This window comes from Eschrichtius robustus, chromosome 11, assembly GCF_028021215.1.
Source record: "Eschrichtius robustus isolate mEscRob2 chromosome 11, mEscRob2.pri, whole genome shotgun sequence".
Taxonomy (NCBI): Eukaryota; Metazoa; Chordata; class Mammalia; order Artiodactyla; family Eschrichtiidae; genus Eschrichtius; species Eschrichtius robustus.
In genome coordinates this window covers 60,875,751-60,947,335 of record NC_090834.1, presented here as the reverse complement: position 1 = coordinate 60,947,335, position 71,585 = coordinate 60,875,751, and the positions used below count along the sequence as shown (strand labels likewise).

At 43.8% G+C, this 71,585-nt stretch overlaps 2 protein-coding genes, 1 long non-coding RNA gene and 2 pseudogenes across 3 annotated transcripts; 2 read left to right on the top strand and 3 right to left on the bottom strand.

The window, feature by feature from the left end:
* Window positions 1–16,003: 16,003 nt before the first annotated feature.
* Window positions 16,004–19,799, bottom strand: KCNE3 (potassium voltage-gated channel subfamily E regulatory subunit 3). The gene is made up of 2 exons (XM_068556459.1): window positions 19,721–19,799; window positions 16,004–16,701 (listed from the first exon to the last, which is right to left on the bottom strand). The coding sequence occupies exon 2, from the start codon at window positions 16,659–16,661 to the stop codon at window positions 16,362–16,364; it is 300 nt and encodes a 99-aa protein (XP_068412560.1). The 5' UTR covers window positions 16,662–16,701; window positions 19,721–19,799; the 3' UTR covers window positions 16,004–16,361.
* Window positions 19,800–30,381: 10,582 nt separating this feature from the next.
* LOC137772445 (RWD domain-containing protein 4-like) lies at window positions 30,382–31,124 on the bottom strand (annotated as a pseudogene).
* A 4,736-nt stretch (window positions 31,125–35,860) lies between these two features.
* On the top strand, window positions 35,861–36,083 carry LOC137772544 (anaphase-promoting complex subunit 13 pseudogene; annotated as a pseudogene).
* Window positions 36,084–45,197: 9,114 nt separating this feature from the next.
* LIPT2 (lipoyl(octanoyl) transferase 2) lies at window positions 45,198–47,666 on the bottom strand. Its single transcript, XM_068556490.1, has 2 exons — window positions 47,215–47,666; window positions 45,198–46,219 (listed from the first exon to the last, which is right to left on the bottom strand). Exons 1-2 carry the CDS (start codon window positions 47,660–47,662, stop codon window positions 45,990–45,992), a joined length of 678 nt encoding a protein of 225 aa, XP_068412591.1. The 5' UTR covers window positions 47,663–47,666; the 3' UTR covers window positions 45,198–45,989.
* On the top strand, window positions 47,365–49,311 carry LOC137772530 (uncharacterized). The gene is made up of 3 exons (XR_011075493.1): window positions 47,365–47,811; window positions 49,071–49,146; window positions 49,244–49,311. It is a non-coding gene; the product is annotated as an uncharacterized lncRNA (long non-coding RNA).
* The last annotated feature ends 22,274 nt before the right edge of the window (window positions 49,312–71,585 follow it).

The following is a 71,585-nucleotide window of genomic DNA, read 5'->3' as shown; positions in this document are numbered from 1 at the left end:
AACAAGTGTCAGATGACATGGAGTCTGCTCTTGGTATGGCCATTAACCCCCTTTTAATATGATGTTGGATAAGAAGTATTCCCTCTTGGAGACTGATTTCTTCATCTGTGACCATCTCAAGAGAGTGGCCTTGTCTCTGGTCTGTTACAAAAAAGAAAGTGAAAGTGGTCAGACTAGCTGAGTAGTATTTTGTTTCAGTAACACTGTCACTTGAGCCACAACCAGGCCAAAGCCCAGAGGATTTTAGGATCGAATGTTGAGCAGGTTAAGTCGGTAGCTACCAGTTCTAGAAAGAGAGCTAACCTTTCTAGGTTTGTGGTTGGCCCCTCTGATTATTTACTGAAGGTTTGCAGAGGAAAGTGCACTGTGATTTTACTTTGTTGCCCATCCTACTCCCTGCTCGTGTCACCCTTCTGCTCTCCTCCTTCTGTTACAGGGAACTCAGAGAAGGTATATGATAAAATGAACCTAGAGGAGCAGAACCCAAACCAAAGCTAATTAATTGCAAATGGTGGCACTTCAGGTCTCAGTGTGGGAATTATCTTTAGAAAACGGTGATGGACCACATTTACAATATTATTTTGTCTGCCTGGCACCCACCCTTTCTTCTTGGAACAGTAACCTCCCTTCCATTTGAACACTGATTGCCCCACTGTAGTTATGTGGTTCCAAGGGGGGCTAGAAATCACAGTGTCCCCCACCCTTAGCACGGAGTTGGGTATGTCACTCAAGCCAGGACAAAGGGAGATTTTGCAAATTGGAATTAAGAGAAGGGGCTCAGTGCCTCTCAGCTGGCAAAACTGTGAGGTGGAGGCTGAAACTAGTGGTAGCCACGTCCCTTGCTGTGTTGAGGGAGCCCATCTGTAGTAGGTAGGCCGAAAAGAGAGGGAGGCAGGTGTGGGGGCAGGGTTGGGGGTAGGGGGAGACGAGAAGGGGGAGGAGAATTAGAAGGCTGTCTACCTTGTGGCATTATTGTGCCTATTTCTGTTGTCTTGGAGGCCCAGCTACAACTTTCCCCTTGTTATGTGAAGAAATACATTTGCCTTTTAGCATTTTTGGGTTTCTGTTCCGAGCAACCAAAAAAGTACTACCCGACCCAGAAATCTTTAGTGTTCTGTTGGAAGTCACTACTCACTCTGTTCAGATACAAGGCTACTGCTGGTCCTGGGCCTCTCATAGGTCCAGCTTCCCTGGAACAGCCACTTACTTCTCATGTTGTTTCATATTTTTACAGTTTACCAAGTGGTAGTTTTAAATCGTTCCTCACGATGACCCTTTGAGATGGACAGGGCAAGGCAGGGTTATTCCTATTTTGCATCAAAATCAAGTCACACAGTTTGTGAGAGGAAGAGCAAGGTCTTGAACCCAAGATGTGGCTAGGACTCTTCCTACTATGCCAGGCCCTCTGTCCACTTGGGCAAGAGCATCGGGCTGGCTCCGAATATGTTGCTCATTCGTTTAGCAAATACAGCTGAGCCTGCGCTAGGGCCAAGCACCTTTCTCGGCCCAGGGTACGGTGTCGAGCAAGACACAGACTCTACCTTCACAAAGCTGATAACCAGGAGTGGTTATAGACCAGTAAACAGGCATTTAGAATAAAGTGTGGTAGATATGATGGTAGGGGGAGTACAGGGTCCTTCTGAAGCAGATAAGAGGGGCACAAAACCTGATCTGATTTAGTAAAGGCTTCTCAGTAGGATCACCGCCAGCCCAAAACTGATACCTTTTCCTCAAAACATTTGACAACCAACTGCCAAAAAATTGTTATAAAAATATATAAATCTGTAATATCTATACTGTGACACACCCTAGGTGTGTGCAGTGTGCAGCCTGCACTAACTGTGTGAGGCACCCTACTTCCCAGAGGAAATGCTATTTAAGCTGAGATCCAAAGGGTGAGGGTGAGTTAGCTGACTCTCTACCTGTAGGCCCCAGGCATGAATTGGGTTTGCTGCCAAACACGCCATTATTTATTTAGGCAGCAGAGTCCTCCTGTGGCTACTCTTATGTCCTCATGGACACCACACCCTTTCCCCTTCGCTTCAGCCTGGTCTCCCAGGGATCCCAGAGCACTCTGTCCCTGCGGGTCATACAATCTCCCCAGACCTGTTTGTCTACCAGAGACTAGGTTTAGGGTTTGTGTTTCTGGACCATAGCCCTCAGTGGTGCTTAATTCAAAAGGGAAGAAATCCCAAGAGAAAACCTGATCCTCTCTGGGAGGCGCTAGCCTGCAAGGTACAATATCTGAAGGCCTGGAGCCTTCTCCCGATTGGCTGCTAATTATGTCATTCCCTTGACTGCAGTTTTTTGTTTTCTTTTTTAACTGTGGTGTTTTCTTAGCTTAGTAAGAGAAATAAATGAGAAGGGAGCATGGAATCCTGTTCTTTTTTTTTTTTTAATTTATTTATTTTTGGCTGCATTGGGTCTTCGTTGCTGCCCACGGGCTTTCTCTAATTGCAGCAAGCGGGGGCTACTCTTTGTTGTGGTGCGTGGGCTTCTCATTGCGGTGGCTTCTCTTGTTGCGGAGCACCGGCTCTAGGTGCATGGGCTTCAGTAGTTATGGCACACGGGCTCAGTAGTTGTGGCTCATGAGCTCTAGAGTGCAGGCTTAGTAATTGTGGCGCACGGGCTTAGTTGCTCCGCAGCATGTGGGATCTTCCCGGACTAGGGCTCGAACCCTTGTCCCCTGCGTTGGCAGGCGGATTCTTAACCACTGTGCCACCAGGGAAGCCCCGGAATCCTGTTCTTAGTATCCTAAAATATTAGGCCTGGGGAAAATCCTACGGTATGCTTTCCCCTCCAAGCGTTCTTATCTAGATGAGAATAAGCAGCAAATGCAGATTTAAAGGGGAGTAGAAATTGTTTGTATAAGAGAAAACTGGAGGAGGGTTCATAAAGGACAAGGACAGTGCTATCTGTTTTGATAATATTGGGGGTTCATGTGTTGATGGAATGTTTATGAATCTCAGATCTTTTAGAACCAGCTGACAGGTGGAACTATTTTCCTCCCCGGATCATCTGTACCTCTATATAAAGATAGAACAGTCACATTTTGATGTCCTGAATGTCTTGATCATGAAATAAGCTCCACTTTAGAGATTTTACTGGTCCCCATTCCTACACTCTACTACTTATCATAATGATTGTTATGTTTTGATATGTTATGTTACATTATGTTATATTATTCCTGAGTTCACTGGAAATTCTTTTCATCCTACACCGCCTCTTTTTCATGCCTCTCTGCAGGCTCTTCCAGGATTCTTTCATGGAAGCTGTTAGAATGTTAGACTGTTCAAATGGGAAGAACTTTTAAAGAGTGTCTGGCCTAGCTCTGCAGATTATAGCCAAGGAGCACAGGCCCACAGGGGCACTGAGTGACAAAGGTCAGCCAGGGAGTTAGAGGCAGAGCTTGGGTGTCATGCCCAGCATTCTTTCTGCCACGGACACTATCTCTTTTGCCAGGTGATGAGGCTGAGGTGAATTTTGGCATGGTTCTGAAAAGCCCGCTGTCTTCTTTCTTCCCACTATAAATCCCTCTTTCCCAGTTCCTTCCTCTTCTCTCCTTTCTCCCTCCCAAACTTTGACTCTGATCCAGGAGCTACAACAGGTGTTGGGCCTGCCTTTCAGCAAATCCTGAATCTTGTCTGGCACGGTCCTGGGGGTGGAGCATGCCCTGGTGCCACCCGGTTGGCTGCCAGATCTTGTTTCAAGGTCTCTCTGGTAACCTGCAAGGCCGATTCTACTAAAAGTCTCCTTCCTCCTTGGCACATCTGGTGAGTGGCATGAGAGAAGTCTTCAAAAGTCTCCTCTGAGCTCCCCAAAGGGGAAGGATATTTTATTGCAACCTTATCTTGAGCTCCCTAAGGATTTTTCTTTTTTGTATTAAGCTTGACACAGTACTAGTATACAATGGAGGCTAGCAAAACATGCCTAGTGTTGGCAATAATGGTAATAAAAAACTTACCTGATTATCTGAAACCTTCCCAGACTCACTCATTCCACTGGAGAGGGTGGGGCTGCTGTAGTGCTGAGTGTAATACCTTTTAGAGGCTCGATAAATATTTGTAATAAATATGTCAAATATGCGTCAGCTTGAGCTTAAATTATATCCACTTTTTGAATTCACACAGGCGTGTGCATGTCTGGTGCGGCAGGCATGGGGAGTACACTGTTCAGATCCCCCACACGGAGAGCTTGCTGGGAAGAGTGTTGCTGTCTGACAGCCTCTGGCTGTAGCACCTCCGAAATCTACTGCTGTGTTTACACCACAGTCATGCTCTCCCTCTCCTTCTCCCTGTCAGTGACTGAGCACTGCAGACATGCTAGAGCCAAGCCATTCCTGCCTAACACAGCGTTCCTCTGATGGGCAGTTCTGTGGCTTCCGATTAGCCTGGCTGAGACTTTCCCAGAGCTGCATCGAAGTCTGAGGCTTCTCCTGCCCAAGCCTCCTTCCTTCTCCCTTTCGTTTCACAGGTGTCAGACCTGCATTGTAGCCTGCGGCTCTCCAACCTGCTCCTCTTCCCTCTCCCTTTTATCCTTCCCAGGTGTTTCCCCTAGTAAGTCTCTTGTATTTCTTACTCCATCTTGGCATCTGCTTCCCAGAGGACCCAAACAGGCACTTCCACCTTAGTGGGCCCAACTCACGAAGTCTATTTTTCATGAAGGTCTTGGGTCTCTCCGGGGAGGAACTCATCCTAAGGAAAGCAAGGAGATAGGCAATCGGGTCCAGCAACCGAATCTTCAAAATCAACGAGAAGTGAGTCAAAGTTCAATCAATATTAGGTTTATCGTGCAGATTTGTTTCCTGGCCTCACTGCAGCCCTACCCCTACCCCTACCCCACCATTGGTTCATGCTTAGTAATTTGTGGAGGGGAATGGGGGTGAGGAGGAATCAGCAAAATATAGAAGACCTTCTTTACTAAAAACTCCGTAAGTCAAAAGGGCATAAATAACACCTGTTGGAAGCTCATGTGACAAAATATAGCACAATGGCAGGAGAAAAGTATTCTCTCCTCTGCACAATCCATATAATGGAGTCTGTGGACTGGGGACTCCAGAAGGGTCAGCGTCACCTGGCATCTCAACAACCCAGTGAGTGAGAATCACTCTTTGGGCCTCCCAGAAATTAAGAGATGCATTTGTCAAGGAGCTAGGGTCCTTTATTAACAGGTGGAGGCAATAGCTTGCAAAACTACATACAAATATGAATTACAGATTATCAGAACTGAAAGGAACTGTAGAGATCACTTAATCTACTGGTTCTCAAACTATGTTCCAAAGAGATTTTCACAGGCCTGGGGGGAAGAGTGCTACAGACAAAATATAAGTGTATGGTAGCCAAAGAAGGGAGAGATTAATTTGATGCAAGAGGGTTTTCAATGAAAGTAAGAGGATGAGCAGATGAATGAACTAGTCTAGGTCCAGTGGCTAATAGAGGAAGAGCTAACATGAGAATCATGATTTCCTGGCCTCCTGTGTGTTTTGTAAGGGACTTTAGCTGTTACTTTTGTGATGTGGTGGCTGTGAGCAAATTGCTCAGAATGGAAAGAATTTGGGGGTCATGGTGTATGTTTTTTCCTCTATATTCCTACTCCTGGGAGAGGGGCAGAGCAGATCTGTCTTTTGGATGCAATTAGGTCACTCTAAACAAGTATGCTCTTTCTGGAGTCTGGTTTTCATTATTTTTATATCCTCAGGCTCACAAGTCAGCTGGGGAAGAGATGTGGACAGAAAGGCCTAATGGAAGGGATATGTTTGCTTCTAATTTAGAATAAGAACGACCACACCCTGCAGATCAAAATCCATGGAAACTTCCACTGCCCTGCAGCAGCGTATAAGAAAGCATTCTTAGGGCTATTTAATAGGCTCCTGAGAAAGGATTCCATATCAATACTTGGGGGAATGTTCCATTTAATATCCTTGTCTTGGAGATTCATGTTGCTCATAGAAAAGTCTCTTGAAGAGCTCTGCAAAAGATGTCTATTTAACCTTAATCCAGTGTTTTGCAAACTTGCTTGTTGATGGAAACTTTTAGTCATGGAATATCTATTATCATTATACAGAAAACATTTGAGAAGTGCTGAGGTGAAGACTACTGACTGAACAGAGGAGGTCTGGGTTGTGGTCCTGGCTTTGCCATTAACTCACATTTTTCATCTTCTTTGGACTTTAGTTTCCTCAGCTGCAAAAGGGGAGGGTTGGAATCAATGATCTAGAGAGAAAAAAGAACTACCATTTATTGCACACTTACTCTGTGCCAGGCACTGACATGCCATCAGGACCCTTAGAGGGGCCCCATGCTTGGTTTAATCTGCTGTCATCATCTTGAAATTCTTCATAATTTTTAAACAAGAGGCTTTGCATTTTCACTTCGCACTGAGCCCCATAAATTATGTAACAAATCATGTAGCTCGTCCTATGTGTGTGTATGTATGTGTATGAGAGAGAGAGATTATCTCTAATATTATCTCTAATCTTTACATCAGCCTCAAGTATGTGTATTATTATTTATGATATACAGATATGGAAACAGAGTGAATGAGGTGATATAAATTGCTCAAGGTCACATAGGGAGTGAATAGCAGAGCCAGGATTCCAAGTGAATCTACTGGGCTCTAAAGTTTTGCTCTTTCCACTAGACCAGCTGCCAGTGCAAACATCTATAATTCTAAGATTGTTTCATTCTTCAAGCTATTACTAGATCTATCTCACTGTTCAAGTAACAGAATAACTGTATTACTACCACTCACTGTCTAAGTGAATATCTGGCTAAATGAATTAGTGAGCAATGGACTAGATGTCAGTGAATGCAAGGCTAGATGACAATAGAAAGTTAGACAGGGGCTTCCCTGGTGTCGCAGCGGTTGAGAGTCTGCCTGCCGGTGCAGGGGACGCAGGTTCGAGCCCTGGTCTGGGAAGATCCCACATGCCGCGGAGTGACTAGGCCCGTGAGCCACGGCTGCTGAGCCTGCGCGTCTGGAGCTTGTGCTCTGCAACAAAGAGAGGCCGCGACAGTGAGAGGCCCACGCACCGCGATGAAGAGTGGCCCCCGCTTGCCGCAACTGGAGAAGGCTCTCGCACAGAAACGAAGACCCAACACAGCCAAAAAATATATATATAAATGGACATAAAAATTAAGAGCTTTGAGATATAATTAAAAAAAAAAAAAAAAAAAAAGAAGGTTAGACAGACGTGGAGTCCAGAAAACCTGGTTCTGCCATTTACTAACCATATGACCTGTGGTGACCCACTTGACTTTTCTAGGTCTCAGTCTACCTCATAGGTACGTTGTGAGGGTTAAATGAAATAGTGTATTGCCTAACGCCTGATAATCCCTCAAAATATTATTACTATTCTTTTATTTACCTAGCCAGGCTAGATTTACTATTGTGATATCAGAGCTCCAACGATTGGAACCCATTTGACTTGTTCAATAACAAGCGCAAAAACATTAGATGTCTTTACTTTTTTTCTGAATCAAATTAAATTTTAATTTTTCTAATTCAAATCAAATTAAATTTAGCTTCAGCCTCATCTACCATGTTGGTGGGACATTCGATATCAGAACTTCTGTGGGGATAAGAAAACCTCAGGGCTTACCCAATCTAGAAAACGTGGGGAACTGCCTTCAGTCCATTGAAGTTGTAGCTCATTGTCCAAGCAGGAGTACTGCAGTCAGATGTATCTGACCCAGTTGCTCAAGGCATCTGCTCCTTCTATTCTAAACCAGGCCACCAAGAACTGCTGTATGGCTCCCAAAGCCATGGCTTGGTGTTCATTCCCCAGGTGTGCTTATAGTCACCACTGCCAGAGATACTGGGAGAGAGCCAAGTTCAGGTCCCCTCCTGGCTGTGTAGACTCCAACTCTGCTCCCCATTGATCTTCAGAGTTTTCCCCCCTCCCAAACAATCCAGCTCTGTCCCTTTAAGAATGTATATGTTGGAGGGCTTCCCTGGTGGCGCAGTAGTTAAGAATCCGCCTGCCATTGCAACGAAGAGTAAACCCCGCTCACCGCAACTAGAGAAAGCCCGTGTGCAGCAACGAAGACCCAACGCAGCCAAAAATAAAATAAATAAAATAAATTTATTTTAAAAAAAAAGAATGTATATGTTGGAAACTAGTGAATGAAACAAAAAAGAAGCAGACTCACAGATTTAGAGAACAGACTAGTGGTTACCAGTGGGGAGAAGGGGAAAGGGCAATATAGGAGTAGGGGGAAAAAAGGGTTATTATGGGATCACATGAAATCATGTGTGTGAAACTTTTGAAAATTGTAAAGCACTATAGAATTTAAAGAATTTTTCATTCAATTAAAAAAAAAGAATACAACATTAAAAAAAAAATAAAAGAATGTATACGTTGGAAACAGAGACCTCTAAATGGTCCAAACCCTCCCTCCGCATCCCTCAAAGAAAGCCTCCCAACCTACAGAGGACTAACTGTGTTTCTGAAAAGGATACAGAGGAAAATTTTCTTTAAGTCTTTTTACTGAGTCCACAGCAGAAAAAAAAAATTAATTGATTTAATTAATCAATCATTAATTCATACACAATGTTCTCAAACTTTTTCATCTTCTGTGAAGATTCCCATGACCCCTTTCTTCCTTGGCCACTATAGTTCACATGTAATCCTGTATGTCTTATCTTTACTGCCAACTGGGGAAGCGGGGCGGGGAAGGGGAAGTGACAGGACTAAACAGATCATGTTGCTGATTCTCTCCATTTTGGGATGAGAATTGTCACAACCAACTGTTTGAAATTCCACATTTCTGATCTTCAGAACCCCTTGGGAACAATGAGAGCAGTGGGTGGAAAAAACACAGGCTTTGGAAGCTTTGATTTATGGGAATACGTTTATATGTAATGGCACAGAGTGCTTGGTGACAGGGTACTGGAACAGCCTAGGACACTGATGTTCATGGCATAGGTAAAAGAGAAGGAAGCATTAGACCAGCAGTTTCCCCCCTCGTGTAGACAATTATACTGGTGTCTGCCAAGTCAAGGGCAAAATTAGAATTTTGCTCTAAGGTAGCTGCACAACTATAGATGAGTAGTGCTGGGCCCTCTAGTGGCCAGTTTTTACTCAGTGACCATAACTCACTGTTTTTCTACACCACCAGTCTCTATTACTGCCTTGTCTTCATTTTGGTTTTGCTAGAACCACTAACTGTCTCCATCTATATTCTATCATCCCATTCCTCTGTCATTACTGACAACTACTTAGGAACAGGCTCAGTGCTAGGGAACAGTTCTTGAGGGAGAGATTGATTCCCTTGGAAACAGACTGAGGTGGAGAGTGGCATGCAGGTCTTTTGGAGAGCGCTGGAGAGATACATCAGTAAGGAAGTGAGGAAGCAGGAGTGGGCAGAGGGAGAAGCTAACTCACAATTTGGTTGCAACCGAAACCTCAGCTGATCCTACCAGGAGTTCTGGACCTGAGATGGCTCCTCAGAGTTGTCCCAAATTGATGCGATGGAACCAGCCCTTTGTATCCCTGTATCAGTCTGTCATTGGTCATGAGCTGCCCCCCAGTAGGGGTTATAGCCTTGGATGAAATAGTTCCCTCTGGCCCAGGAAAATGCACAGTGAGGGGTGCAGCTGTGAGCTGTCAGCAGCCCATGTTTGCAGCAGCTGGGTGATGGGTGCATTGACCCCAAAGATCCGGGCAGAGTGTCACTGTATCCACTCCTGGGAGTTAGCAGTCATATTTACGGGCTCCCCAAGCACTTTGTCTGTGCCTTTCTTTTGTCAGTTACCCCTGATGCAGGGAGGAAAAGTCCAGAAACAGAAGTCAGGAGACAGATTCTAGCACAGACTACTGCTGTGTGATCTTAAGTATGTTACCTAAATTATCCTGGCCTCGAGACTAGCAATAGTCAATATGGTTCAGTAACAGTCCTTACATTCATATTTTACAGAGTGTTCTCACATCCACTTTTAACTGAATCCACCAGACCAAACTCTCTAAACCAAATGAGAGAATGGAGATGGAAATGTCTTGAAAGGTTGGAAGCACCATACACATACACATGTGAGAGATTATGTAGCACAATACTCATAATAATGTTGATTCATTTCACCAATACTTATGGAGCATACACTTTGTGCCAAGCCTTATCCTAGTTGATGAGGGCATAGAGATGCATTAGACATGGTCCCTGCTTGCACCTTTGCAGTGTTTCTAGGAGGGGAAAAGACATGCCTGGAGAGTACACTGTGGTAAAAATTATCAGAGAATTATAAGCAGGGCAATAACATGAGTGAAAGAAGCCTCCACCTGTGAAGAGGAGGGTAGTTCAAAGTAGAGCTTCATAGAAATGGAACAGTTTTATAGGTAGAAAAACTGAAGTGGGTGAGCTAATCCTTGCCCCCATGAAGACAGGGACTGTGCCTTTCTTGTTTGCTGCTATATTCTTTTGCCAAACACATTGCCTAATATCTTGGTTGTACTTAATAATTATATCTTGAATGAATGAATGGTAATCCAAGAGCAGAACTGTAAGCTTGTAGCTGTCCCACAGAGATCTTTTGAAATTATTTAAATAATCTCATCCTCTCTCCAACTGAGGGAGGTGCATCAATGATTCACATTAGATCTTTTCTTGAGATTTAACCCTTCCAATCTCCCAGCAGATTCTGTGGCTGGTCTCTGTATGTTTCTCTTATTCCCAGTGTTGAGTTATGCTGTAGGGACTCAGGGACTCTTACCCAAGAGCTGTCCCAATTGACTTATTATTCCCATAAGCACTGTGACAATGACTTCTCTTCTCTTTGAGGCATCTTGCTTGGGGGTAAAAGGAGCTGGGTGAGGACAAGATTGTGACTGCTCTACTTGATCCGTGAAGGGGAGTGGAGAGGCCAGCCACAGAGTGTGCTAGGAGATTAGGAGTGTTTAGTCTCAAGAAAGGATCTAATGTGACTCTCAAAGGGACCAGCTATAGTGGGGAGAACATGGGCTTTGAATTTAGGTGAGTCTGTGTTAAAATCTAGACAGTGCTACATATTAAGCGAATGTTAAACAAGCTACTTAACCTCTGAGCTTCTGTTACTTCATCTATAAAATGAGGTTAAAAAAATAATTACTGGGCTTCCCTGGTGGCACAGTGGTTGAGAATCTGCCTGCTAATGCAGGGGACACGGGTTCGAGCCCTGGTCTGGGAAGATCCCACATGCCACGGAGCAACTAGGCCCGTGAGCCACAACTACTGAGCCTGTGCGTCTGGAGCCTGTGCTCCGCAACAAGAGGCCACGATAGTGAGAGGCCCACGCACCGCGATGAAGAGTGGCCCCTGCTTGCCGCAACTAGAGAAAGCCCTCACAGAAACGAAGACATAACACAGCCAAAAATAAATAAATTAATTAACTTAAAAAAAAATTACCTCTAGAGCTTCCGAGCACAGTGCCTGGCAGAGATTGGTTGGTCATCAAATAGTAGTTTTTCTTCCCTTTCTTTCCCATTCACTAATTTCCTTCTCTCCTGCTCCTAGACCTCATTCTGTCACAGTTTGACCACAGATGGCTTCTCTGATTTCATCCAGGCAGATCATGTTCTTGGTTTCCTAGTGGCACTTGAAAGAGGATTCTTTTTCCTACACAAAGCTGGCTGAAAGCCTTGCTTTGTCTATTTCCCCTTTGCCTAAACAAATATCTTGGATATTACCACTCCAATGAGAGGAGAGACCAGACTCACCGGTGCTAGAAAAAAAAAAAGTGAGCAAAAGTCACATTCCCAGGACAGGCTTAGTTAGACCTGCAAGGCTCCCGCCCGCACTCCTCAGAAAACACGACTGAATCAGAGTAATAGCACTTCTTCCTTCTTGGCAGGACTGTACTTTTTTTTTTTTTTGGCCACACTACACAGCTTGTGGGATCTTAGTTCCCTGACCAGGGATTGAACCCGCGCCCTCAGCAGTGAAAGCATGGAGTCCTAACCTCTGGACCACCAGGGAATTCCCAGGACTCTACATTTTTTTTTATCATGACCCATTCTGGGGAAAGTGAGGAGGGTAGAGTGAAGACCACTAGCTGTCCACAAAATCCATTCTTTCTTCCTTAGTAATTGAGGTTTGGCTGCTTGCAGCCAGCTGTGGCCATGTTACTGAACCCTTGTCAATAGATGTGAGAAGATGGGATGTATGCAGCTTTTGCCTTGCTTGCTTAAGAGCAAATCTCTGGCTCTGGAATTCTGTTCTTTCTCTCTCCTCACTAACTAGAAGTGCTTCAACCAGAGTAGACTTGGAAGCTACACGTTGAGGATGGCAGTCATCATCCCAGGTCCCTGAATGACCGAGTAGAGCAGAGCCATCCACCTACTTGGAATGCTGCCTTGGACCATACTACACTGGACCACCTAATCAAATCCTATCTCACATCTCCAGGAAACATCCATGAATACATCCCTCTCCCTCTTCTTGACCATCACATTTAATATCAGTTCCCCACATTTTCTGATACTTAAGTGTATTGTTTCCTATTTGGTTCTTTTTGGTGTAATCTTGTTTTGTTCTTTATTTAGTGTGTGCTTCTTGGCTCTTAAGCCAGAAGGAGATCACAAGATGTGACACTCTGCTTCTGCTCCCATTTCCCCAATAGCACAGCTGTTGTGGATGCTGATGGAGCCCCCGTGTGGCCCCTTCCCCAGCTGCTGTGAGTGTTGGCTGCTATCACCTCAGAGCTGCCGCCTTCTCCAGCTCAGCCAAATGTGAGCACCCGTGGGAGGTTACGTGCCCCCCTCTAGCAGCCAGCAGTCAATGGTGACTGGCACGGGGTAGAAAAGGATAGCCACTAAAGATGGGGCTGATCCTCTGATGAAAATTGAGCTTCAGAACCTTCCTGAGGAACTAGGCTGTTGCAGATCTCCAACCAAGACAACTGGTCTAGGCTGCAATTGCTCACAGGTGCCACCCTTCTCCAGAGACCTGCCCTCAGCTGATGGGAACCTCCTCGCAACCCTCCTCTCCTCCCCCCTCCCCACCAGCGTGGCCCGCAAGCAATGACTGACTGATATGGGGCATAAAAGCCCAGCCCCCTTGCCTCAAGGGGATGTAAGTCTGCCTTGTGGTTTATGCCCCAGTTCCCTGTGGATCAGGCCAGGGCTAGATGTGACCTGACATGTACCTTGTTTGTCTTGTTCCCTTTCCTATCTACTTCACTCTTTCCCTTGCACGTTTGCCCCAAAAAGTGCTCCCTCAATAAATGCCTGTCTCAGACTTTGCTTCTAGGGAACCCAACTTCAGTCTACTGGTGTCAATACTCTGCCGTCATCTTCCCAAATCATCTCCAGGGACCATTCAGACCCATGCTCTGGGCTGGGTATGCCATGGTGCTGAAATTGGGCTGAGGGTGTGGAAGGAGCTACGTGAAGAACAAGTGGGCTCTACTGAAGTAGTTGTAAGGAATACCTGCTACTTAGGGATGTTATGACGGTTTTAAAAGCTAAATAAGTTAATGTCTGTAAAATGCTTAGGCCATAGCCTGACATGTATCTTAAGTATTAAGTGCTTTTAAGTATTAAGGCAGGGATTTCTTTGATCTTTTTCTTATGTTTATGTATTCCAAGTGTGCCTAGATGAGTCCATGGCACATCGTAGGCACTCAGTGTCTGAATGAGTGATTATTGAAGTTTTGCTTTGAGGGCCCAAGGTGATGTGCTGGGATCTGGCCAGCAGAGGGCAGAACCAGTGCAGCCAAAAGAGCCTATGGGCTGAAGGAGGTAGTGGGATAGAGCTGGGGGGAGAGCCAAGGGGAGTACCTACATCATAAAATATTAGAATGTTTAAATTATACCTTAAAATCTTAGATTTTTATTTAGCCCAACCTTGAGTGTATATAATGAGGTATATTGAGCCCCTACTTTGTAAATTAGGACAAATAAGTAGTTCCAGGCCCCAAGATCCCTAGAGTTGCCCCGGTAGCTCCTCTATTGAACTACCCCATACTCCTCTCAATAAATCCCCTTTTGTGCTTATGCTAATACACACTGGATTTCTGTAACTTACAAGCAAAAGAATTTGTATTACTCTATTTTTAAGCCCTGTGAGTATAAGGACTGTGTGAAGGGGAGTCTCCCCCATAGATGGGGACACTGAACTCCCAGCGCAGCCACTCTGGGCTGCTTCCTGCTCCAGCCACCCGCCGACCTGCTCTCTTCAGGAGGGTGGTCTTGCCACATTTCTGCCTCCAAGCTTCCCTTGTCTTGTTCTGTTCATTCTCTCTGCCCACGTAGATCTGTCCTATCTCTCAAAGCCCAGTTCAAATTCTACCTTTCTCTGGCTCCTCTACATCCACTCAATCTCATTTCTCAAAATCCTGATAGCATCCATGACCTGACATTCATTCTTATTCTTGTTGGGATTCCATATTTTATTTGGGTGTTTGGGCTGGGCGGTCTCCAAAGTCCCATCCAGCTGTAGACTTCCGAGTCCGTTGTCCACCCGTATGTCACGTCTTCTTAAGCAGGTCTCCACCTTCTCCCTCAAGAAGATATGAGGAAAGGCTTGAGAGCACACGTGGGGCTTAGCACTGATTTACGTGGAATCAACATAACTAACTGCTCATGGGAGCAAATGTGTTCTGTGATCCTCCATTCAAGTAACACACAGGCATTTATTTTCATTTTTTCAAAGTAGAAGTAGCTTCCCCCCCTTATAATATAAGAAACATACTTATGGTCAAATAAATCAAATATTACATAAATTTTTAAAGTAGAAAGGGAAAATCACCCATAATCCTTCTCTTCAGAGATAAGTGCTCTCAAAATATGCTTTCAAAGCTTTTGATATATACACATATGTATGTTTTGATAGGGCTTTCTGGAGACCCCATGGAGATTCCTTAATAACAGAAATTAAACAGAACAGTGGGAGGTTCCAGCCTGGGATTTGTAGCTGGCCACATTTCATGTATTCAACTGAAGCATGTGAAACTACTGATATTCAGCTGTTTTTGACCTACAAGCACAGCAATTTTACGTGGTTCAAATCAATGTATGTGAAGCCTAGAATATCAGCTCTGGTAGAGCCCTTAGAGACTTTCAACTATTTCAACTTTCTATTTCACGGTGCTGAAGAAGGACAAGAGTCAGAGAGAAGTGTCTAGCCAGTTTATACACCACACTGGTAGTAGAATCAGGGCTGGTTCTCTTTCCACTGAATCAGGTACCTGCCTCTTTTAATATGATAATCTTCTAGGTGTGATAATAATCTTCTAGAAGCAGATTTCAACCTGATATCAGAAAATTACTCACAGAATTCATTCAAAATGTTAGAGGCTGCCTTAGAGGTAGTGAAGTCCCCAGGACTGGAGATGGGGCTGGGAAGGGCACTGGGACATGGCTGGAGGGGCACAGGGACCATGGAGCTAATGAGGCTTAACAGTCAGGGCTCTGTACTTGCATGGCTCCTTCTTAAGTTCTTAGGAGGGGCCCTAACAATGTATTAACATGGTGATATGTTTTTGTAATATTTGCAAAAATAAGATATTTTAAAATTCTTTTTCTTAAGGAGGGCCCCCCAGAATTATATAAGTTTCAGGCCTAGATCCACTCCTAGGTAGCACACAGTTTTGCAAAGCACTAGGCAAGGTTACCAGAGAACCTGGGTTCCAGTCACGGTACTGCTTTGGCCCAAATGGGCAGAATGGCACTTGCTCTGCTTCCCTCACAGGGGGTAAAATCACAAATGTTAAATGGGCTGAAAAACATAAAATATGAAAAAATATAAATAAGTAACATAACTTAGATTTCCTGTCTGTGATATGGGATAATCATTGCTGCTTCTCATGGTCATTGAAGATAACACATCAAAAAATGTGTCCTCAGGGCATTTTCCTGTCTCATTTCCCTCTGCTACAACTTCCTCTTTTCCTTCCTCTAGCCCCTAGCCCCCAACACTCCGGCCACTAGAACACTCATTTGTCATTATATGTTGCCACTTTTATATATATATACATATATATATGTGTGTGTATATATATATATATTTTTTTTTTTTGGGGGGGGGCCACACTGAACGGTTTGTGGGATTTCAGTTCCCCGACCAGGGATTGAACCCAGGCCCTTGGCAGTGAGAACACGGAGTCCTAACCACTGGACCACCAGGGAATTCCTGCCACTTTTATATATTTGTTCAAAGGGCTCCTACTGTCTATAAAGTCTATCTTTGCTGGAAAAAATCCTTATCCACAAGGCCTAGGTCTGCTAGATCCTCTCCTCCTTCCCCAGTGATGACCTCCCTTAGTACTGTTTCTTGTTGATCTTACAGATTAGAACACTGAGGCCTGATGTAACACATAGCTGAATTCTGGAGGCCCCACAAGATAATCCTCAGGAATCTTGATCTTCTGCCATCCCCGGCCTCTTAGTATCAGAGCATAGACACACGGTTCTTGATGTATACATGATAGGGGTCACTGCGCTTATCCACTTTGCGGGAGCGGGTGTATCCCAGGATGAGGCTGCCCACAGTGGCAGCAAATAGGAACATGACGAAGAGAATGTACATGTAGGAGTTGTCATCGCGGCCAGGTAGGCTGGCCCGCCTCTCCTCAGTCAGGTTGTCTGACCCTGGCCGGCAGAGCAAGTTGCTGTGAAGAGTGGCATTTAGAGCCTTCAACACAGCGTGCAGGCTCTCATACCAGGTCTCAGTCCCATTGGTGGTCTCCATAGCAACAGGGATTCAGGTGGGGGAAGAATCGGAGGATGCTCTGGTAGTGACAGAAAAGAGAGAGGATGGCTTCTGTTACTTGAAGCTTGAATGACCTTCCCACTCCTTCAGACCCCAGCTAAAATCCCAACATCACAGTTTATTCCAACTACTTGTTTACTTGTCTATCTTCTCCACTAGACTGCCAGCCCAAGGAAGGCAGGGAATATGTCTGTTTTATTCACTGCTATATATGAGCACTCATGACAGCACTCAGTAGGTGCTCAATAAATACTTGTGGAAGGAAGTCTTCCTTGACCATTGTAAACATGCTGATCTATCCTTTCTTTGGGGTCTATAACTCACTGAGCTTTAGGCTAGAAGAACCTTAGGGATTATTTAATGTAATTTCTTCCATTTTACACACAGGGAAACTGAGGCCCAGAGAGAATAGTTGGCTTGTCCATGATCACAGAGAATACTGGAGGTAGAGCCGAGATAGAGCCCAGCTCTTCGATGGCCAGCTCAGAGCTCCTCCGGCCTCCACACCAGCTCTGGGGAGGACTGTGTGGCACAGTTAGAAGACATTCCTCAGAACTCTCCCTCAGCACAGTTCTTTCTTATGCTCCACAGACACCATGTAGAAGATGTTTGGGGATGGCTTAGATTTCCCCCTACCTGGAGGCCAGGGGCTGGGTCATTTGACCTCTAAAGCATCCTAGGTCCCTCTCTAGGTATTCCTAGCTATTGAGGAGAAATTCTGTTGGAAAGGAGGTGGCTGGGGGAGCAGGGAAAGGCTGATAACCACTGCTGGCACTGGGCCTGAGGGCTTCAGAGTGAAAGGAATACTCAGTCCGGTTTGGGGTTTTACCCACCCCAGAGAGAAAAGACACTAGCACCTCAACTATCCTGCCTTCCAAAACAACGTCACTGTGTACATGGCATATAACTGGTGATAACAGAGGTTCCTTTTCCTTCCTCTCAGAGATCCTTAGTCTACAATGTAGAAAAATAGCCAAAGGCAGCCTTGTATCCTAGTCTCTGGAAAAACATATGTCATTCCTTTAAACAAGGCTCCACGCTCACTTCCTTCAGGAAGCCTTTGTGTGCTCCCAGCATACTCCACAAGCTTTATCATCGCAGCCTTCCCTTTGCCCCAGCACTTACATATAAGGCAATGTGTGGCTGTCCTCTTGCTATTGATAAGGGTTATCAGAAGACCACATGCTCCTGGTCAGCAAGGCTGTGTCTCTTCTCCAAGTCTAGGGGACTACCCTAGTTCTCCTTCCCTCAGTGGTCTCCAGTAAAGACGGCCACTTTGGATTTCTCTATAGGCCAAGCACTCAGTGTTCGCTGACTGGTTCCAAAGCCCTCCTTTATCTAGGTAGAGCTGTTTAACACACTTGACTATTAACCATCACGTCTCTTCCCCGGAAGAGATGACAGTTAGTTAGGACCATGATAAATATTCATTAAGAACTCTATGAATGCAGAATTTGGGGGGAAGAATCAAAATAATACAGCAATAACCCAGGACTGGCCCACATTTTATGCAAGGCCTTGGGGCCCCCTGCCATCTAGTACTTGGGCAACCTTGTCTGGATGGAAAAGGGGAAGAGTTAAGATCCAGGAGGCATAGGTTCTCATCTAGTATCCCACTTGTCAGGCAACAAATTTGTGCCTTCCTCTTTCCTCATGTGGGCTAATGGAAAGCAGGAGCAGCACAATGAAATTAATGGCTCAATGAATCACCTGGCCAGTCATCGTTTATGGAGGCCCACTCCTGGGCAGCCTTATTCTGGGAGCTCTAGGAGGCCAGTCCCTACACTCAGGGGGCACATCGCCAGCTCTTAATATGGGAGACAACCTAGGAGCTACTGGGGCTTAAAGGAAGAAGGGATGAATTCTGACCAGTGCTCAGAGAGTGTTCACAGTGATGGAAGAATTTGAGTTGGACCTTGAAGGATTTTTTGGAAGTAGAGAAGGCAAGGGAAGCAAACAGATGGACTAGAAAGCACACTTTGAAGAATGGAAAGTAGCATAAAGAGTGTAAGATGCATGAAAGGATAAGATAGGATGTGGTATGGAGACACTGGCCCAAACCAGATCATAGAGGGCCTTGAGTGCCAGGCTGCAGAGCTGGAACTTTACCCTGTAGGTGGAGAAAAAACATGGAATGATATTTTAAAAGGGGGTAAAATGATCAGATCTGTGCTTGGAAAGGACACTCTGGCTGCTATGTGGAGTGTGGAGTAAAGAGGGCCGGGATGGAGGCAGGGAGCCCAGTGATAGGTGAAATAGTCTGGGTTCAAGATGCTGAGTCCTGAGCTGGGGCGGAGGGGATGACAAGGTGGGGGCGGGGACAGATAGAGGATGTGAGAGGCATTTGGGGGTGGGAATGGCTAAGGCAGTGGTTGCAGGAGGAAGGGGCCTCAGACAGTTTTATAAGCAGACAACAGACAGATGGCATAAGTGCGGGAAGAGCTCACTTTGATTGAGGGAAATAAGTTTCTCGCCCTGTTTGCACTTCAGTTTCCTCATCTATCAAAAAAGATTATCACCAGGAGTTGTTGTTCAATGGGTACAGAGTTTCAGTTTTGCAAGATGAAAAACATCTAGAGATCTGCTGCATAACAATGTAAAGATAGTTAACACTACTGAGATGTACCATTAAAAATGTTAAGATGATAAATTTTATGTTGCTTTTTACCACATTAAAAAGTTTTTTAATTAAAAAGGAAAAAAAAAAAAGATTATTATCTCTGCTCTGCCCCCTGCCCCAGGCTTGCTTGAGCATATACTTTTATTATGGTGAAGAGGATTTTTAAAATACATTTTAATAAAAAACACAGTTTTCATGAAAATGAAAATCTATTTTTCATTTTTGAGAAGTAAATACATATACACAGCAAAAAAAAGAAATTGAAGCAGTACGTACAATGAAAATGCAGTCTCTCTGTTCCCAGTGGCCCAAATTTCTTTCCCAGGGCAGTCACTGTCACCAGTTTTCTTAGATAGCCTTGCATGGGGGTTTGAACTGACAAGGCAGACGGAGGGCCACCTCCATCTGGAAGACTCACCAAACAACAGCAAATTCACTGGCTCCTAGTCGGCTCCAGGAATCTCCCTGTGGGCGCCCTTAGGCTCCTCAGCCCCTCAGCCTCTTCAGGATGTCTCTGGACACATCTGGGGTCTCAATATTGACTTTGGGAGCTGGGAAGGTCCAGAGCTGGGTGGGGAGGGGACAGAAAAAGAAGGAACTAGACACACAGAAAAAACTTCAGAACGAGGGTGGATCACCCGAGGCCAAGCCCCAAGGGTTGTGCAATAGCTGTGCTGTGGGTGCTGACACCCTGCCTCTTCCCCTCCCCTTCCTGCAGGAGCTGGATCAGGCCAACCTAGGGTTGCAGTTATAGGAACTGTGCCATGGCCAAGGGACATCTGATTGCTGTCCCCCGACTCCAGATGCACAATGTCTCAACTGGGTGACTTCATGAGAAACCTCAGTTCAACACATGAGCTGCTGCTCAGGACCAGCTAACAGTGCAGTCTAAAACATCCCCTTTCCCCAGGGTACTGGCATCTTAGCAGGGCCTGAGACCCAAGGAAATGATGTGAGTGGGAGAATGGCAGCCAGCAATTGGGTTGCTATTTTACATAGGAACAAATGATGTTACCAATCAACCTGTTTGGATAGACTGGGCATAAACATAGGCATGGCATCAACGCTATCTGTACCATAGCTTTGTTGTGAAAATTAAAGAAGAAAAGTATGCAGTGCCTGGCACTAGACACTCCACAGATGTGGTGGTGGTTTTATTTGTGCAGAGCAGAGGCTGGCATGGCCTTCAGAGTCCATCTAATCTAACCTCCCTCATTTTACAGTGAAAGAAATGAAAACCAAAGAGCTGTCTTGGTTCAGCTGCTACTTGTGTGACTTTGGGCATGTGATTTCCCTTTTCTGGGCCCCAGCTTCTGTCTGCATCTGTAAAATGAAGGGGTTTTACTATGTAATCTTGTAAGGTCCTGATCAGCTCTAACATCCCATGAAGATACCACGAAACCATACGTGAGATTTGGGAGATTGGGTAGGCTGGTGGGAGAGGATTTTGGGGGCTCTCTAGAGTCTCCCAAATCACAAGATAGAGAAGACTGCAGATTCTTTCCTCACAGGTTAAGATGCTTCGAGTCCCAGGACTGAGTTACACTTAGTATTCCAGCCTAGATAAACTGAAGGCCAAATTTGTTGACCTGTTCATTTTTCCTCTTTATAGCTCACCTGCCAGGGTGATCTAGCCTGGAGGAGACAGACTCTGTGTTAGAAAGTGGGGGTAGGGGGAAAGCGTGGGTGACAGGGTGGGCTCTGAGGTGGGGTTCAGTGAGGGGAGTAAAGGTTCACAGAACCATTCATTTCCTCACACCCTCCTTCCAGTGCCTCTCTGGATAGACCTGGATGGATATTTGTACTTCTGATGGAACGTGCAAAGAAGCCATAGTTGCGTATCTTTAGAAGCTCGGTTGAGGTGGGATGGAGGACCTGTGTGCAAGGAGAGGCAGAGAGCTCATAAAGGGACAGCTTGGTTCTCTATGACCTGCCTCTGGGTCCCAAGTTGGGAATTGGCAGTTGGCAATGTGGGGAATTTTGTTCCTCTTTCTGAGCTCCTTGGCTTCCCTCTTCAAGATAGTCACTGATTATGAAGCTCTTTGGATGGGGAAGACAGAGCTCCTGCCTTGGAGAGTCCCTGACTTGAAACAAGAGATAATCATTTAGGAAGGGAGATGAACAGTGACTGAAAAGAGATTTTAAAGATCATTTAGAATCTAGATTCTAGGCCAACCCCTCCATTTTGTAGTTGAGAAAACTGAAGGTCAGAGAGGGGAAGTGACTAGTCCAAAATGACATGGCTAGTAAATGGCAGAGCTCTGATGAGAACCCAGGTCTTTGGGGTGCTGTTCAGGTGCTCTTTCCACTACAAATGGCAATGTCTTCTGGCATCTGAGCTGCATATCACACCAAACACAGGCTCCTCGTGTCCTGGGGTATCATCTCCTCTAAGTCCACCACTACTCCTTTTTCCTGGACTACAGATTCTTGCTAATCTTTTTTTTTTTTTTGGCCGCACCACTGGCATGTGGGATCTTAGTTCCCTGACCAGCGATTGAACCCGCACCCCCTGCGTTGGAAGCGCAGAGTCTTAACCACTGGACCTCCAGGGAAGTCGCTCTCGCCAATCTTAACTGAGGATCCAGTAAGGGGAGAAGTTGGTAACTTTTGGAGGCGTTAACCTTCCTTTAGAGTCTTGTTCCCCATAGCACTTTCTGCTCCAGACCTACTCCTGCTCCTCCATACAAGACAGGTGCACTCTCTTCCTCCACACCCCGATGTTACTCTTTCCAGCACATTAACAGGTTTGCCCAAAATGTCCTTGACTTGAGCTCGCCTGGCCTCTAACTTGGGGATGGAGGCGTAAAGCTGGGACCTGAAGGATAAACTGGGTATCTTAGTAAGGTTTTCTTTCAGGTTTCTCTGGGGAAAAGTGAAATGCCACCATCGGTTCTTTTGGTTTCCCTATGCTCTGTTTCAGCTACTCTTGCAGAATGAGTGTCTGAAGTGCTTGGAAATGTGGTAGAGAGGCAGGGGAAAAAGGCCACATAAAGCAAGTGGATCCAAAGACAACTCCTGGGAATGCACAGTTTTACCTCTGGCCCCTCTCGTGGTCTTATCACCACCGTGGGCTGGTGGGAGAGGAACCTTAACGTATAGTTAGAAGGAGACACAGAAATAGAATCTGAGCTGGAAGGGATCTTAATAATCACGTCATTGGTGTAACCCCCTCGTTCAACCAGTGGGAAAAACCACCCCACCCCAAGAGGAAATCGCTTGCTCAGGGTCTCACAGCCTAGGAACTGGGACCAGAAACAGGTATCTCATCCACATATCTTTCCACTATAAGTTCTCTGTTGCCTATAGGACAGTCTAACCTCCTGCGATTATCATTCAAGCTCCTTTGGTTATGACCCTACCTCCAGCCCCATCTCACCACAGCTCTCCCCACTGCCTGTGCCCCATGATACTGAGCTATAGGCCATTCCCCAAACATTCCTTGCACTTGCACACCTCTTGCCTTTGCTCATGCTGTTTTCTTAGGCAGAAATGCCCTTCCTCTTTTTTATCTGCCTAGTGAACTCCTACTCATCCTTCAAGACCCAGCTCCAGTATAACCTCTGTAGACCCTCTCCTGAGACACCACCTTCCCCACTCCCTAGCCAGTTAAGTCTCTTCTTCTTGTCTGTTCCTAAAGTGCTTTGCATAAAACCCTGTTAGAGCACTATGCTGTACTGAAATTGGGTGTGTATATCTGTATAAATATAAATAGATATAGATATAGATATACTAAACTGTGCGCTGGGAAGTGTGAAGGCAGGGACCTGTGCCTCATACATTTCTTTATAGCAGGCACTCAAGAATAGGTGGATAAATGTCTCTTCTTATTAGACTATTCCCCCCTGCACACACACATACGCATTCATGAAAACAGCTTACAGCACTTAAAAAGCAGCTTCAAGGGCAGGCCAAAACAGATTCCATTTGGTCTGGGGAAGGGGAAGTTCAAATAAAAGACACCATCTCAGTCAGGTGGGCAAGTGAGTCAGGGGAGGAGGAATTCCAAGCCGCCTTTGGAAGCCCAGATGTTCCCTGCACCTGAACCCCATTTAATCCAAAGGGCAAACATTCTTGGCCCCAAAACACCAGCAGCGGCTTAGCAACGCTCTTCCCTGTGCACCCACCCAGGGGGCAGCCACACACACCCACCTGCTGCACACACACAGTCCAACTCCCAGTCTCCAAGCCTCTAATCTTGCCTTTCAGGTGTGCCTTTCATGGTTCCAATCTTGGCTGTATGCTTGGCTATGTGACCTTGAGCACTGCATTTATGTTCTCTGAATCTCATCTATGAGATGGGGATAATTACCCCTGTCCTGCTTGCCTCACGTGGCAACTCGGGGAGACCAAGGGGGAAAGGTGTTTTAGAAATTGCAAAGTATTATGTAAACATAAGAGAGAATTATTGGGCATCCTGGTCACCTGTTTCCTTTTCTGTTGCCCTATCTCCTCCGCCGCCCCCCAGTATTACCAGGAACAGCTATCCCTATGTCCCCTCTCCCCACCTTAGGTTCTCCTACTCTCAGAAGAAGCTAGGAGGTTCTTTATTACTTTTCTTGATTCTCAGACACACTTACCTCCTTCAGAAGCCTTCCTTGTTTCTCTTCCTCTCTGATCTGGGGCCTCATTCTCCCCATCAGTAAGATGGGATTTCTTGTCTTGCCTCCCTCTTAGTAGGCATTTTGAGCATCCACCCATTCAGTTTATAGATAGAAATGTGTTTTGCAAAGTGTGGAGTGAGTGAGGGATGAAGGTTGTTTGTTCTCATCTTAAGGAGTCAAGAAAATCTGAAAGCCGTTTCCTTGCCTCCAGCTTGGCTCTCCTCCATTCAGAGTGGATAACTGGCTGGATGCCAGGAGATAAAGAGCAGCTAACACATTTACAATGCACTTTTGTAGCTGAAGTGGAATCAGCCCTGGGCTAGGAGTGAGGAGAATTGGGTTCTACTTCTGTCTGGTCCCTGGTGTGACCCTGGGCAAGCCATCTCCCCGCTGGGCCTCAGTTTCCCCCTATGCAAACTGCTGAGGAGTGGGGACGGGGGATAGGAGGAGACACTCTCCAAGGTCCCTCACACAGGGGTCTGAACTCCTGTACTTTCTACACAAGAGACTCCCGGGTCCAGTCCCCTTCCCCCACATGCCATACGGAGTAGATGGGCAACAGGACCAGGAGGCCCATTTTACATTTGGTGACCCAGGAAAAGAACGCACAAAGCACAGAGCAGGTGGGCGATTGGCACAGGTTTACACAACCTGTAAACTAGAACTCAAGTCTCCTGACTCCCAGCCTAGATCTATGTTACTAGTACTAGAAGACGTCTAAGGGAGCTCTTAGGCTTTTCCCAGGACTGGGGCGCATAGGGCGAGGGACACAATGAAGTAGAGAATGGGCAAGTCAACTCGCACGCTGAGCAAGCGGCTCCCGCCAAGCAAGAAGACACGCCGGGTCCCGGAGCGCCATTTCCGCGTGTGCTCTCGCTGCGGAGCCGCAGGTTGGTTGTTATATTGTGCGCTCGCATATCTGTGGATGTGGAAGGAGCTTGGGTGCCGCCGTCCCGGGGCCCGTGAGTGCCGACCTAAGCCCCCACGGTTTCCGGGCAAGGCGTGCCAGGAGCCCAGCTTCGCACTCCCACGTGCGCCCCGGGATCCCTGTGGCTCTGTCCAATGGAGGATCAGTATGTATCTGAGCCGCCCCCTACGTCTGGTCGGCGGCCCCCAGGGAGGCGGATAGACCCCTCATTTCTACCCCCGGCGCTGGCTCAGCCTTCCCAAGCCGGCGGGTGCGCCTTACCTGCCTGTCGGCAAGGCTCCCAGGGACGCCGTCTGTTCGTTGGACACCTCGCCCTGGGCTCGCGGGTGCCCCGCACTGCGCCCCAAGGCGCTCCGCCAGCCCCCCTGCTCGCAGCCCGCGGCCAGCACCGCCTGCGCCCCCTCCGCTCTGCGCTCCAACCCGCGCTCAGCTGCCTTTTCCCTTCCTCCGGGCGTCCCCTCACCCGGCCCCGCCCGGCCCCTAACCCACCCACTTCTCCCGGAGCTGGCTTCGGGCGCCTCCGCCCAGCTGCTTGGCCTCAGCCAGCTGTGAGCTGCGACCATTCCGTCCCCTGCAGCGCCTGCTTCCTGGACCTGAGACCGAATGTTCCTTGCTTCGCTTCAGCTTGCCCGGTCTGAGGAGGATCTCAGAAGAGCGTCGGGTGCTGGTGGAATCAGACTTTGCTCCTACGTGGTTGTATGGTGGTGGGCAAGTCACTGCTCCTCACTGGGCCATGGCTTCCTCGCTATAAAATGGGTACACTTCCTGCATGCGTTCTTCACAGGGTGATGGTTAGGGTCAGATGAGATCTTAGAATCCAAAATATTAAAGCCGGATGGTCACTGGAGAAATCATCCGATTCTAACACAAACCCTCTTTTCCAGACAGGATGCAGTTTGGGGAAGGGGCCCAGTTTGGGGAAGGGGACTTGCCCAGGCTCACCAAGGAAGTCACTGGCAGAGCTCAGACTCAGAATCCACTAGGCCACTCTCTCCCCTTAACCTCGGCCAATGTTTCATCCAAGTCTCAACAGTCCCTCACATGCCCAGACAGCTGGTGTCCAGCCACACCACGCTGCTCCCTGTCCCCGAACACCCTTCACTTTCTGGCCACCAGGCCCTCACTCAAGCTGTTTCTTCCTTGCTGGGCACACTGCAGGTTCCAGAGAAGAGAAGCATCCAGGGACAGCTGGGAAATGAGGGCCAGGAGGCCATGGGCAAGGGAATGGACGGTGGCAGGGAATAGCCTCTCAGGGACTCTGTGAGGAGTCCTTATCAGAGCCCTCTTTGCCAGCCTCCGGCCTTGGGATAGTTAATAACAAACTGAGGGGACTTCCCTGGTGGTGAAGTGGTTAAGAATCTGCCTGCCAATGCAGGGGACACGGGTTCGATCCCTGGTCTGGGAAGATCCCACATGCTGCGGAGCAACTAAGCCTGTGTGCCGTAACTACTGAGCCTGCGCTTTAGAGCCCTTGAGCCACAACTACTGAACCCACATGCCACAACTACTGAAGCCCACATGCCTAGAGCCCGTGCTCTGCAACAAGAGAAGCCACCGCAATGAGAAGCCCACGCACTGCAGTGAAGAGTAGCCCCCGCTCGCCACAACCAGAGAAAACCTGCGCGCAGCAATGAAGACCCAACGCAGCCAAAAATAAATAAATAAAATAAGTAAATTAAAAACAAAAATAACAAACTGAGGCCAGCTCTGGCTCCCTTGCCATCAAAAATCTGTTCTAGGGCTTCTCTGGTGGCACAGTGGTTAAGAATCCACCTGCCAATGCAGGGGACACGGGTTCGAGCCCTGTTCTGGGAAGATCCCACATGCCGTGGAGCAGCTAAGCCCGCGTGCCACAACTACTGAGCCTGTGCTCTAGAGCCCGCGAGCCGCAACTGCTGAAGCCCATGCGCCTAGAGCCTGTGCTCCGCAATGGGAGAAGCCACTGCAATGAGAAGCCCGTGCACCGCAGCGAAGAGTAGCCCCCGCTCGCAACAACTAGAGAAAACTTGCCCGCAACAATGAAGACCCAACGCAGCCAAAAATAATTAATTAAAAAAAAGAAAAGAATCAAAATAAAATTAAATTAAAAAAAAAAAATCTGGGGCTTCCCTGGTGGCGCAGTGGTTGAGAATCTGCCTGCCAATGCAGGGGACACGGGTTCGAGCCCTGGTCTGGGAAGCTCCCACATGCCATGGAGCAACTAGGCCCATGAGCCACAACTACTGAGCCTGCGCGTCTGGAGCCTGTGCTCCGCAACGAGAGGCCGCGACAGTGAAAGGGCCGCGCACCGCGATGAAGAGTGGCCCCCACTCGCCGCAACTAGAGAAAGCCCTCGCACAGAAACGAAGACCCAACACAACCATAAATAAATAAATAAATAAAATAATTTAAAAAAAAAAAAAGTCTGTTCCAGGTAGGACATCTGAGGCATATACCCTCAATCACAGAATCTCAGATTATATCTAAGAAGTGCTGTCATTTAAAAAAGACCTATCACATGGAGGAAATGTTGTACAAAGTTGCTAATGTTCATCAAAACATGTTACTTCTGTGTGACTTCTGTAGTTTCATATTTTGACCCAGCTACTTTTTTTTCTCAGTCTGGATATCATCTCTCAGGGAAGTCATCCTGACTCTGAGCAGGCAGTCTCAAATTTCAGTCTACCTAAGAATCACCTTGGCCTTTATTTTAAGTGAAGTAGACTTCTGGGTTCCACTCCAGAGGTTCTGATTCAGGAGATCTGGACTAGAGCCCAGAAATTAGCATTTAAAAAAAAAAAAAAAAGCTTCTGGTGAGACTGTGATGCAAGTGGTTCTTGAGACCAGCCTTGAGGAAACAGCCATGGCTCAGTAAGCATTCCTTCCCACATCCTGCCAAGCCTTGCATCTAATCTATAAGACTGTTTATTACAGTTATGAAAAGTAATTATTTGTCCACCTTATCTACTAGATTGTGAGTTCTCTGAAGTTAGGGATTGTCTCTTGTCCTAATAAAATTTTGGAATCACAGTCTTAGAATCATACCACGTTAGAGTTCTAGAATGATTTAGTGATAGAACCTAAGTTAGAAGGACCCTTAGAGTTATCTAGTCAAATCCCTTACCCAAGAATTCCCTATATTTCTTTGTGTATCTGTAATAGAGGTTTTATTGCTTATTAATTGTGTCATTCCATGCACTTTTAAGTAAACAAACTTAGAAAATATACTGGTAGTGTTAAACAGATGATGGCAATATTGAAGAGAATGTTCAATTGTTTTACATAAGGTAGTAAGAGGCACCACTGCCACCATCACCCCACCTCCGAAATTTGTACATTTCATATAAAAAGAGTAAAAATAGTTCATTGGCATTTAGCTAGCATTATTCTTTGTAATCTATGAACCATGATAAGCCTGAACAATTTCAGAATTTCAGAGCAAAGCAAACCATTTTCTTCCACTAGCAAATGTAGCAGTTTCAATTTCTTTAAAAAAACAAGCAAACAAATCAACATATTCCAATGGTCCTGAATTTTAATGTTTATATCATATTAATTCAAGAAATAAAATGTGATTCAGCTTTTGAAAATGAGGCTGAACTTCTTCACCATAATTATACTTACTTCATAATTCAAACGATTTAACTGAAGCCAGCGTTAGCCCAGTAAAAACCATGGTGACAACTCAACTGCTCTTTTGCTAAGGAAACGTCTTTAAAAGTTAGCTATTCTTTAAAAATTCAGACGCAAGCTGCATAACTGTGACTTGAGGAACCAACAATCAACCCGTCCAGATACCACCGCAGTAGTCCTATGTGTTTGTTTTTTTTTAAATTAATTAATTAATTTTTGGCTGCGTTGGGTCTTTGTTGCGGTGTGCAGGCCTCTCATTGCAGTGCCTTCTCTTGTTGCGGAGCATGGGCTCTAGGCGTGCGGGCTTCAGTAGTTGCGGTGCTCAGGCTTCAGTAGTTGTGGCTCACGGGCTCTAGAGTGCAGGCTCAGTAGTTGTGGTGCATGGGCTTAGTTGCTCCGCAGCATGTGGGGTCTTCCCAGACCAGGGCTCGAACCCGTGTCCCCTGCATTGGCAGGCGGATTCTTAACCACTGCACCACCAGGTAAGTCCATCCTATGTGTTCTTATAGCTGGGGAGCACATACAGAATCACTGTGAATCACACATACATATCAATAACTTCCTGGTAAAACTACACCAATAGTTTCCTCTGTTAATGATTTGTTTAAAAAATAAGCATGTACTACAGTTCAGCAGTTGAAAGACTTCTAAGTCTATTATTATAAAGATGCTGAGAAATACATTTGGATATTTGAAAAGAAGCAAGACTAGAAATGTGGTTTTATATTAAACCATTTAGAAGACCTCAGTTACAAACAACTAAAAATACATAAATAAATAGGAATTTCTTAAAACCATTGTCTCTAACAATACAAAAATTAAATATTAAGGCATCCTTTACTCCCATCTATTTTGGTATATGCAGCAAAGAGAAATGTTTTAAATAGGAACCAGCACTTCTATTCAAATGCTCTCTAATGTATTTGGCAGATTTGTTTTTATATTCTCCTGTTCAACATTCCATTGAAAGCTCTTATAATTGAACATTGTGACCCAAACCAAGAGAAAAGTATAAACAGATATTCGTTTATTAAAAATAAGCAGTTCACCTTTGAAAAGTAAAGAGTAACTACAAACAATATTATGTATAAAGTTCAAATACTAGTATTTAAATCTCTGAAGCAATTTATGCTTCCGTAATTAAGAGAAAGAAGAGATCGGGGCTTCCCTGGTGGCGCAGTGGTTGAGAATCTGCCTGCCAATGCAGGGAACACGGGTTCGAGCCCTGGTCTGGGAAGATCCCACATGCGGCGGAGCAGCTGGGCCCGTGAGCCACAATTACTGAGCATGCGCGTCTGGAGCCTGTGCTCCGCAACAAGAGAGGCCGCGATAGTGAGAGGCCCACGCACCGTGATGAAGAGTGGCCCCCCGCTTGCCACAATTAGAGAAAGCCTTCACACAGAAACGAAGACCCAACACACCCATAAATAAACAAATACTTAAAAAACAAAAAAAAGAATAGATTGATTAAAAAAAAAAAAGAGAAAGAAGAGATGAAGACTTCACTAAGATGAGAAGCCTATTAATATGGATCATGCTGTGGACTAATTGTTCACTCAGTATTCTGCCCCACTGGGATGAGAGTTTGAAAAGGGCTTCATATTCCTTTAAAAAAATTACACCGACTAGAATAAGATCATATGAGTTAACATTATTATTCCCCATATTTGTCCATTTACAAAGCTCAATTGGCTTCAAAAAGTATACTAATCAGTAACATTTTCACCTTTTATTAAGGCAAGTTTGTGAAAATAATTTAATACAACCGGATCTCCTCATGAACTTTCAGCTTAAAACATTTTTTATGTAAGAACTATATCCAAAAAAATCTGTTTTATAAAAAGCCACTTCAGTACCAGAAAAGAGTAATAAAAGATTTTGAACCCAGTTTATTTTTTTTAAAGGATGCTCTTCCCATGTCTCAAATTCCAAGTGCTATTCATCATCTTTAAAGCCAGTTTTGCTTAACTTCACCACATCAATCCAGTTCCATCCTCAAGGAAGTTCTCCTTTGTGATCTGCTTTATCTACCAACTTATGCTTCTGGGTTTGTTTTTTTTTTTAATTCTCTATTTTTAAAAAATATTTATTTATTTATTTGGTTGCACTGGGTCTTAGTTGTGGCACACGGGATCTTCATCGTGGCTTGCGAACTCTTAGTTGCAGCGTGCATGTGGGATCTAGTTCCCTGACCAGGGATCAAACCCGGGCCCCCTGCATTGGGAGCCCAGAGCCCTAGCCACTGGACCACCAGGGAAGTCCCCTAATTCTCTCTTTTTTTTTAATTGAAGTATAGTTGATTTACAACGTTGTGCTAATTTCTGCTGTACAGCAAAGTGACTCAGTTATACACATATATACATTCTTTTTTAAAATATTCTTTTCCATATGGTTTATCCCAGGAGATTGGATATAGCTCCTTCTGGGCTTTTGAAAGTTGTTCTTTTTTGTCTTTTTTTCTCATTTGATGGGGCTGTATTAGGAATTTCAAACAAGATTATATTTCTTGTGGATGTCGTAGAAATAACAGGGATGGCGATTCTCCATGAACTGCTCTTTATCGTCCTTCGCATATTCAAACAACATGTGGGTCATGGCGGTCCTTCCACTGCTTCCTGTAACTTGGCTGATATGCTCTGCTTTACAGCTGATGATATGGTGCTAAAAGATGTGTTCATAGATATGACTGGAGGTGTCTGAGGATATGTTTCTGTCCAGGAAATCTCTATGAAGAAGGCTTTGGGATCACCATTTTCTCCTATCTTATACTGAAATGAAACTGGACTTAATTCCTGGAAACTTTACATCTCCTTCATAAGTAGAATGTGGTGCCTCCAGTTCCATCTCCTGGTCCTTCTTGGCGCTCAACGCGCTGGTTGCAAGGCGCCTCCCTTGGACTGCATTCAAGACAGCAAGAGAAAATGAGGGCAGTGGCTCCGAGGCCCATAGCGGTGGGAGGCACACCCTTCACAGGGCAGAGGAGAGTCACGCACGCGCCCCTGGCCCTTGGGCAGCATGAAGCTGCTGGCTAGGGGCTGGCCTATATTTCATTTTTGACAACAGATTGATCAACTTCTTTTGCATACCTCTAGTGAAAAGGAGCTCATTGCCTCCAAGGCATCTGAGGCTCTGATTGTTAGGATGTTCTCACATTTTGATAAATACTGCCTCCTATTGACTTCTACCCTTTGGTCCTTGTGCACAATGGAGACATCAAGTACACTCCTAATCTTTGTTCCCTTTTTCAGTCCTTCAAAAACTTAAGGTCTATCTTCCATTTCCCCTTCTCTGGAGTGAGGATGGGGCAGGAACCCTGTTAGGGAAGGCAGCTGGCCAAGGGAGAGTGGGCCGAACTGCCTCATTTTCCCCAGCTGTGCCTTGCAGTCTTGCTATGAGGCTTAGATGGCCCAATGTGTGTAACATGCCAAGAGCGTGATGCACATGCTTAATAAATGGCAGCTTCTAGTGTTATTAGATGAGAAAAGGAAGGAGGAAACAGAACTCCTCTCCTGGGGAAACCATAGTCTGAGAAGGACCTTCAGGGAACTCTCTAATCCAGAGAGGTTGGGGACAAGGCCCTGGACCTTGAGATGGGGGACGGGGGAGTGAAGTGGGCCAACTGAAGGGGTCTGGGGAGAACTCATCTAGAGATACACCTCCTTCAAGTTTTGCTTAAATGCCACCTTCTTTGTGAGGCCTTTCCTGACCATCCTATTTACAAATCCTAATCCCTCCCTTCTCCTGCCCTCCCTTAAAGCCCTTCCCTGCCTTGTTTTCCAATCTGATCTACTTAACTTTAAAATATATATATATATTTTGCTACTGTTGTTCTTGCTGCATCCCTCAACTGAAGCTCACAGCTCCTGTCTGTCAGCCCTATCTCAGACCTCTCTTCTTCTCTGGATTCCTGTAACCACCCCCTTTCCTCTCCCCTTCAGGCCTGGAGAGGTAGTGGTGCCCAAATGTTTCAAGATCCAGGGTACTTCACAACCCCTTGTGGTTTCCCTACTCCCTGCCCACCTCTTTGAATAGAGCCTCCTCAAATTACTGATGTGACGTGGCCATCTGCTTCCCGCTGGACCTGGCTGATGCAGAAGGCCATTCTCCTACAGCCTCTTACACTTCCCTTGAACACAGCACTTACCATTCTGTGTTATAATTGTCTACTTTATTTGTTGATTCCACACCTAGAACATAAGCTCCTTAAGGGCACTAAGCCAGCACTAAGTCTGCACAGAGTAGACCTTACTGAGAATTTGTTGAATAAATGAATGAATGAATAAAGGTAATGAAAGGAAAGATCACTAGGAATTACGTTATCAGGGAAAGCTTCCAAGAAGAGATAGAACCTGAGACAGCCTGATGTTCTTTCAACCTCTCGGCCAGACCTCTCTCCTCTGAGCACTAGACTCCTATATCTAACTACCTACTTGACATCTCTGTTTGGATAACATGTTGTGGCTGGGACTCGTGACTTCCTTCCCTGCTCCCTTTAGTATTCTCTCTTGGAAAATGCAACCATCATCCATCCAGTTCCCTGTTTGTTTTCTTCGTAGGACTCAACCCCAACCCAGTCTTCTATTTATCTGTGTACTGATTTGGGGTCTGCCTTTCCCATTAGACTGTAAGTGCTACAAGAACACAGGCCAGGTGTATCTTTTTCGCCATAGAATACCCAGGATGTAACTCAATGTCTGTCTAGTAGGTGGGGGAGAAGCGTTGGGAGGTAGGACGAGCATGGATGATGTCTGTCGTCAACAGTCTCAGAAGCCTGGGTTACCAAGGAAAATACAGCATGAATCACAGAGGAACTTTAATGATCACATCAAGTAATTTTATTCCATTACTCATCAGGAGCCTGTGTCTGTGCTTCCGCAATCTTGTCTCCTCTTGGCCTGTCAGTTTAGCCCACAGAACATTTGTCTTCTTGTTCTGAGCTTAACCATTCTCCTGCCTCTGCAGGCAGCAAAGAGCGGTGAAAAGAGCCCTGGAAGACATGCAGCAAGGTGTGGTGTCAAGAGACTGAAGATCTCAGTGGCCTCTTCTTCCTCACCCCCACACATGCTGTGTCCTGGGCAGCAAGGTGGAAGAGTGCTCGAGAACACAGCTTCTGGGGTCCAACGGAGCTGGGTTTGAATCCTAGCCCTGCCAATTATCAGCTGTGAGAACTTAACCTCACTGAGTCTTAGTTTCCTTATTTGCAGAATGGGGATTAAAAACAACTACATCTTATGGTTGTATGGATTACAGTAAGATATTATATTTAAAGTGCTTCACCTGGTACCTGGCACGTAGCAAGTGTTCCATAAAGAATAGCTATTGGGAACTCCCTGGTGGTCCAGTGGCTAGGACGCTGTGCTTTCACTGCCGAGGGCACAGGTTCAATCCCTGGTCGGGGAACTAAGATCACGCAAGCAGCGCAACACGGGAAAAAAAAATTAATAAGGGCATGTGTGTTCATGGTTGTATAAATATGGACTCTTGAATCTTATGGTTTAAACAATAAGGGCTATGGGAATGCAGAAGAATGTGGGTTCAGTGTGGACTAGGGTTTGCAGAGATGATGGATGTATCAATCAGGAATCTTAGTTGCAACAGACAGAAAACCCAGCTCAAACTGACTTAAGTAGAAAAGGGAATTTCTCAGCTCATAAAATTATAAAATCCTGACATATCTAGCTTCAGGCATGGCTGGATCCAGGAGCTCAGATGATGTCTTCAGGAAGCTGTCTCTGCATCTTTGGGCTCTGCTGTTCTCACTGATGCTCCATGCTCAGGCAGAATCCCATGTTGCGGTAACAAAATGACTGCCTGAATTCCATGCATACACTCTATTCTATGAATGAAACCGGTAGAAAGAGCTTCTTTACCCCACAACCCTCCTGACAGAAGTCCTGGGTCAGACTCTTATTGTCCTGAAACGGACCCAGTGCTTATCCCAGTCACAGAAGCTGGTAGGGGGTGTGTCATCTCTATTCAAACCACATACACTTGGATGGGGGAAATGGGTGGAGGGGGCAAAAGGTACAAACTTCCAGTTATAAAATAAATAAGCTGGCAATTCCCGTACTCTGCGCTTTCCCTGCTATGGGCCCGGGTTTGATCCTTGGTCGGGGAACTAAGATGCCAGGAGCTGTGGGGCACGGCCATAAATGAATGAATGAATGAATGAATGAATAAATAAATAAGCCATGAGGATGTAATGTACAGCATGGTGACTATAGTTAATAATACTGGATTGCATGTTTGAAAGTTGCTAAAAGAATAAATCTTGGGCTGTGGAGCGGCCTCCCACGCCTGTACCAACGGTGGTGGCCTGCGAGGGTCATTTTTAGTGCGGGGGGGGGGGGGCGGAGTGGGGTGGAAGGCGTTCTAGCTTTGCTAATGTAACTACACGTTTACAGAGCCCTAAAACAGAGATGGATAAAACTGCCCTGCCCCGGGGAACGTAGGCACCGCCTGTCTGGGAAGACCCTGTGGCGGGCAATGCAACAAGCTCCCGATGGGGACCATTCACTGTGCCCAGGGAACTATGGGGCCCGCGGAGGGGCGGGGACCGCGTTCTTCCTGGCGCTTAGAGAAAGTTCCTGCAGGAGGCGACCTGGGAGCCAAGTTTTTTAGACTGACTGGGGGTTAGCTGGGAAAAAAGGAACAAGACGGAGCATTAGAAACATTGGGATAGTCACGCGTGTAAGAAAAATTTTGTTCAGGAAAGTGGTAATGGCTTATTCTGGCGAGTGTGGCAAAGTGCTTGGGATGGTGGCCGTGTCCTGGTCACTGCCCGCCTTATGCTTTCCACTCTGCCAACCCCTGAAGAGTGAAGGCACCTTAACGCCTAACTCTGGAAATGGGATATTGACCCCGATGAGCTGATGTCCAACTCTGAGTTTGGAAGGAAAAGTAGGTGTTAGTGATGGGGCAAAGAGACCTTTAAGTGCAAAGGTTGGAAAGTATGACAGGGTTAGAGGTGTCCGGAAGAGGGACAGGTGGGAAAAGATTGAGGCCAGATTGGGGAAAGATATGCTGAGTCATTGATACAAAATTTACACACAGCAATTGGAAACAATAATGCCTGAGCAATCAGTCACAAAGCCGACCTAACTTGTTTAGTGGATCATAGGACAAGAAGGAACCGGTCAAGGGCAGAATGTGTGCTGAAGCTGGAGTGATCTGAGAAAACTTTACAAAAAGGTGGCATCTGTGTGTGACCGGGAAAATCAGCTGGGAGGGACTATAATCTTATAAGTAAACAGATGAGATGAGTCTTTCCCAGGGTGATATCATGCCAAAAGACACATCCAGGCTAAAAAAGCCTGGAGAATCCTACTGCTGGATTACATCATCTCCTCAGTCTTCATGTTGAGGAAATAACCTTTTTGGCTTGCAGATCTGGCAAGATTAAAGCTGCAGGAGAATGGACAGTGAGGTACAGAGAGATGGAAGGATCTTGGATTTGATTGATGATGCTTGGTGAGAAGACAAGCTGCCTTATGGGGATGTTGCAATACCACTGAATGAGCTTCCTGAACCTGAACAGGACAATGGCGGCACCACAGAATGTTAAAGAACAAGAAATGAAGCGGACTGACTTACCCTTACAGTACCTCCATGAGAACATTCCTCCCATAGGAAACTGACACCTGGCTCCTTGTTCATCGACAGATTTTTTTAAATACACAGATACAAAATGTTTTCTTTCAGTCCCCTAATTTGAATCTTTGAATGATAGATCAACGCTCAAAAATGTACCACTAATTTTGTGGCTGCAAAATGCAATGTGAAAATATTTAACCAGAATGAGAAGCTGATTGCGATTTCTTGGGAATGCAGAATATCTGGCCCTTTGAACCTAAAGTTCTTCATTGACTAGCTTGTGTTTGAACATGATTCATTAAACATTTGCCTTTAACTCTGATTTTGCTTTACTGTCAGAGTTTAACACTTCCCAACTACTTATATGTGTCCTGTGACACAGGTGATTGAAGATATGAGAGGGAAAGGTGAAGAACGACAAAGCCAGACATGAGAATTAACTTCTCATATACCCCCATTCTGAGAATCATCTGAGTGGGTGTGTGTGTAGTCTGTAGATGTAGTGGACATATAGATAGGCCATTCACTGACTAGTGGGATTCCTAAGAATCCCCATGATATTTTCAAACTTTGGATACATTTACAAATTAAAAGCTATCTTGACAGTTAACCTCTGCTCTCCCTACAACTTCCTTTAGTGCTGCTGGAAAGGCGAGATGGACCACTAGTTTTATCCAGTAACAGGACTTCTTATTTTCTCAAAGCCCTTTCAGATATAACTGAAGCACCATGGAGTCAACATTTAGTTACACGTTTGTGTAAGAACTTGTATTTTGAAAAACACATTGAGGGACATTTATCTCCTAGAATGATTTGCCTCTGTTATGTGGTATCTCTCTTGTTCTCTCCCCAGATTGTAAACTCTGTGGGAAGAGGCCCTGGCTTTTACATCTGTATCCCTCACTGAAAAACTGAAAACACTGAATAACTGAAACCTCTCTTCAAAAAAAAAAAAGAATAAATCTTAAAAATTCTCATCACAAGAAAAAAATTTTTGTAACTGTGTAAGGGGATGGATGTTAACTAGACTTATTGTGGTCATCATTCCACAATGTATACAAATATCAAATCATTATGTTGTATACCTGAAACTAATATAATGTTACATGCCAATTATACTTCAATTAAAAGAAACAAACAAACAAATACACACACATAAAACTGGTGGGGGGTGATTCCCTAAGGAAAATCTGGATGCTGCTATCAGAGGTAGTCTGAATGGCTGTACAGGCTGAAGCAACAAGTATCCTCTATAGTAGGCCTTGGAAAACAGATATGATTTGGGCAGACAGGAGATTCACAGTTGAGCAGAAATGAGAAACGAGAAGAGGGGAGTAAGTGTGCCGTGAGCATGGCTCACATACCTGGGCAGAGGGAGCAGGCATGTTCTGTGGAGTCCTAGAGAGAAGACCTGGGTGGGGGGACCAAGCGGGCTTGGGGATGGGAGAGTCACAGGATCCAGATCTCTGCTCACTGGGAGTGTGGGACAGGCTGCCTCTGATGGGAATGGGCTTCTTATCTTGGAGGCGAGCAGGTAGAGCTTCCTTGTCAGAGTGGCTATCAGAGGAGCCTTCTAGATGGGCTCTGAAACCCCTTGCATCCCTCAGGTCTGAAATTCTGTAGTCCAGAAATGATCAGCTTCCCCCATCCTGATCCCCACCCCTTCTCTCTCTTCTAAACTTCTCTCTAAGGGGAGTGCTACATCCTTCTCCCTGATACATTTATGGGGTGTCTGAAGACATTCTAAATTCTAATTCTGGCTCCTACTGCAACTGTAGGACCTTGGGGGGACCACTTGTCTTCTCTGGGGCTGTTTCTCCCTCAGCACAGGAAGGGGTGAGGCTGTCTGATCTCTGGGGCCTCTGCCAGCCCTGACCTTCTTGAGTGCCTGTCAAAGACTCAGCCTGGCCCTGGGGAGCAACAGGACACACCACAGCTCTCAGGCCAACCAGGTGTGTTGGCTCTTCAGGGTCTCAAAGGCACTTTCACACTCATTGTCTCCTTTGGTCCTTTCACTTTCCTGTGTGGAGGGCAGAGTGGGAGTCACAGGAGTGCTGTTTAATGTACTGCCTTTGGAGTCCAGACTTGAGTTCAAATCATGGATCTGCCTCTAGCTAACTATATGAACTTGGGCAAATCTTCATCTGAGCTGGTTTTCTCTTCTCAGAACACAGTCAGCAATACAACCTTGTGGGTTTGTTATTTGCTGTGATGATTAAATAATGCCTGTAAAGTGCTTAGAACAGCCCTGGGCCCATGTGGGTTGGGCTGGAGAGGGGTGAGTGTGGTGGAATTGAGCTGAGCTGAATAACAAAAACTCCTTGAAGGCACCCAGCATCTCACAAGGCATAGCATGTCCCCAGTCCAGCCTCTGACTGCAAATCAGGGCCATGTCAGTCAGAGTTCTGGCAGGAAACAGATGGCACCCTGAAACTAGATACTTTGAAGAGAGCATGAAGGAGGGTTTAGGAAACTGACAAGGAATGGTGCAGCATGTCTGGCTAGCAACAGTGAGGAGGGAAAGCATTGCTAGGCTTGGAGGGCAAGGGTGGGATGGGTTTATTGGAGCCCAGGGAGGGCAGCCAGGCTGGGACGGTGACTTCATGTAGAGACTGCAACCAACCCATGCTGACCTAGCAGAGACAGAGCTGGGAAATGAATCACTTCCTTTCCCTTCACTCCCTCCCCTCCCACCCTTTGGTCTTCTACTGCTGACTCTTTTTGTACCAACCCAGATGGAAGCTCAAGAGCAAGGAGTCCCATGGTGGGTGGAGAAGGGTGGTGAGCATACGGAGGGACAAATGGGAGGATCAAGCAGAGGCAGTGGCAAGTCAGTCAAATGGGTGAGGTCCTCCCCATTCATTTTCAGCCTGCTCCGGGCAAGGGGTAGTAGGGAGGAGTAGGAGAAGTAAGGAATGTGGGAGGAGGCTGTGAGCCCAGGCTGTTCACCCTAGAAAGGGGTAGGAGGACAATCTGTTGTTCCTCCAATACCCACCTGCTCTCTCTCACCTCCAGGCCTTCGCCTATACTGCTCTCTCTGCCTGGAACACCCTTCCTCCTGGGGCTGACTAACTCACCCTTAGATGCTACCTGCTCCTGGATCAATCTGTGGCTAAAGTCTATCCCCAGACTTTTTAGTTACGAGATCTAAGATACTGCTTTTCACTGCGTTTGAGCCAGGTTTTCTCTTTCTTACAACTTAGAAGTCACTTGAGCCTTTTCTGCCCCTCTTCCCTTTTAAGATTTGTCACTTCTGTGTTCCCATAGTACCTGTACAAACTTCTCTCATGGTACTTATAACAGGTTACTGTGAACAGTTTTTACTGGTGTGTCTCCTCCACCAAGCTGTGAGTTCCCTGAAGACAGGGACCAAGTCTGACCCATCTCTGTGTCCCCAGGGCCCAGCACAGGCTGACACACCTTGCACTGGCTGTCTTGCCAAAAGTCTGCTTTTGGTTTTAAGGTTCATTGGATTCGCTGGCAAAATAACCACTCGTCTCACGCAAATAAACAGCTTCAATCAAATCTTTAATAGAAGGTGATTTAACTTAATTTCAATATACAACCATTAAAAGAAAAGGAATAAGAATATTAACAGAGTATATAAATTTCAATATACAATCATTAGAGGAAAAGGAATAAGAATAGTAACAGAGTATATAACAGAGCATACATCACCGAATTGCACCGACACCTACTTCCAGATCCAAGCAGCAGCTGGGAAGTCCCTTGCACAGCAATCTGGAGTCCCAGTTGGGAAGGTCCCAGGCGGTGCGTTCCCCCACGGATGAGACTTCAGAGTGCCGCCCAAAGGCGTCCTGCTTTTAACGCCAAGCTGCAAACTGATGATCATCAGCTTGCGTGAAAATATGCAGCTCTGGCTGTTATTGCAAATGCTTTGATACTTTAGTTGGAAGTCTCAGAATGTTCGCTGATCCCCGGGAACTGGCCAGATTCCCAAGACTTGCTAGCACCGTTTCTGCTGACCTGCATGTAGTCTAGCAGTTCGGCATGTAGCTCTTTCAGGGTCTTTGTTTAGTCAAAGGCCTACTGTTGCCTCTGAAGCCTGAACAAGACTATTTTACTAGCTTCCCCAACACTGGCCAGACCACACCAGGCATGTTATCTTCAAGCAACACAGGTTAAGGCCATGTTAGCCAATTGGAGCCTGTTGAGATGAGGGCAGTGGGGGCAGAGTCTGGAAGCTACATTTTATGAAGAACAGAAGAATCAGGAAAGTTTAACTTGAAGAAGAGCCCGCTCCTAGGATAGAATTCATTTGCTGGCTCAACAGGCCATTTCTGGGCACCTCTGTGTGAGGCCCTGCCTGGGCTGGTCCTGAGAGGGCCATGGGTGATAACAGCTATAGTCCCTGCCTGCGGAGCTCACAGTCTGGATGGGGTCAGACATGGAAATAAGTAACTACATCACAGGGGCCACTGCCACCCGAGGGGGATGCACGGTGTGGCCAGGGAAGACCTCTCAGAGGAGGACTTGCAGGAGGGCAGAATTATGACACTGTTGTGGGCAGGTTTCAGTTTGGGATGAGGAACAACTTTCTAACAATCAGAATTATGAAGAATGCTCCACATCTGGAGCTGTGTGAGCAGGGCTGGGATGACCACTTCGCAGACTGGATACTGATGTCTGTCAACAAAAGGACCAAAGTGGAGGCTACAGGGAATTCCTCATAATAACAGTCATTGAATCACTGTTTCCTTTCACATGCTAGGATACAAACAAAGAAAACAAAGAAACAGTCTCTGGCTTAGAAAAGCTCACAGTTTAGGTAAATTGAAAAAATGTAACACTATAGCCTTATACCAGTGTCTCTTGAACTTGAATGATGTATGAACCCCTTTTAAAGGAAAAAAATCATTGAGGTACTCAGGGCTGATAATCTAAATATGTTCAAATTTAAACTCAGTTTAAACTCCAGTGCAACTGTAAAAGCAAATCTTTTACATAGTATTTATTCAATACAAATTTTAATGAAAATGAACAAAACTAAAAAACTAATAATATGCTAATAACACTAATGCTACCGGACATGTTGAGTTCTTTTGCACTCAGCCTGCCAGGTCTATAGACGTATTCCAGCTGGTAAGTGAAGAAGGAATGATAGAATCGGAGTATCACATCTTACAAACCCCTAATAAAATAATGAATCTAGGGCACAGTCATCACAAAAAAATAAAGAGGAAAAAAAAAACAAACCCCAAAACAGATACTACATGCTACTTGATGTAAGAACACACCATAACCTACAAAGCAGATGTGCTAAAAAAAATCATACCTGAATCATGCCAATTGTCAGGATCTACTTTTTAACCTTCAGGAAACACAGGAGAAAAAGGTAAAAAAGATGGCGGGGGAACCATAGGTGAAAAGAGACATTTATGAGACATATGAACCAAATTCAGTGTGTAGACCTTGTTTGAATCCTGGTTTGAACAAACCAACTACAGGAAGGAAGGAGGGACAGAGGGAGGGAGGGAGGAGGGAGAAAGAAAGAAATCTGAATATTAACTGAATATTTGTTGATATTGAATAAGTATTTTTTATATGTGTTAATGATATACTGTGGTTATGTTTTTTTTAAAGAGTCCTTATCTTTTGGGAATACATACTGAAATGTTTATGCATGAAATAATATGGTACCTGTGATTTGCTTCACAACAATCCAGGGAGGAGGCAGGAAATGGGCACTGGTTTAGATAAACTAAGAATGGCCATGAGTTGATTGTTTTACCTGCGTGATGGGTACATGGGGTTCATGGGGTTTGTTGTATGTTTGAAAGATTTTATAATAAAAAGCTTTAAAGATGAAGAAAAATCTAAGATGCTAGAACATTTAAAATTCAGGCATTGTACATTGCTGATGGGAATATAAATTGGTATAAGTTTTATGAAAGGCAATATGACATATGTTAAAATAAAAATGCACATATCCTTTGACTCAGAAAATCACTTCTAGAAATGCAAACTCTGTGCTCACCATGTGTGATACAATAGGCAGACACACACACAGACACACATGCACATTTATATATGGATCCTCACTGCAGCCTTATTTGTAAAAGAAAAAGATTAGTCATAACCTAAACATCTTCAATGGGGGCTAGCTAAATAAGTCATGGTAAATCCAATGAATGGAATACTCCACAGCTGTTTCTAAAAATGAGGATGACTCCATAGCCGTTTCTAAAAATGAGGATGTTCTTTATATACTGACCTGAAACAATCTTACAAAGTGCAGGGATGTGTGTATAGTATGCTACTATATGAAAAAGAATGTACACATACAAGCATGTATGCTTATATATATATAAAATATCTCTGAAGAATATAAATAAGACATGTACCATCATTTAGGCCTCCAGGAAAGGGACTGGGTTTACAGGGCAAAGCGATAGGAATAAGACTTATATTTCAATGGTAGCATTTTGTACCTTTTAAATTTTATATTCCATGTGCATGCATTGCCTATATTTTTTTAAAAGAAATAAAAACAAGATTAAGATGTTAAAAATATAAAGACTATCTAGCAATGTGGGAGAATCTTTGTAATACTATGGTTTAAAATAGTATACATAATTTTATCCACATAATAGTTCATAATAGAATTATAAAACAGAATAGAATAGAATAATAAAAGATGTCTGCTCATAATCAAGTGTCGGAAACACACAAATGAAAAGAATTTTTTTTAGGTGGGAGTGCAAGTGTTGTTGTTTGTTAAAACTTTATAGTTATTATGGTATGATAATAGGTAAGGTAAATTACAATTTAGTGAAAAAATTAGATTTTGATTGCAAATATCTGATTTCCATGAAGGTTTTCAGTCAGAGGCTTTTTTCATGAAGCGAGGTGCACCTGGTCACACTGCCAGAGCAGGTTCTGTTTGGTTTCCGGCCAGCCTCGCTGAGGAACAAGGTGCTGGGCCAGTGACTGCAGTTGGTCACGTCCTCACACTTAGCACTCATTCACCAGACCTTGGACAATTTGTTTATTTATGAGGAAAAGACTTCTCATAAACAAGAAGAGGCTTTCTGGAGGTGGAAAAGCCAGGGTGTTAACTATCCTCTTTCGTACACTCAGCTTCCTTCCTTGAGGAAGGGCCCCAGTGGGAAAGCGTAGGTGGGCTCTGTCCAGAAAGGAAGGAGAGTCAGGAACCCACAGCAGTGGCCTGAGCCAATTCCACACGTCCGGCCTCAGCCTAACTCTGGCCTTCTGCCCTGCGTCCTCCTCAGCTCTGTCGACCCACCTGTTCTTGGAGGCATATCTCCTCCAGGATACCTACCCTGCTCACCCTTCAGAGGCAGCTGTGGGAGAGTGGAAAAGAGCCCAGATTAGGAGCCAGGGACTGACTCTGCCCCTAAGTGCATGACCTCAAATAAGTCACTTAGCCTCCCAAGCCTGTTTTTTCATCCATAAAATAAGCCTACCTATCTTGCTGTGCTGCCAGAAGAGTGAATGAGATCGTCATGTTGTCTCATTCTGGGTCCCGCACTATGTCTCTGCCTAGACTGCTTCTCAGTCTCCTTGGCCTGCTCCTCCTTGGCGCGTGCCTCACATTTATCAGTCCTCTGCCCTCCCCTTCTCTTTGGGCTCCCAGACCTAAACCATCGCTCATCACAGCCATGCTCCAGATCCAAACACCCAACTGGCCCTCTCCACCTACATCTTCCACAAGTATCTCAAACCTGATTTACCTAAAACTGAACTCATTATCATTCTCTCCAAACTTGGTCATTATCCAGAGTTCTCTATCCCAGCAATACCTCTAGCATCCACCCACTTGCTCAAGCCAGAAACCTGGGGATTTTTCTTGACTCTACTCCAACATTCATGGATAACAGCAGCAGTAGCCATCTTCCACTACATTGCCTGGGAAACAGAGAAAGCTGGACTGAAGTAAGATAGAATGAAGCAAACACACCAAGAATCACGGCAGAGAACAGGAGAGAAAAGACCATGTGGGTTCCTAAAGGGCTACATGCTCTGGTTCTGTTCTGGAGCCCAGCTGCAGCCCCACCCTTGGATTTTATGAGACCCCCTCAGTACCTTTTCCAATAACCCTCCCATTGTGGGGTTTGTTTGTTTGTTGCTTAAGTTAGTTTGAGTTGGGTTTCTACACTTGCAAATACAAGAGTCCTAATTAATATAAACATATTTTATCTGTCAGCATAAGCTACTTACTTATGCTGTGGTAATGAACAACCCTCACATTTTGGTGGCTGAACTCCACCACATGTCCATCAGCAGCAGGGAGCTCTGCTCATTGCAGTCCCTCAGGAAGCAACCGCCATCTTAAATGTTGTTGGTTACTGTTCCACAGAGCCAGGACTGGAACTAGAGTTGCCTGACTTCTCATTCAAGGCTCTTTCTACCCTGCCTGTGGTAGTCAGTCTCCAAGATGGCCCTTAATGATCCTCACCTCCTATCACCCTCGTGCAGTCCCTTCCATACTAAATAGGGCTCACATATTAAGAGACTGCAGAAATGACTGTGTGACTTCCAATGCTGGGTCATAAAAGACATTGTGGCTTCCGCCTTGTCTCTTTCTGGTATCACTTGCTCTGGGGGAAGCCAGTTGCCAGGTCATGAGAACATTCAAGCAGCCCTGTGGAGTGATGAGGAACTAAGGTGAGGAATTAAGGCCTCCTTTTAACAACTACTACCAACCAAGCATGTGGGTGAATCATCTTGGAAGCTGATTCTCCAGCCCCAGTCAAACCTTCAGATGAGAGCTGCCCCAGCTGACATCTTTTTTTTTTTTTAATAGATTTATTTATTTTTATTTTATTTATTTTATTTTTGGCTGCGTTGGGTCTTCCTTGATGCACGCAGGCTTTCTCTGGTTGCGGTGAGCGGGGGCTACTCTTCGCTGTGGTGCACGGGCTTATTATTGCAGTGGCTTCTCTTGTTGCGGAGCACAGGCTCTAGGTGCGCGGGCTTCTGTAGTTGTGGCTCTCGGGCTCTAGAGCACAGACTCAGTAGTTGTGGCGCACGGGCTTAGTTGCTCCACGGCATGTGGGATCTTCCCGGACCAGGGCTCGAACCCCTGTTCCCTGCATTGGCAGGCGGATTCTTAACCACTGTGCCACCAGGGAAGCCCCCAGCTGACATCTTGATTGCACCTGAGAGACCCTGACCAGAACCACCCAACTAAGTTTCTCCCGAATTCCTGACCCACAGTGTAAGAGATAATAAATGTTTATTCTTTTAAGTCATTAAGTTTTGGGGTGATTTGTTACACAGCAATAGATAATTACTATACAACCTTACAAACAGAGATCTCATATAAGAAAAACTTACTTCTATCTTTGGCATTTGTAGTGTGAGAAATTATTCTTCTCGTTCCTCTAGCCTCTGGCCTAGCTCAGGTTACCTAACTAAAAATAGCTATCAGGCTTGAGGAATCCAACCCAGGAACACAGAATCCCATTTTATTCTTTAAAGAGGCCTTTCCCTTTCCCTTTTATTGCAGAAAGCACCCAGGTCTCCTGAGAATAAAAAAGCACCACATCACATCACCTTCACCTGGACGATCCAGAGAAATGATTCTTACAAAAATCAAAGGAAATGGAGCCCAGGCTTCCCCAGTTAAATACAGTACTGAGGAAATAATAAATATTTGAGAAATGACACTCTATGATATCTGAGTTTTTCTAAGCTGAGAAAATGGTGTCAACAGTAGTGCTAATGCCTTATATTTATACAGCATGCTTTTCATAATGTTTTCACATCTATATCTGAGGTAGGTGGGGAAGAAATTAATAAACCAGGATACATACGGAACCAATGGCTCAGAGCTCATGATTTGCCCATAGTCTCATGGTGTGTGAATGACAGGGCTGGGTCTAGAATCTGGGTTTCAGTGACTCCAAGTCAGGTGTGGTGCTTTCCAAGGCAGGACCTCCAGGCTGTGATAATATAAATGCCCTTCAGTTGGGGCTGTCCTCTGAGATCAACGTGCACTTGTAGGTCTCTTTAAAGGCCTCAAGGAAACGTGGTATTACTTCATCCACAGTGACATGCCTCTGGAGCTCCTTACTCAGGGAAGTGACACCTGTCCCAACCAGCCCACAGGGCACAATGTGCTCAAACCACGCGAGGTCCGTAGAACAGTTCAGCGCCAGGCCGTGAGATGTAATGTGCCTTCCACAGCGGACTCCTGCAAGGCAAACCAACGGGTCTTAGAATAGGTACCCTCCCTCCCCAGGCTTCATGATCCCCCTCAGTGTGATGAGGAAACTGGACTAGACCACTGATTTTCCAGCTTCGTTTCTAGAGCACCCAAGGGGTTGTGCACAGATCAGGGGAGGGGGACAAAATGGGAGGAGAGGTGTGTCACTCCACAGTAGCTGCACTTATTATGGAGATTACAGAAAATGTCCTTTAACAAAGAGATTCCTCCGTTGCTTAAAAAAAAGTTTGAAAAAACTTTTTCACCCTTATTGTCCTGATACTGTGAAGTACCCTGGCAATCACTTCCCGTGTGTCTCCACTGGTAAAAATGAGTGTTGAACGAGTTGGCCTCTGAGGGCCCTTCTGGTTCTGAATATTTCAGTGAAGAGGGTTAAAAACTTTGTTTTGTTTGTTGTTTATTTGTTTTTACATGTAATGAGATATTTATTCAGCCTTAAAAAGGAAGCAAATCCTGACACACACTACAACATAGATGAACCTTGAGGACATTATGCTAAGTGAAATAATCCAGTCACAAAAAGACAACTACTGTATGATTACACTTAAATAAATTACCTAGAGAAGTCAAATTCATACAGATAAAAAGTAGACTGGAGGTTGTCAGGGGCTAGGGGGAAGGTGAAATGGGGAGTTGTTTAAAAGTGGAGTTTAAATTTTGAGAGATGAAAAGAGTTCTGGAGATTGGCTGCATAACAACGTGGAAGCACTTAACACTACTGAACTGCACACTTTAAAATGGTTAAGATGGTACATTTTATATTATGTGTATTTTACCACAATTTTTTTTAAAAAGGGGAAAAAAAATCATTCAGAGGAAGAAAGATACATTACATCCAGGACTAGTTCTGATTCAAAGCCCGTGTCAGACACACCTCCTCCCAGCCGGAGCTCTGCCCTCACCACCATTGGTCCGGCCCCGCCAGGCCCCGCCCCCGCCAGGCCCCGCCCCGAGGCGCTCACCGATTGCGCAGATCTTGCGCTCGCCCAGCCAGACGCCGGTATAGGGTGGGGGCCGCGCGCGGGCCCCCGGTAGGCCCTGGAGCTCGCACAGGCGCACGGCGCACGCCTCCAGCGCCGCCACGTGGGCGCGCAGGCGCAGGCCAAGGGGTCGCAGGTCGAGTACGGGGTGGCAGAGCAGCTGGCCCGGGCCATGGAAGGTGGCTAGGCCGCCGCGGCCAATGGCGCGCACCTCGGCACCCAAGGCCCGCAGCCGCGTCGCCTCCTCGGACGTCAGGCCGCCGCGCAGCCCGGCGGTGTACACGGGCCCCGCGGGCTCGCAGAGCAGGAGCGCGCCCGCCTCGGTCCCTGGCTCGGCCTGCAGCCTCCACAGCCAGCGCTCCTGCAGCGCCAGCAGCTCGGCATACGGCACCTGACTCAGCCGCAGCAGCCGTACCGCCGGTTGCCGCATTGCGCGGACCGCGGCGTCTGCGGGGCCCCGCCTCCTGCCTGGGCCTGGGGGCGTGCTGGGAGGGGCGGGGACTCGGGGACTTGTCCAGAGTCTCCGCCCCCAAATGCTTGTTACTGGCTGTTGAGAGACTGTACGATACCTAGGGCAAGGTGTGTCTCTTTTCATTCGTTCATTCCAACAACCAGTATTTAGGGCCTGCTTGTATTCTGCAGGCCCTGCCCTAGGTGCTTGGTACAGTAGTGTACATTGTATGGAAAAAGAAAAAGGTCTGTTCTGGGAAGCTTACATTCTTACAGCAGGCAATAAGCAAGTATTAAAGCATTAAATAAATAAGGTTATTTCAAATACTGATAACTGCTATGAAAAGAAAAGTAAAATAGGGTAATACGTGTCCTGAGTGGAGTTCCCCGAGGAAGAGGGAGATTCACATGCAGGAGGTTTATTGGGGTGGGGATGGGGTGAAGGTACTTTTCAAGGCCAAGCCTGTAAGGGAGTGGTGGAAGCAGGATTAGGCAGAAGGAGAGGTTGAATTGTGAAACTATCTAAGCAGAAGCCTCAGCCAATCCCAAAGAATGCTCTGAGCCTGGGATGACCTTTCAGAATTATTCTAAATTAAAGAAGGGGGCCAGAAATTTATGTCCTTGCATTGACCAGTGATGGAGGCTGTATGTGGACAGGTCCTGTAACTTTTGGCAAGGCTGTTTCCTTTGGAGGGGGGCAATTCCCAGAGAGAAATTGAGCCATGAGCAACCTACTCCCAGAAGCTGGGGGAATGACTGACTAGATCCTGAGGATGGATCTGGATCACAGCATCCATTATGTTGTATTGGAGTGTGATTTAAACAAATCTAAATTCATTTAATAAACTTTTACTGAGTACCAACTATGTGTTTGGCCCACGGCTATGTGAAGAGGTTACCCAAGACTATCCTACCCCTGTATTCCTAATAGCACACAGAACCCAATTTTTATGTCCTCAATCTATCCTCTGAATGTGTCTTCTAAGCTGCAACCAAGGATTGTTTAATTGAAAAGAAAGCAGAGAAGTATAGAGAATAATGTAACAAATTACCGTTTACCCACCATCCAGGCTTATCAAATTTTAATATTTTATTACTTTTGCTCAGGTCTTTTTTAATTTTAGAAGCTAATAACATTGATCACTCCCATAGGTACCTGAAAGACATTTCATAAATGTAGACATAAAATCCTAAGCAAATATTAGCAAATTTATCCAGCAATAAAGTATTGTTTATCCCAGGAATGCAAAATTGGCTTAACATTCTAAAATCAAACAATATAATTTTCACCGAAAAGGAGAAAAACCATGAGATTATTTTCAATAAATGCATAAAAAGCAGTTGGTAAAAATCAACACCTACTCTAACTAAAATTCTCATCAAACTAGGAAGAGAAGAGAAATTCTCCAATCTGATGAAGTGTATTGCATCAATCAGGATTTAGATGACAGAGAAACCACACAGGTAATATTTTAATTAAATTTTTTATTTTGAGAAAATGGTAGACTCTCATGCAATTGTAAAGAATAATACAGAGAGATCCTGTGTACCCCTTACCCAGATTCCCTCAAAGGTAATGTCTTGCCAACGTCACAGTTGGGATATGGACATCGATACAGTCAAGATACAGAACATTTCGATCACCGTAAGGATCTCTCATGTTGCTCTCTTATATCTACACCACTACTTAACTCCCAGCAAACAATTATCTGTGTTATATAAATAGCATCATACGGTATGTAAACTTTGGGAACTGGCTTTTTTTTTTCCACTCAGCATAATTTTCTAGAGACTCATCTGGGTTGTTGCATGTATCAATATTCATTTCTTTTTATTGATGAGTAGTATTCCATGATATGGATGTACCATAGTTTGTTTAACCACTCATCCATTGAAGAATAACTAGGTTATTTCCAGTTTTCAGATATTCTGAATAAAGCGGCCACAAATATTCATGTAAACGTTTTTAATGTGAACATAAGTTTTCATTTCTCTGGAATAAGTGCCCAAGAGTGTAATTACTGGATCACATGGTAGCTGCATGTTTAGTTTTTCAAGAAACTGCCAAACTGCTCTCCAGAGTAGCTGTACCATTTTACATTCCCACCAGCAATATATATATGAATGATGTAGTTTCTCTGCATCCTTGCCAACATTTGCATTACCACTATTTTTTATTTTAGACATTGTGATAGGTGTATAGTGGTATTTCATTGTGATTTTAATTTGTATTTCCCTAAAGGCTAATGGTGTCGAACATCTTATCGTGTGCTTGTTTTCCATCTGTATATCCTCTTCAGTGAAATATCTGTTCATGCTTTATGCCCATTTTCTAACTGATGGTCATTTTTTTAGTGTTGAGTTTTGAGAGTTCTTTGTATATTCTAAATACTAGTCCTTTATCAGATGTATGGTTTGTAAATAGTTTCTCTCACTCTATGGCCTGTACTTTCATCCTCTTAACAGGGTCTTTTGCAGAGCAAAAGTTTATAGTTGTGATAAAGTCAAATTTATCCACTTTTCCTTTTATGGATCTTACTGGTCTAAGAAGTGTTTGCCTAGCCCTAAGTACTGAAGATTTTTTCCTCTTTTTCCCTAAGTTTTGAAACTTTGGAGTTTTTTGTTTTGTTTTGTTTTTTGCAGGTTGTGTGTGTGTGTGTGTGTGTGTGTGTTGCTTATGGATGGATGTCCCATTACTTCAGCACTATTTGTTCAAAAGGCTATGTTTCCTAATTTAATTGCTTTTACAGCTTTGTCAAAAATCAGTTGGGCATACTTTTGTGGGCCAATTTCAAGGTTCTCTGCCATTGATCTGTGTGTCTTTCCCTCCACCAATACCATATATTCTTGATTGCTGTAACTATATAATAAGGCTTAAAATCAATTTGATTCTTCCTACTTTATTCTTTCTCTTTCCAAAATTGTTTTAGTTATTGCAAAATGGTTTCATTATTTGCCTTTTCATATACATTTTAGAATAATCTTGTCTATATCTAAAAAAATCTTGATGAGATCTTTATAAAAATTACATTAAACTTATATATCAATTTGGGGAAAATTGACATATTTGCTACATTGGGTCTTCCAGTCCATGAACATGGTACATCTCACCATTTATTTAGATCTTCTTTAAATTCCTTCATCAGCATTTTGTAGTTTTCAGCATACAAATCCGTATGTGTTTTGTTAGATTTCTGCCTAAGTATTTCCCTTTTTTGAGTGATTCTAAATGGTATTGTGCTTTTAATTTCTGTGTCCATATGTTCACTGCAAATATAAAGAAATGCAACTGATTTTTTGTATGTTTATCTTGCATCCTGCAATCCTTGCTGAATTCACTTATTAGTCCTAAGAGTTTTTTGTAGATTCCTTAGACAATGTTGTCATCTGCAAATAGGGACAGTTCTATTTTCTTCCTTTCTGATGAGTATGCATTTAATTCCCTTGTTTTGCCTTTTTTGCACCCAGTACTATGTTGAATAAGAGTAGTAAGAGCAGACATCCTTGCCTTTTTCTAATCTTAGGGGGAAAGCATTCAGTCTTTCACTGTTAAGTATACAGTTAGTTGTAGGTTTTTTGTGGATGATCTTTATCAAGTTGAGGGAGTTTTCCCTCTATTCCTGTTTTCCTGAGAGTTTTTATTATGAAGGATGTTGAATCTTGTCAAAAGCTTTTTTTGCAATGATTGCTATGATCTTGTTATTTTTCTTCTTTAGCCTGTTAATGTGGTAGATTGCATTGATTGATTTTTTTGGACTGACTCTTGAATGTTGACTAACCTTGCATAGCTGGAATAAATCCTATTTGGTTGTGCTGTAATTCTTTTTTTACATTGTTGTATTTGGTTTGCTAGTATTTTGTTGAGAATTTTTACAACTAAGTTTATGAGAGATACTGGTCTATAGTTTTTTTTTTTGTCCTTCTTTGGTTTTTAGGGTAATACTAGCTTCATAAAATAAATTGGGAAGTATCTGTCCTCTTTTATTTTCTGGAAGATGTTGTGTGGATTGTCTTCATTTCCTTTAAACATTTGGTACAATTCGCTGTGAAACCATCTGAGCCTGGAGATTTCTTTTGGGGAGTTTTAAAATTACAAATTCAAATCTCTTCATAGTATAGAGCTCTTCAAATTATCTGTTTCATATTGGGTGAGTTGTAGTAGTTTGTGTTTTTCAAGGAATTAGTCCATTTTATCTAAGTTGTCAAATTTATGTGTGTAGAGTTGTTTGTGGTATTCACTTATTTTCCTTTTTATGTTTACATGGTCTATAGTGAGGTCCTTTTTGTCATTCCTGATGTTGATAATTTGTATCTTCTCTCTCATTTGTCAGTCTTGCTAGAGGGTTGTTAATTTTATTACTTTTTCCAAAGAATCAGCCCTTTGTTTTATTGTTTCTGTTATTTTTATGTTTTCAGTTTCATTTATTTCTGTTTTTATCTTTATTATTTCCTTCCTTCTGCTTGCTTTGGATATATTTGGTTCTTCTTTTCCTGTGTTTTCTCAATGGGAGCTTAAATAATTGATTTGAGATTTTTTCCTCTTTTCTAGTATATGGATTTAGTGCTAAATTTAGTGATAAATTTTTCCCTCTCAGTGTGACTTTAGCTGTATCCAACAAAGTTTGGTATGTTCTATGTTCACTTTCATTCAGTTCAATGTATTTTTTAAAAATTTCCCTTGAGATTTCCTCTTTGACCCATGGATTACTTTGAAGTATGTTGTATTCCTGTTATCCTTCTGTTACTGATTTCTAGTTTTATTCCATTGTGGACAGCGAACACACTCTGTATTATTCCAATTCTTTTTTTTAAATTTTTTTTATTTATTTGGTTGCACCAGTCTTAGTTGTGGCAGACAGCCTCCTTAGTTGCAGCTCCAGGGCTCCGTAGTTGTGGCTTGCCAGATCCTCAGTTGTGGCATGCAAACTTTCAGTTGTGGCATGCATGTGGGATCTGGTTCCCTGACCAGGGATCGAACGTGGGCCCCCTGCATTGGGAGCGTGGAGTCTTATCCACTGTGCCACTAGGGAAGTCCCTGTATGATTCCAATTCTTTAAAAAAAATTTTAATGGCCCAGCATGTGGTCTGTCTTGGTATATATTCTGTGGGCACTTTAAAAGAATGTGTATTCTGTGGTTGGTGGGTGCAGTGTTCTATAAATGTTAATTAGAATCTGTTGGTCAATGGTGCTGGTGAGCTCTTCTATATCCTTGTTGATTTTCTCTCTAGTTGTTCTACCAATTGTTCAGAGATGGGTACTGAAGTCTCCAACTGTAATTGTGGACTTACCTATTTTGCCCTTAAGTTCTATCAGTTTTTGCTTCACATATTTTTCAGCTCTGTTGCTTGGTGCATATCCATTTATGTTTGCTATGTGTTCTTGGTGAATTGACCCTTTGTAATTTTATAATGTTATTGTCTCTGATAACTTTTTTTGCTCTGAAGTTTACTTTATCTGATATTATTTTAGCCACTCCTGCTTTCCTTTGATTAATTTTGCATGATTTATCTTTTTCCATCCTTTTACTTTCAGTCTGCCTTTATTGTTACATTTAAAGTGAGTTTATTATACACATCATATAGTTGGGTTATGTTTTTTTCCACTAAGCCAATCTCTGTCTTTTAATTAGTGTATTTAGACCATTTAGGTTAAGGTAATTATTGATATATTAAGGCTTAAGCCTGACCCTTTTTTTGTTTTTGTTTGTTCTCTCTGTTTATTATTTCTGTTTTCTTTTTCCCATCTTCCTGTGCTTAATATCATTAATCATATGGAAATGTAAATTAAAACCACAATGAAATGTCATTACACGATCACCAGAATGGCTAAAATTAAGAAGACTGAAGACATCAAGTGTTGGCAAGGTTGCAGAGCAACCAGAACTCTCACATATTGCTGGTTGTAGTGTAAAATGGCATAAACACTTTTGACAAAGGTCTGGCATTTTTCATGAAATTAAATATACACCTATCCTATGACCCAGTTTTAATCCTAAGAATTTATCCATGATAAATGGAAACATTTATACCACAAAAAGATTTGTACAACGAAGTCCACTGCAACTTTATTTACAATACTTCCAAATTGGAAACAGCCCAGGTGCCTATCAGTAAGAGAACTGATATACTGTGATATATTCATACAATGGATTACTGCTCAGCAATTAAAATGGACAAACTATCTTCCATGAGTAGCGTAGTGTGCGGCTCACAGGAGTCTCAAGTACTATGACTATGCTAAGTGCTTCATGCAGTTTATCTTATTTAATCCTTCCAGCCCTAAGGGGTAATCATCATTATTAAGTGCCTTGCATATATTTTCTAATTTGATCCTGTACAACCCTATGAGGCAGTATTCTGACACCAGCAGCTGATATACTGAAATACAATTTAATTCCAATGCTAACCACCCAGAGTTAGCAGCAGACTCCACAGGTTCAAGAACATTCTTCCCGGGACTTCTCTGATGGCACAGTGGTTAAGAATCCACCTGCCAATACAGGGGACACAGGTTTGAGCCCTGGTCCGGGAAGATCCCACATGCTGTGGAGCAACTAAGCCTGTGCACCACAACTACTGAGCCTGTGCTCTAGAGCCCGTGTGCCACAACTACTGAAGCCCGCTTGCATAGAGCCTGTGCTCCACAGCAAGAGAAGCCACCGCAATGAGAAGCCCGTGCACCGCAACGAAGAGTAGCCTCCGCTCTCGTCAACTAGAGAAAGCCCATGCACAGCAACAAAGACCCAAAGCAGCCAAAAATAACTAACTAACTAACTAATTAATTAAAAAAAAAAAAAAAGAGCATACTTCCCAACAAGACTGTCCTCACTTCAGATGCCAGTTGCACTTTTGAGGGTTCCCCAGCCACCAGCATTTCTGACCAAATGGCTACAAATTCTGGGGTTCCCATGACCCCCTTGGGTTCAATGATTTGCTAGAACAACTCACAGAACTCAGAAAAGCATTATACTTATGATTACAGTTTTATTATAAAGGTTACAAATCAGTTTCAGTTAAATGAAGAGACACACAGGGTGGGGTCTGTGAGAGTTCTGTATGTAGAGCTTTCATGACCTCTCCTCATGGAATCAGGATATGTCACCCTCCAGGAACACTGATGTGTTCATCATCTAGGAAGCTCTACTGGGCTATGGTGTCCAGAGTTTTTATTGGAATTTCATTACAAAGGCATGATTGATTGAAGCATTGGTCACATGCTTGAACTCAATCTCCAGTTCTTCCCCTTGTCCCTAGAGATCAGGTTGGCTCAGAGTCCCAACCCTCTAACCACATGGTTGGTCTTTACGATGACCAGCCCCCATCCTGAGTCATCCCATCTCTTAGCAGAAACTCACATTTATGATCCAAAGAGCTCATGATAACAAAGATACTCCTATTACTTTGGAAATTCCAAGGGTTGAAATTCACCTTCCCAGTAATCAGGGACAGAGGCCAGTCAAATTCTTTATTACATAAGAGATGGGCATTATTATTGCCCCCATTTTACAGATAAGTAGAGGCCTACAGAGGTTGCTCAAAGTCATACACCTAGTAAGTAGCAAAACCAGGACTCGAACCTAGGTATGTCTGACCACAATCTTGATACTCCTCCACTATATATATTGTCTGAAAGTAAATGCTATTTCCTGAATGAATAAATTACTAGGAAAATATCAAAAATGATTCTGAAATTTCTAGCTTGGGGGACTGAAAATGATCAAGGTCTTTCTAAGAACTTCATTGGTCCTCCATACATATATTTTTTAGGTCCTATCCTATATTAAAATGTTTCTATATCCCATATAAAGTATTGTTCCTTTGCTGAAAATATTTTAAAGGATTTTTTAAATTTTACTTTGAAATCATTTGCTATGTCTACTTAAATTATGACAAGATTTGATTTCTTGTCAGTCACAGTCCATACATGGAATGTTTGCAAAGTGAGAAAATCAAACTTAGAAATTCTGTTTTGTTTTGTTGTTTGTTTGTTTGTTTTTTGTTTTTGGCCATGCCACGTGGCTTGCGGGATCTTAGTTCCCTGACCAGGGATCCAACCCATACCCTCGGGAGTGAAAGCGTGGAGTCCTAACCACTGGACTGCCAGAGAATTCCCTACAAATTATTTTAAAATGTAATCAAATGTTTATGAATACCAACTCCAGCTCTTGCCTGAAGGTCTGCATCTCAGCCAGGGGCAGGGCCGCTGCATTGCACAATGGCAGGGAGCACCATTCTCATAGACTGCAATGCAAATGTGCCCCCTGGAGTTGTCCAATGCAATAACTCTGGCCAGTGAGTCAGGGGAAAGATGAAGAGCCCCCATCCACTGCACAACCAGAAGTAGCGGGTATCAAATGTACTCACTACTTCTCATGTCCAGAATTTAGTCACATGACCACATCTGGCTTCAAGAGGTGCTGGGAAGTATATCTTGCTGGGTGATCTTGTGCCTGGTTAAAATTCAGGTGATCTATTAATAAAGGAGGGAGGGCATATGTGGCAGTCACTATCACAATTAAATTGAACAGCCAATGAAGCTGATATAAATTTACATTGGTAGACGTTTGTCTAAATAGTTATTGATTTTGATTTTATCGTTTTCTTTTGGTATTTTGGATTCTGTAAAAAAAAATAAAAATAAAAAAGGGAGGAGGTAGTCTGAAACTTTTCTCTAGGGCCTTGAAAATCTTGTCAGTACTAGGTGCTGGGCCTGTGGGGCCCAGTGGATACAAGGTCTCTGAGGATGATGAGTCCACTAACCAAAAGAGGGAACCCAGAGTGGATGTGATCTCTCTCGGCTCCAGCCCCCCTCCTAGACAAGAAGGTAGCCCCTCAAAGGGTGTGTGCCCAGATTCCGTATGCAGTTTGTGGGGCTAACGGAGTACAGACACTTAAACATTAAATATCAACTAATCCTTATGTAGTTGATTAGTCCACACCTAATCCTTATGTAGGGGAATAATCCACAGAGGTGGGGAAGGAGGAAGTGAGAACTGGAGTGGGGACAGGGCATAACAACCAAAATGAGGCTCAGGGCCAAGAAATTAGGAAGGAGACAAAATAGCTGGACAGACATATGCATGGTAGGTTTCAGAGCAGATTACAAAAGTCCCTGTGAGTCATCAATGGCAGTGCTGTTGTTTAAAAATAAACATAACATTTAGATAGCTCCAGGCTCTGAGGGAAAAACTGAGGTTGGATTACTTAAGGTCCTGTCCCAGGGTACCTACAGTCTATAAGTAAATATGTATGAGGTGGGATCCCTGGATCCCACCTAGCCTAGAGCCTGGCACAAAGTAAGTTCTTAGTAAACATTTGTAGAATGAATGAATGATTTGTTAAATAAATAACTAGCTGTGTGTCCTTGAACTGGGACCTTTTACCAGGGGTCTCAACCATAAAAGGAAACACTGGGTCAATGTGGCCTTCAGGTCCCTAGTGACCCCAAATTTTCTGGACAGGAGGACTGATACTTGGCTACCATCACCTTAAAAAGTGTGCATCCCATAGCATGCTGCATCAAATCTAAACTCAACCCACAAGGTTCAGCTCAAAGACTGCCTCCTCCACAATGCCTCCCTACCCCTTCCCTCAACAAATTGTACCTCTTCTAGTACATAGTCTACACAGGTTACCGTGTGTTGGGTTCATCATCCCCCCCACTTGACCTGTGACCTGAGAATACAGAGTAAAGCTAATACTTATGTTGTACTTACCATGTGTCAGGCACTCTGAAAGCTTTAAAATCATCAATGCACTTAATATCTTAACAACCATGAAGTAGGTACTATTTTTCCCTCAGTTCACAGATGAAAACTAGAGGCACAGAGTGAGTAACCTGTTTACCATTAGGCTGCTAGTAAGTGGCAGAGACAGGATTCAAATCTGGGTAGTCAGGGTCCAGAATCCTTGTCCTTAACCAGCACTCTGTCTTATTCCTCTTTAAACACCCCATAGCAAAAATCTCAGTTTGGCACATAGTAGGTACTCAGTAAAAATGTCTATTGAATAAATAAATAAAAGCAGTAAACTGAGAAGCTGGGTATTAGAAGGGTATGCGGTTCCCCTGAGTATCCATCTGCTTACTGAGCCCCAGTCTTTCTCCAACATATGGGCTTAGTATGTGGTTCAGTCCATCCACCTATCCACTTATCATTCATCCATCCTCCATCCACCCATTCACCCATCTCTCCATCCATTCAATGAATAGTTACTGTCCTACCCCACCCCACAGGGGGGGCCAGTGATACGAAAATGAATTGGCACAGCAGTGACAAAAATGTCCATAGACAATGGCAGTACAGCATGACAGGAGCTACACAAAAGAGGGCGCCACTAACTCTGCCTGGATGGAGTCAGGGACTTACTGAAGGGCATTTAGGGAAAGAAACATGACTGGAACTCAGGGCTTCTGACTACCAGCCTGTGTGCTTTCCTTTACACTAGGGGCTCTGAAATCCATTTTTAGTAATGGAAACTTTCCAACGGAAATCTTATGCAGATCCCCATTACATAAAGCAGAAAGCCTCTGCTTCTTGGTTTCTCCCTCGCTGTCTCAGCCTTTAAGTCACTTTTTTTTTTTTTTTTAAATCACTAGCTCTCAACAGTGGAAGTTGGTCCAGTGAGATCTTAAGCCCATGCATAGATGGCAGCTGCTTCCCTCTAGCCTGTTTCCACCTATTTCACCTTCCACACTGCAGCCAGAGACCTTTCAAAAACCCAGACCCATCTGTGCCACCCTTCAGTTTACCATTCATCTATTTGGCCAACAATGCTTACTAAGTGCTTTCACTGTACAAGATAAGAATGCCAAGAACAGAGCAGATAGTCCCTGCCTGCTTTCGGGGGGTGGGGGTGGGTGAGGGAGACAAGAAATCTGTGGGCAATTACTCAAATCGCTAAATAGGATGTGCTGATCAAGAATAAATCCGGAGAATGGCCTGAGGTCAGACATCTGCTCAGGGACCAGTGCTCCAAGAGCCTTAAAGGTCACAAAGGTTACTGATCTTTATCTTAAGAGCAAAGAGAATGCAATTGAATGGTTTTTGCTTGGTTTTTTGTTTTTTAAAGGTGATTTTTAAAAATAAACTTATTTATTTATTTATTGCTGTGTTGGGTCTTTGTTGCTGCGCACAGGCTTTCTCTAGTTGCTGCAAGCGGGGTCTACTCTTCGTTGCAGTACGCGGGCTTCTCATTGTGGTGGCTTCTCTTGTTGCAGAGCATGGACTCTAGGCACGTGGGCTTCAGTAGTTGTGGGCATGGGCTCAGTAGTTGTGGCTCGTGGGCTCTAGAGTGCAGGCTCAGTAGTTGTGGCGCGCAGGCGGGCTTAGTTGCTTCTGCGGCATGTGGGATCTTCCCGGACCAGGGCTCGAACCCACGTCCCCTGCATTGGCAGGCGGATTCTTAAGCACTGCGCCACCAGGGAAGTCCCCAGTTGAATAGTTTTAAGCAAGATAGCAACTTGTTGTTATTTATGTTTTAAGATCATGCTGGTTGCTATGTGGAGAGCAGACAGGGGGAAGACAAGAGTGGCAGCAGAGAGGCCTGTTAAGAAGAGATCGTCCAAGTGAGAAATGATGGCAACCTGGGCTGGAGGGGGCAGTGGAGATGGAGAGGAGAGAGATTTAAGATACACTTGGGACCAGCCGATGGTTTGGAAGCGGTGGCGGGGGTGGGCGATGAGGAAAAAGGCAGGATCAAGGGCAATTCCACCCATGGACCTGGGCCCTGTGCTTTAGAGGCCTTATATACACCCCTCCCCCACCACACACAAGAGTTTAATAAAGAGTACATGGTTGCCTTGACGCTCAGGAGCTGCACTGGCCCTGCGAGTCTTGTACATTAAACATTCCCTCTCGTGCCTAACCCCATTCAGGCCCCAGGGAAACACTTTTCCCACCAAGTGCATAGTTTGAGGAGACAAATGTATCCACCTATGTAACAACCATCCCACTCAGTCATGGATGCAAACCATTTCCATTCCACGTGTCTGAAGTTCTGTGTCTTGTGCTGCTGCCCACATCAGAGCTGGACACTTTGCTCTGGAGTACAGGGGGCATGTGAGTGGCATAGCTCTTTGATGAGAGAAGAGACAAACAAATGAACTGGTCCTGTGGAATCTTTTCTCTCAGATAGCATGAGTGCATCATGAGGCGTCATTTCCCAGAGGAGCAGGGTCCATTTTCTTGCTTCTCTTTGAGTTCCAATTCATGGTCTAGGAGGAACTGAAGATTTGCTTGGTATTTGCAATGGTTGCAGGTGACAGCTAATAATATTAAACAATTCATAGCACTCTTACATTTGTTTTTAAGTAGGTCTGCTCATAGCATGATACTGATTCTTTGTGGACTTAGAGATTGCTTTAAGGAGTGATGAAAATCACAGTATAACTGGTAGTGATTTATATGATGAAATTAAAATATTTTGGAAAATTCTCTCATAATTTATTATCTGTCTTAATGATTTTTATAAATTTATTTTAATAAAAATATTATTATGAAATATGTAATTTATTGTGTGTTCCCATAATAGTTGACCATAATTTATAAAATTCACAATATACATTTTTAATCTAAAATATTGCTTCAAGAATTTTGTTGATAATTCCAGTTGCTACTGAAAAGTTTTTCTAAATGGAAATTAATAAGTTAAAAAAAATTAAAACATAGGCTTCAACAAAGTTTATTTAATTTTGGACCTTACTGTCAATTAAACAAAATTATTTGAAAATGTTGATGATAATGCATAATTAGTGATTGTGCTAAGTGAAAGCAAGAAAATTTTTTATGAAATATATAATCATTTATGAGTCGTATTTCTTTTTACTCATATATTACTGTCCATCAATAGGACACCATTAAATTCAGTCATCTTCGATATTTTGCCAACTTTCTTTTTTTTTAAGTTAATTACTTTTTAAAATTAATTAATTAATTAATTAATTTTTTGGCTGCATTGGGTCTTTGTTGCTGCACACGGGCTTTCTCTAGTGGCAGCGAGCAGGGGCTACTCTTCGTTGCGGTGTGCGGGCTTCTCATCGCGGTGGCTTCTCTTGTTGCGGAACACGGGCTCTAGGCATGCAGGCTCAGTAGTTGTGGCTCGCGGGCTCTAGAGCATAGGCTCAGTAGTTGTGGCACACGGGCTTAGTTGCTCCACGGCATGTGGGATCTTCCCGGACCAGGGCTCAAACCCGTGTCCCCTGCATTGGCAGGCGGATTCTTAACCACTGCGCTACCAGGGAAGTCCCTGCCAACTTTCAATCATAAAAAAATCCATAGCTTTTGAGCAAGAGAATCCTGAAACAAAAGAGTGTATGGATAATTCCATTTCTATGAAGTCCTGGAATAAGCTTATGATGATGATAGAAATTAGATGAGTGTTGCCTGGAGTGGAGGGGAGGGGAAATTGACTGCAAATAGGCATAAGGCAACTTTCTAGGGTAATGGATATATTCTACAGCCATGAGTGATTGGGGTTGGGGTTACACAATATATTTGTCAAAGCTCCTCAAACCGTGCCCTTAAAATGTGTGCATTTTATTATATGTAAAAAATACCTGGATAAAGTTAAGAAGACCTTATCTCTTAATAAGTAATTGATTTAATGTGATGTATAACTTTTAAATATTTAGACTTATACTATACGAGCCCCTTTGTATTTTTGGCCTGGGCCTCAAGGATAATCCCTTGGTTTCCAGCAAGAGTACCTGGGCAGGTGGTGGTGCCGTTACTGAGATGGGGAAAGCACAGGAGGGTTAGCTTTGTTGGGGCAGGACTGATAAGCAGCTGGTACTGGCCAGATCCATTGGGAAAACTGCTGCTGCTCTGAGCCCCTTTGCTATCCCAGCTGGCTGGACTTTCCCCTGGGACCCTCAGATCCTCCCACTCTCCAGCATCTAAAGAGTTAATACCTGGCACAACTATGGGCCTTCAGGATGCTGACACCAAGCCCTGGGGACCTGTTGGTGCCTGTGCCCTAAATATTTTTAATATCACTGCTGGTGGGATTGGGCAAGGAAGCATGTAAATCAGAGTTCATCTTGGGAAATGCAAAGTTAGAGATGACTATAAGATATCCAAGTGGAAATGTCAGCACAATATTATGTAAATGGACAGAAGATGAGAAGAGAGGTCTGGGCTGGAGATGGAAATTGTTGGCTCCCCATTGCCAACAGAATCGAGTCCAAACTCCCTTAGGGTTATCATCCAGCTCTCACCTATCTTTCCAGCTCCATCTCCTGCCGTCTCCCTGCCAGGACCCCTGCCATCTTGCTCCTTCCTGATCACTCTGTGTTCTAGGACATGCTATTCCTGGACCCCTGCCTGGAATGCCCTACCTTGTCTTCTCTACTGGTCATTCTCCTCCTCATCCTTCAGGGCTTAGCTCACATGTCTCCTCCTCCCAAAGCCTCCTGCTTCCTTGTCTGCCCTCCATAGCCCTCCATGTAGAGGAGAGTACTCTGCCTTGTGCACTTCTGTTTAGATCCCTGCCTTCCGTCCTAGGATGTCAGCTCCTCCAGGTCAGGATGGGGTCTGGTGGCTCTCTGGGCCCAGCAGAGACCCTGATATGGAGCAGTCTTCCAGTAAATACTGAAGGAGTGGATGGTAATACAGAGTCCCAACTGTATTCACCACAGCCCCACCTTCACTGCACAACCTCTGTGCATGCTGAGCCACACATTTAGACAAATTAACTTGCTCTTCTCAAAAGAATAGGCTCTTAAAGGCAAAGACAACTCCTTCCACATCACTCCTCACTCTCTCTCAGCCTGAGAAAGAGCCCACAAATGAAAAGAATGGAAGAGCCTGGTCAGATGGAATTGACTCTCAGCCTGGACTCTCATGAGCTGAGTGACCTTGGGAAAGTTACTTAATCTCGCGGAGCCTCAGGTTTCTCAGGTGTTAAGAATGGAGGTGACAATACCTACCTTATAAGGTGGATATGAGGATTGAATGAAATAATGTCTATAAAAGTGTTCTGTGGTTACCAGGGGCTGCGGGAAGGGGGAGTGGTAGTTATTGTTAATGGGTACAGAGGTTCAGTTTGGGATGATGACAGTGGCGATGGTTGTGCCATCAAAGTAAATGCAATAATGCCACTGAACTGCTTACTTTTAAAAATGGCTAAAATGATACATTTTATGCTATGTATACTTTACCACAGTAAAAATAAATAAATAAATAATATCCCGAATAAAAGAAGCCAGACACACACAAAAAGCATGGTCCCAGGTACCCAGTGGGTGATCTGTGTGTCTGAGCTTCTTTCTTCCTTCCTTCTGGATTTCTTTTCACCTGGGTTCCAGGGCCATGGCCAAGAGGCAGGATGAGGGAGTGCATGACGGGAGGGAGGGAGGAAGTGATTAAACGTTGAACGAGGATCTGGTGGTTGTGAGGTCAAAGCCAGGACGGCCCACTGGGAAGGCCAGGCGTGAGGAGGTGGGACGCCTCCCTGCCTGGAAGGAAGAGGGTGTCCGGAGGTCAGGGGTGACACTAGTGTTTTTGGCCATGGGAAAAGTGAGATATCTCACTCTTAAGGAGGAAAGGCGGGCAGGAATTGCAGGATGTCCATATTGGCCTATGTGGCAAAAATAAATGCTTCTGGAAGTAAATACGTACATGAACAAAAGAGTACAGATTTTTTTTTCAAGCCTCCAAATCCACCTTCTTGCTCCACTTTACCAAGGACAAGGGCAGCATAATAAGCTGAGAAGGGAAACAAAGATATTTCTAGATTCTGGCTGCTATGGGGAAATTACAAATGAGGTCTGACGCTATGTTTGTTTCTTTTTCATTATGAAAAATACCTTGCCTGATATGGGCACCCTGCCACCGTTGGGAGAACCGTGAGAATCCAGTTTGTTCCCAAAACACTGCCACTGGGAGGTGAGGTCACAAGGTAACAAGGTTTTCCCCCATGGCAGCCCAAACCAAAAATAAATCAATGAATAAACAATAAATAAATAATGTCCTGGGAGAAACACTGAAATAGGAATCAGAGCACATGGCCTCTGGTCTGATGCTTTCATATCCTAGCTGGGTACCCTGGGGCAAATCATTTCCCCTCTCTGCACTTCAGTTGTAGGGCACCTCTATCGCTAATATGCTATGGGTCTAGGATATACTTTTTTCAAGCCCTTGAAGAGAACAATGATGGGAGTTGGAAAGAGGAAAAAATGCTGAGCTGAATGGTGGAGCTGAATATCCCAGAGCTAGAAGAGAGTTTGCCTAGCTCATTCATTCATCCACTCATTCATTCATTCATTCATCCATTCATATTCCTACCTGAGCAAATACCCTGTTCCTGGCCCCTGGTAGGGAAGTAAAGACCAGAAATGGATCAGACCAAGCTTGCAGTCTAAGAGATAGAAGAGATGATGTGAGGCAAAGCAAAAGGGTAAATAAATGATTATACCACCAGGGGCTATGAGCCTGGGGACTGAGTGTGGAGGGTATTGTAGGAGTGCAGAGTGGGCCAGACTCGCTCAGCTTGCAGAATCCAGGAAGGGCTTCCAGAGGAAGAATCCGCTCAAGGGACAAGTAGAAGGTCACCAGGCAGATAAAGGGGGAAACAGCAGACTAGCATACGCACACGTGTGTGACCCAGTCATTCCAATCCCGGGAGACCAATGTTCTGCGTTATAGCTCTTCAGGAAAAGACATCCCAGAGTTTTGGAAATGATTAGACCAGAGTTTCTCAGACCTGAGTCTGTAGACCCCTTGAGGCCAATACATGTATTTTTAGGAGCCTGAGATGTGTCTCTGAGATCTTCTAAATGTTATATTTCATTTTGGTGATAATCCAAACAAGTTAAAACAAACGTGTTCTGAACTGGTTGAAAGACCACCACCTGCCTTGCCACTTTGGCATTTACTTTGTGTTTGTGATCGCTCTAGTGCCCAATAGTGCTATGTTAATTGTAGCCTGATCAGGAAAATAGCGAGGTGGACTTAATGTAAATGATGTTCCTGTGCATAGTGAAAGTCAAATGGGGTCTTGGTGCACTGTCAAAATGAAGATTTTCCAGGAGTTTGACCAGGGAAGCATGATGGGAGCTGCTGTAGTACACAGTGCGATGGGTGCCAGGCTCAAAAGAGCTGTGTGTGTCACGGTCAGGTTTCAAATAGCAGTCTAATTTCATCAAAACAACATCTTCTGTCACATTAAATTGAAGTGTTTATTTGAATTTCGTAGGTTTTATAGTTTTATTTTCCATGTGTCTTGGTTTAGAGTTGTAGAAGAGCTATAAGCATAAGGAATATATATATTGAGCGCTACGCTTATAAATATGTAAGTGGTATTAAAATTAAAATAAGTCAACTTTGGGGTGAGTCTGTGAGAGTTTTAAACAGGGGCCCATCCGTTACTTGAGTTTGAAAAACATTCTGTTAGCTGCTTAGTGAACATTCTCATACTTAAGAATTTTATTTGAGTCTAATGGGAGTCTTGCCTGCTGCCACCTAAGGTCAAAATGACGTCCAAAAAGATGAACCACAACGTATTATCATGTAGTTCCAAGAAAAGGTGTACAGGGCCTCTTGGATGTAACTGCGTCTTCCAGGATTAGGCACATCTGACATTTCCTTTACCATTTTCTGCTGCCCCCAACATGTACCTTCTACTGCAGCCGTGCTGCAGAGGTTGATACCTTAGCAGTGTTTCCTGAGCAATTTGGGTAAGGTCCTTAACTTCTCCAAGCTTTAGGTCCCTAACCTGTAAAACAGTCAGCCTAATAAAACTTTACATCTCAGGGCTACTGTGAGGATTAATTGGGCAGGTGCCTGGAATGCAGTAATAGCTGTTCTAATAGTCACCATTAATGCTAAACATGTTTCCTCCTTTATCTCATTCAATCTTCCCAACAAGTCTTGGATGGGGATGGTTTATCTCAGTCTTATAGCTCAAGAAACAGGCTCACAGAGGTGAAGGGAATTTGCTCAAATGGCTGAACTGGGGTTCAAACCTAACTCTCAAACATGCAAATAGCCTCTGCTTGTGACCATTGCTCAAATCACACCCTGCCAGGTTCAAGTGGAAATCCTGCCTGCCTTTAAAAAATTCTTGCCAGAGTTAAGTTCTCTTCCTGTGTGCTCATACCTTTAGCTTGGTCTCATGGATTGCAGGAATTTAATCTAGTTTTGTATTATACAGGGTCAGTTTACCCAGGACAACCCGCTGGGGTTGGGGGATGGGGACAGATTATTTGGGGTCTGGGAACAATCAAATGTTCTCTGGCTCTGAGCCCCAACCTAGTGAAGTCACCTACACACAGAGCCCCTTCCCAGAAAACCCTCACCACTCCATTCCCTTGGCTGGGCTCCCAGGGGCTCACTTGGTGTTCGTTATACTGAATGGAATTGACTTGAGCCAGGAGACTTGGGCTCCAGTCCCTGCCCTGTGACTACAGTGTTTAATTTGGACAAGTCATTTGAACTGTCTGGGCCTCACACTCTGTATAATGAGGGTAGGGGAATGTCTGTGGGAAATGACTGCTTGATGAAGTCCTACCTAGCTTCAACACTCAATGATTTCTAAAGTTGTAGCCGCAGAATCAATATGAGACCTGTGGCCAGGTTAAGCTTCTTGGAGCAGGGCATTTCCTGTGATAACATTTATCATAGTATATCTTCGTGAATTGTAGCAAGAAGGGGAAAAAATGGATATTGAAAACAAAACTTAGCATAGTCTTGTTTGCCTTCCAGGGAATGCCATATTCATCAGTAGAGAAAAGATTTTATTTGTTTAGAAAAATACCATGATCAGCCTTTTTGGATATGAAAAGTGGGTCTTTCTCCCACACCCCTTGGATAGGGTCTGATCTGGAAGGGGAGGGCAAAACAAAGAAAGATATAAATTGCACTGTGTGAGAGAATAATGAGAGTTTAGGTATTGTTCATGGACAGCTTGAAAGACTAGAAAGTAAGAAGTTTAAGAGTAGAAAGAGGAGGAGAGAGGGAGAAAGAGCATACAGAAAGATGCAGCCAGTGGGGAAAAAAACCTGTGATAGGGGATGGGTAATAAACCTTTAGGGAAGCAATATTTGACATTCGATTTCTTTCTTGTCTGTGATGTAATTACTCTCCATCACCTGTTAAGTCTTCAGTAATAGCCACGTGTTAGTGCCACTTTGGGAGAAAAAAGGACAGTGGGGCAGGGGGGTTGGTGGCCAGCATAGGGCAAAGGGGGTCAGCCACAGAGTACAGGAAGGACCAAGGGCAATGGTCAGAAACAGGATACAGCAGAGCTGCTGAAACAATTCAGTGCAACCTGGACTGACTGAGAAGAAGGTAAGACACCTTTCCAAACCCTTGGAGATGTGGAGGAGGGATCTGAATTTCTGCACTATACGGCATGAAGAATTGGTACATTTCACTTTTTATTCTTTAACACTTTATTGAGGTATAATTGACATACAATAAACTACACATACTTAAAGTTTATAATTTGATAAGTTTTGACATATGACATACCTGTTTTGAGATCATCATCACAATAATGAACATTTCCATCACTTTCCAAAATTTCCTCATGCCCCTTGGCAATCTGACCCCTTCATCCATTCCCAGGCAACTACTAATCTGCTCTCTGAAACTATAGATAAGGTTGTATTTTCAATGTCTATTTCTTCTTGAGTGAAGCTTGGCAGTTTGTGCCTTCAAGGAAATCGTCCACTTCATCCAAGTTGTTGAATATGTTGATATAAAGTTGTTCATAATATTCTTTTATTGTCCTTTTAATATCTGTAGAATCTATAAGGATGTCACAGGTCTCATTCCTGATATTGGTAATTCTGTCATATTTCTTTTTTCCTCATCAGTGTGTCTAGAGGTTTATCAATTTTACTGATCTCAAAGAACTTTCTTTTGATTTCATTGACCTCTATTTTTCTGTTTTTGACTTCATTGATTACTGCTCTTAATTTTTTTCACTCTCCTTGGGTTTAATTTGCTCTTCTTTTTCTTGCTTTTAGGAGGAAACTGACATAATTCTTTTGAGACCTCTCTTCTTTTTCTATATATATATATATATATATATATATATATATATATATATATATATATATTATACAGTTCTCCCTATTGCTTTAGTGATATCCCACAAATCTTGATATTTTGTGTTTTCCTTTCCATTCAGTTCAAAATAATTTCTAGGGCTTCCCTGGTGGCACAGTGGTTGAGAATCCACCTGCCAATGCAGGGGACACGGGTTCGATCCCTGGTCCCGGAAGATCCCACATGCCGTGAAGCAGCTAAGCCCATGAGCCACAACTACTGAGCCCGCGTGCCGCAGCTACTGAAGCCCGCGCACCGCAGCTACTGAAGCCCGCGCGCCTAGAGCCCATGCTCCACAACGAGAGAAGCCACCGCAATGAGAAGCCCGCACACTACAACGAAGAGTAGCCCCTGCTCACCGCAACTAGAGAAAGCCCTCACACAGCAACGAAGACCCAACACAGCCAAAAATAAATAAATAAAATAAATAAATTTATTTTAAAAAAAATTCTAATTTCCCTTTTGACTTCTCTTTTGACCCATGGGTTATTTAGAAGTGTATTTGGTTGGGGCTTCCCTGGTGGCACAGTGGTTGAGAATCTGCCTGCCAATGCAGGGGACACGGGTTCGAGCCCTGGTCTGGGAAGATCCCACGTGCCGCAGAGCGACTAGGCCCGTGAGCCACAATTGCTGAGCCTGCGCGTCTGGAGCCTGTGCTCCACAACAAGAGAGGCCACGATAGTGAGAGGCCCGCGCACCGCGATGAAGAGTGGCCCCCACTTGCCGCAGCTAGAGAAAGCCCTCGCACAGAAACGAAGACCCAACACAGCCATAAATAAATAAATAAATAAATAATTTAAAAAAAAAAGTGTATTTGGCTTTCAAATACTTGGGAGATTTTCCAGAGATCTTTCTATTATTGATTTTCAATTTAATTGCACTGCATTCAGAGAACACTCGTTTTATGATCTCAATAGTTTAGTTTTAAATTTATTGAAACTTGTTTTATGGCCCCAAATGCAATCTATCTTGGCAAATATTCCGTGTGAACTTGAACTGAATGGATATTCTGCTGTTCGGGATGGAATGTACTATAAATATCAATTAGGTGTTTAACATTATTGTTTAAATCTATATCCTTAATGATCTTCTGTCTATTCTTTTTTAAATTATTTAGAGAGAGTGAAATCCAGTTACAATTGTGGATTTGTTTATTTCTCTTTGTAGGCATATCCGTTTTTGCTTCATATTTTAAAACTTTATTAGGTGTCAATGTTTAGGATTGTTATGTCCTCTAGATGAACTAACTCCCTTATCATTATTAAGTGATCCTCATTGTACTTATATTATTCTTTGCTCTAAGTATTCCACTTACCCATCTGTTCCTTGTTTCCTTTTGCTCTTCTTCTGCCTTCTTTTGGTCTAATTATTTAAAATAATTCTGTTTTATCTCCTTTGTTAGATAATAAGCTGTAACTCTGTTTTGTATTTTAGTGATTGCTTTAGGGTTTAGACTATACATCTTTAGATTTTTCAATCTACCTTTAAGTGATACTATGCCACTTCACATATTGTCTATGTGAGATAATAGAAACTGTATGTTGGTCTCTGCCCCCAGTTCCTGGCACAGAACTCCTAACACCCTTATAACTTCCTAAGCGATGAGAACGCTAGGTGCATCTCTTGTTCTAATATTGGTCTTCGACCACTGTTCCTGACCAGAGTTCCTGAAACCCCTGTAATTTCCTGGGTGATAGGAGTGTCTTTTGTTCTAATGATGTAACTCTGGGTAGGCTCCTGGATGGCTCCTGGATGAGGGCTGGTCACCAGAAAGACCAAGCCATGATTAGAAGCTTGGAATTTTCAGTCCCATCCTCTATTCTCTTGATAAGGGGGAAGGGCTGAAAATGGAGTTAATGATCAATCATGCCTTTATGATGAAGCCTCCATAAAATCCCAAAAGTATGGGGTTCGGAGAGTTTCCAGGTTTTTGAACACATGGAGGTGCTGGGAGAGTGGTGCACCCAGAGGGGGCATGGAAACTCCATGCCCCTTCCCACATACCTCATCCTATGCATCTCTTCTATCTGGGTGTTCACCTGTATCCTTTATCATATCCTTTAATAAAATGTTAAATGTAACTAAGTGTTTCCCTGAGTTCTGTGAGCTGCTCTAGCAAATTAATTGAACCTGAGGAGGGGGTCAAGGGAACATCTGATATACAGCCAGCTGGTCAGAAGCCCGGGTGACAATCTGGGCTTCGGCCTGGCATCTGAAGTGTGTGTGTGGGACAGGGGGCAGTATTGTGAGACCCTCCTGGTGTTCGAGAATTGCTTGCTGGTGTGGGGGAAAACCTCCACACATTTAGTGACCAGAAATGTCAGAAATGAAGTGCTGTTCTGTGTGAAGAGTAAAGAAAATACAAGAAGAGAAACACAGTAAGGAAGAAATAGGTTTTCTCCTACACAGAAAAAGAAAAACTGAGTTTTTTCTAGTGCAATATAAGAATTGTAAAATAGTATACTTTCATTTCCCTTCTCCTGCCCTTTGTGCTATTGCTGTCATACATTTTATTTTTACATATGTTGTAAACTCTACCTTGTTCTTTTTGTTAAACAGTTAATTTTCTTTTAAAGAGATACAAATAATGAGAATTCTTATATATTTTCCCATGCAGATACCCCTTCTTGTGCTCTTCATTCCTCTGTGTAGATTCATATTTTCATCTGGTATTTTCCTTCTTGATGAAAAAATTCCTTTAGCATTTCTTTCAGTGTTTGTCTCCTGGTGATGAATTCTTTCAGTTTTTCTATGTCTGAAAACATCTTTATTTTGATTTTTTAAAATGATGTTTTCCCTGGGTATGGAATTCTAGGTTCACAATTTTTTTTCAGTACTTTAAAGATTTTACTGCACTATATTCTCACTTGAATTGTTTCCAATACGAAAACTGTTGTCATCCTTATCTTTTGTATATAACTTGGCTTTTTCTCTGGCTGCTTTCAATATTTTCTCTTTATCACTGATTTTGAACAATTAGGGTATGATGTGCCTTGTAGTTTTCTCCATGTTTCTTGAGCTTTTTTTTTTTTTGGTAATGACAACTTTTTTGAGGTATAATTCACGTGTAATAAAAATTCACTTCTTAAAAATTGACATATAGTTGATTTACAATGTTGTGTTAGTTTCAGGTGTACAGCACAAGTCATTCAGATATATATATATACATATATATATATGTTCTTTTTCAGATTCTTTTTCCTTATAGGTTATTACAAAATATTGAGTAGACTTCCCTGTGCTATACAGTAGGTTCTTGTTGGTTATCTATTTTATATGTAATAGTGTGTATATGTTAATCCCAAACTCCAAATTTGTCCCTCCATTGAACTTTGTGTTCTATGAGTTTACAGTTTCAATCAAATTTGAAAAAAATTCAGCTGTTGTTTTTTTCAAATATTTGTTTCTGTCCTCCTCTTTGTTCTATTCTTTGGGAACTGCTATTACATGTATATTAGACTGATTGAGGTTGTCCCACAGCTCACTCATGTTCTTTTCATTATTCTTAACTCATTTTTATCTCTGTATTTCATTTGTATAGTTTATATTGCTATGCCTTTAAATTCACTAATATTTTCTTCTGCTACGTCTAACCTACTGTTAATTCCATCCAGTGTATTTGTCATCACAGACATTTGAGGTTCTCATCTCTAAAGAGTTTATTTGTGTCTTTTTATATCTTCCATGGCTCTACTTTCTGAACATATGGAATACAGACATAACAACTGTTTTAATGTTCTGCTCTGCTAATTCAACCATCTTTGTCAGTTCTGGGTGTTTCAATGGGTTGATATTCTTCTCACCATAAGTCACATTTTCCTGCCTCTTTGCATGCCACTACTGAGTCAAGAT

Coding starts and splice junctions, on each gene's coding strand:
- KCNE3 (XM_068556459.1), bottom strand. CDS start 16,661: ATGGAGACCACCAATGGGACTGAGACCTGGTATGAGAGCCTGCACGCT.
- LIPT2 (XM_068556490.1), bottom strand. CDS start 47,662: ATGCGGCAACCGGCGGTACGGCTGCTGCGGCTGAGTCAGGTGCCGTAT. Junction 46,220..47,214: donor GCGCAAGATCTGCGCAATCG/GTGAGCGCCTCG, acceptor TTTGCCTTGCAG/GAGTCCGCTGTGGAAGGCAC.